General features: G+C 36.4%; 4 protein-coding genes and 1 long non-coding RNA gene across 5 annotated transcripts; 1 reads left to right on the top strand and 4 right to left on the bottom strand.

Annotated features, from left to right (window-relative positions):
* Positions 1–373: 373 nt before the first annotated feature.
* Positions 374–6,546, bottom strand: LOC133878149 (protochlorophyllide-dependent translocon component 52, chloroplastic-like). Its single transcript, XM_062316658.1, has 7 exons — positions 5,899–6,546; positions 4,366–4,553; positions 3,776–3,865; positions 3,508–3,694; positions 3,175–3,363; positions 1,503–1,690; positions 374–863 (listed from the first exon to the last, which is right to left on the bottom strand). Exons 1-7 carry the CDS (start codon positions 6,424–6,426, stop codon positions 608–610), a joined length of 1,626 nt encoding a protein of 541 aa, XP_062172642.1. The 5' UTR covers positions 6,427–6,546; the 3' UTR covers positions 374–607.
* A 3,037-nt stretch (positions 6,547–9,583) lies between these two features.
* Positions 9,584–12,765, top strand: LOC133877445 (uncharacterized). The gene is made up of 2 exons (XR_009901741.1): positions 9,584–9,738; positions 12,470–12,765. It is a non-coding gene; the product is annotated as an uncharacterized LOC133877445 (long non-coding RNA).
* Positions 12,219–23,529, bottom strand: LOC133877444 (protochlorophyllide-dependent translocon component 52, chloroplastic-like). The gene is made up of 7 exons (XM_062315751.1): positions 22,897–23,529; positions 19,728–19,915; positions 19,123–19,212; positions 18,854–19,040; positions 18,521–18,709; positions 13,275–13,462; positions 12,219–12,609 (listed from the first exon to the last, which is right to left on the bottom strand). The coding sequence occupies exons 1-7, from the start codon at positions 23,449–23,451 to the stop codon at positions 12,354–12,356; spliced, it is 1,653 nt and encodes a 550-aa protein (XP_062171735.1). The 5' UTR covers positions 23,452–23,529; the 3' UTR covers positions 12,219–12,353.
* Positions 23,530–38,744: 15,215 nt separating this feature from the next.
* LOC133877627 (uncharacterized) lies at positions 38,745–39,365 on the bottom strand. The gene is made up of 2 exons (XM_062316016.1): positions 39,141–39,365; positions 38,745–38,978 (listed from the first exon to the last, which is right to left on the bottom strand). The coding sequence occupies exons 1-2, from the start codon at positions 39,363–39,365 to the stop codon at positions 38,745–38,747; spliced, it is 459 nt and encodes a 152-aa protein (XP_062172000.1).
* Positions 39,366–49,724: 10,359 nt separating this feature from the next.
* On the bottom strand, positions 49,725–53,967 carry LOC133877626 (protochlorophyllide-dependent translocon component 52, chloroplastic-like). Its single transcript, XM_062316015.1, has 6 exons — positions 53,759–53,967; positions 53,161–53,246; positions 52,890–52,902; positions 52,563–52,698; positions 50,863–51,050; positions 49,725–50,216 (listed from the first exon to the last, which is right to left on the bottom strand). The coding sequence occupies exons 1-6, from the start codon at positions 53,950–53,952 to the stop codon at positions 49,961–49,963; spliced, it is 873 nt and encodes a 290-aa protein (XP_062171999.1). The 5' UTR covers positions 53,953–53,967; the 3' UTR covers positions 49,725–49,960.
* Between the last annotated feature and the right edge of the window lie 727 nt (positions 53,968–54,694).

The raw sequence follows: 54,694 nt of genomic DNA, 5'->3' as shown, positions 1-54,694 counted from the left end.
GCTGTTTGTTAAAGTTTTTTTCTTCTCCTTTTTGTTTTTTATTTTCAAAACAAAAACGTTGACAAACGATCTAAAATATAGAACACTTTGAAACTTTTCTCACATTTATGCCATGTCAGATCAACTTTTCAAACAAAAACTCAAAAAAACACCCTCCAAAAAACATTAAACCATAAAAAGCTTTCTTATGCAATTCTAAATCTCTCCATCCCAAAGCTCCGAAAGAGACTTGTAAGGTTTTCCTTTCACCCTCTCCTTGTTAAAGCTCTTCACAAGCACACTCACTCCTTACAACAGAATTACCATACTGCTTAAAATAATAAAGTTAAATTTGATCCATTTTCCTAATTAAACAATAAACACACTAACTGAATTTATCATCTAAAAGTAAAAATAAGACTGATATATTTTTATGCGCTCTGCCTTTTACATTTGGATAAGTGTGCTTGAAGAGGAATGCAAGCCCTTGATTTCACCCTATTTAGGCGATGCATTATATTTATGGTGCAAATATATTTTTATCTTTTACATACAATTAAGCTGAGTGCCTCATTTACACTACTGAATATGGGATTTTTAAGGCCAAACGGTATGTGGGAGACTATTCTCAGCGAAAAGCATGATTGTAGTCATGGAAATGGAAATTTTTGTAAATGAAGTGGGCCAACCATCTTGAAGATGCATAGCATATCACCGCCATTGATACCATTGTGGTTCTCGCAGCTGCTGACATTGCACCCTGCTTGGCTACAGCAACAATCCCAATTAAAGCAATAGGGACAATTTGGAGGACAACTTCAAGCACATTGAGGCCTTTATATGCAACACTGCAACTGCGGCAGTTCAGCACATGGGACCTGTACCTGAAAAACGTTGTGAAAAAGATTTTCGATGAGATATTTCTCATAATTGAGACAGCTAGTTCTAAGGACCACCACACAAAAAAGAGGAATATGATTGTATTGATATGAGTGGGAACTTTCTAAATCTTCTAAGAGCATCTCCAACAATGTTCTTTATTTTAAACAACATTCTCTGCTTTCAGTGTCCTCCAATTTTCAAAAAAAAGAACGGGACAGTTTTTCTCTAAACTAGGTTAGAGGAAATTTCTCTGACTCAATCTATTAATCTGAAATCTGTCCTTAGAGCATGCGAGAATCATGTACTCTAATGATAAATGTCAATTTAATAGATTGTCTTATTAGAGGAATTGGAGGAAAATTTTCTCAAGAGCAAAGTAGTCTGAAGCCATTATAACAAGTATAATTTTGTAAGCTGATTTGATGTAAAGCATAGTTTGTGAATGATATTTGGCCAAGTAAAGGATCATGGTTTCGTGGTTGCAATGAGAAACAGGTTTAGCTTCTATGCTTCTGCAGAGATCTTTGGTCCTCTAGTAACATTCTCAATATCTAAGAGGAAAAGAAAAGATACCACTTTCCAGAGTCAAAAACTGGAATCAAATTGGAGCTCAAATCCACATTTGTAGTTGTCTGAAGTACCTGTCCATCAGCTGTTCTTTAGGAGGAGTTTGAGGAAGAGCTCCACTATACCGGCCTCTCCAATCAACTTGACCACCAGCATACTTGTTTAACCATTTTCTAAATCCAACCACAAGAGCATCTGACTTTGTTGGTACAAAACAAGCTTTCTGCCAGTTGATAGGACCGGCATCCATTATCTTACGCTCCTATAGAAAGAACTCAAGAGTCAGACGTTACTAATCAAATGTACTATAACGTTATTCAGTGTCTCTATTTTTGTGACTGGTAGTAATCATACATATAAATAACAGCAGTAACAACCTATTTTCTTCTCTTCTTGCTGGAAACTAAGCTAAAGAGTAATGCTTTGCTGGGAAAGAAACAAAGTTACCTATCACAGCAGGGTTGTATATCACAATTTTGTAGTGGAAAATGTGTAGCGGTCACAATTTCTATCCAATCTACTAAAAGTTTTCATTAGATTGATTAGACATTTACAAGGATTGAGAAATTTCAAAATTGAACCGTCTCTGTGCGGTGTTTATGAAATAATCATAATAGTAAAGAACTGTAGTAATGCAGCAAGAGATAAATCCGTGAAAGTCGATTGAATTGGGAAGTGATTTTCACGGCTACAAGTGCTACCTAGTATATATTTCCAATTTCCAATTCAGGAAACTCAGTTGATTTAAATAGCAACGACAAGGACATTAACAGCTAAATAAAAAAAGAATGAAGATCCTATATAGCTTAATAAATGAAGAATCAAATGTTGACATCAGAAAGGAACACATGATAACTGGTTGATTTGTTTGGAAATAAATGGAACACCATTTTATCAGGAAGGAAGCTATCAAGTTCACTTGTACACAAGGCTCCTGAGCATGGGGACCTATAACTTTAGAGCATTTTATCATCTCTGCGCAAAAGAGGAAGCAGAATTCTAGGTCTCATTTCAAATACATAAGGAATCCCCCTATTTGCTCAAGATGAGGATACGAGTCATACAGTCAATCTACTGCAGCACAAGAGGAAGAAAGGAGCAGCTTCAAGCATTTAAGTGTTTCTCCAGGATAGTTCTTATGGGTTATTTGGCTTAAGCAATTAAGATGTTGCTCGAGCCCATAAGGAGTCCAGAACTCAATTTGTGGCAATGCTACCAAGGAAATGAAGCATACATCTTGAAAACAAAGAAATTAAATAAAATAACTTAAAGCATGAATACTGAAAAAAGTTTTTATACTAATAAGTTGAGCATAGAGTAAATGACCATCGAACTAAAGTTTTGTGAGAAAAGGCCAGCATTTTATTTTCATAAGGAAAAGAGCTGATTGACTTTGGCCAGAACTTTGACATTACCTCAAGTTGTAAAGGGCAGGGTGGGTTTGGGTTAAGTCTTATGTTCAAATCTTGCCAACAAAAAATTAAACAAGAAAATCCTATATGTTGCTCGAATTAAGGCTTTTTCACTCTCAAATTATATCAGGAAAGCAAGTTGGGTTTATACTATATTGAAAGTTATATCCTATATGTGATCTTACATAATAGCAGAACCCTGGAATTTCAGTATGGTTGATCTGGTGATCTTACCAATGACTTGGATTTGTAACTTGTAAAAAGTCATGTGTAATGGAATAAACGGATTATAAAGATGAAACAACTATGCAATGACATAAGAGATGGGAATCACCTCAACGTGAAGAAGATACAAATCAGAATCTAAAATCAGGTTTTGTCCCACATGAAACATCCATCGTGGCACAACTTTATCAATCCAAATACCAAAGTTTCTTGGGAAGGTCCATATCAGTCTGCTACTACCTGGACTAACCGGAATACAAATAAAAATCAAAGCAAATTTCCGCTGCACTGACATTTTCTGCATTAACCAAAATTTACGTAAATAGAAGTACTAAGAACACAAAAAACAACAAATAAATAGGGGGGGGGGGGGGGGGGAGGAGGAATTCCCAATTTTGGTTGATCAGCTTAGTATGCACGATGGATCAACCTAAAGTAATACCTTCTCAGTTCCACTTGATGATGCAGATCCATTAGTTTGATTCGGCGAAGGGTTAGTATAAGCATAAAACACACACGGGGCAATAAATTTGCTTAAGCTCCACTCCTGATTTGCATTGAAGCCATTGATGTCTAACCTTTTAACCATCAATTCAAGCGGTCTGCCCCCCTCTCTATCAGCCTTCACTGTGAAGGCAACTTTATTTCAGTTATAAATTAAGAGAACATGACACATTGAATGGAAATAAGGATTATGAGAAAGTTCTTATCTGTTTTTGGGTTGTGGAGTTTTCATAATTCCAGTATGCGCATATGGAACATGAGCAGGGTCCATAAGATTTTCAATCAATACCTCGTACCTGAAAATTCAACATCAATATACTCTCGATCAGATCTGCTCAAGAGAAAATAGGTGAAAGAATAAAGAGAAAAACTAAAACCCTGAATTAGAGATGCCCAGCTTCTAGTAATACATTCATTTGAAGAACTTCCATATGATATTTTTGCAAATGAAAAGGAATAAGAAAATTTTATCAGGCAAGAGGATCCAATCTCTACTGAAATTAGCCAAAATATGAATACATTATATTCAACATTATGTGCCTAAAGTTATTTAATATATAACAGAAAATAAGGCCACATATAGTTACATGAGTAGAAACAATGGAGTCTCTGGGTTGGTTTGGTAAAGTTTTGAAAAGTATTTGGGGTTTTGGGTTTTAAAAAGAGTTTTGAAAATGGTGAAAATTGAGAAGTGTTTTTATGGGGGCCACATTTGAAAAACTGTTGTATCTGGGGTCCACAAAAGAAATTTTGTTTGGTAAAGTGAGTTTAAATCAGAAGTAGTGACAGAACACACCCGTAAGGAATATCTCTATTTCCCATTAATTTAGTATAGGAAGGATCATCAAGTTGTGGGATGTAAGGCGGTTTTCTCTCCACAAGAATATCTTTGTATTGAGGATCAGTGTTTGGCCAAAACCAAACAATGTCGTGCTGCACGGTACTTGGATAAGCAGCTACACATGCTTTCTTGAATGTGTGCACCTGCATAATTATTTGGAAAGGTTAATTACAACTATAAATATTTGGAAACGTGGGGCATGCACTGCTTTGAGAACAACATAAGAAAGCTTCACTTCAGTTTCAAACATTGTAATATTAGATTACACATAAATGATACAAGAACAATGCAATTATATCTCATCTTCTGGTTACTTGTATGCAAGGTTATCATAAATAGCAACCTGCAGTGTGCTGGAACAATCCAAAGAATTGGAGAGTCCAATGGAATGGAGAATATTGAAAGATGGATAAGAGACAAAAGGAATGACCATAGGACATGAAGAGCATAATATCATTAGGGACACTTATTGATAGTTCTTCACATGGCTGATTCTCAATTGTCCAGTGCTTTTTAAGTAAATACGTAGAATCTGTGGTGTAATAATGCCTTATAAACCGCTTTTAATTGGTAAACAGTCTTGTTAGAGCTGGAAAACTGAGATTTGCGAGTCTCCTTCCTTATACCCCATTCTTGTAATTGATCTACTACAAGGTCCTTATCATTTTGCAGCAATGATTAGAAGTTTCAAGTAAGACTAATACTCTTTGGACGCCTTGTTATGCAAAAAAGTAACATGGATCCTAACCATTCTGTCATAAATTTTTAAAAAAACAATTAATTGTATTTTGAACTTTTGAACAAAGGTGGAGCTAAATGTAAGATCCTCTATCTTCAATTGATGCAAAATTACACAATGTAAACATAACCAAATTTCATATTCCATTGTAAGGAATTCCTGAATACAACATTGACATACATTGTTCCTTCTATTTATATGAGAAAATAAAATAAGATCAAACAAAACTGTGAAGTAAGAGAGCGTTTTAGAAAGTGAAAGGGGCCATTCCTAGCAAGAATGGAGTAGGGTAAATGTTGCTGTAATTTATTAAGAATTGAATGCTACATCGAATCCTTATCCCTCACAGACATTCAACAAATGGATGAAATCATACAAGATGAAGAAGAAAAATGTAACTACCGACGAGTTATGGTTAGATCTCTTTCATCTGGTCAAGACTCAAGAACAATTTTTCACTTTCCTTTTCTCTTCGTTTTTTTTTTCTTCAGAAAAGATGACAAGAAAGAAAACAGTTAGCCATCATAAAGAGCAAATGAATGTTCACATTTTATCCTTGTTAAAGATAATTGAACTTATATTCACATTAGGCCTCTAGCTGTTGGATAAAATTAACAGATTCCATGTTTTGCACTCATGTGACAAGAATCCTAACAAATATACTCAAAAGCATCAGAAAACATGCAAAAGCACTGGCAAAATACTGTCCCAAGTTCCCAACAGTGGAGATTTCAATCAAGAGTTACTACCGGAGGGCCATCAGGAGGTGCTTGAGGGATGAACTTGCAATCACCAGAACCATTAAAACACCAACCATGGTACACGCACTGCAACCTGCCCCACTGATCGATCCTTCCTTCAGACAGAGGAGCCAACCTATGAGGACAGGTATCATCAAACACTTTCCAAGCACTCTCATTTCTATCCCACCACACAACCACATCAAGACCCATCACTTTTTTCGCATGCGGCGCCCTCTTGTCCAGATCACAGACCGGCATTAGTGGATACCACTGTGCGTACCAATCAAATTTCTCACCTTGACTGCGAGTTTCAAGCTCTGGCTCAGGTGGGTTTGTGGGTTCTGTTGAAACCGGGGATGAGATGGAGGTAAAAACCTTGAACTTCGATTGGTTTTTGTCAACTAACGAGAAAGAAGAACTGGGACTTGGATTAAAATGAAAATTCAAGAACATGGGTTTTCTAAATTGGGTTTTGCTAACCGTAGTTCGGATGTAAACTGAAGGAACATTAGACGACGCTTTCAAAGATTCCATGGTTGCTTCTTTCACAGCTCAAACTAGAGAAGATGCAAAATTCGTAAGTATAACGAGGGACAGTGAAGTGTAAGTCTGTGACTGAACGTGAACCTCTGAATTATCCATACAAGAAAGACTGAATATTTGAAACGGCTAGCCATTTGTGCGTTTGAATGGATAACGTGGATAAGTGGTGTGAGTTGCATTGGTTGGAAATGGCTTTTTGCGGTATAAATTTGACTGAAGAGTTACTTTTAAGGTAAGCAAAAATATAAATATATAAATAACTCCCTCTACGTTAATTTCGTTAAAATTTTTTGATGAAATTAGTCAACGTGTCACGTTAGCAATATAATATGCGCATAATTTTTTAACAAACCGATTTAGAGTGTGTTTAGAATTGAGACTTCATAGACAATAAGTATAATTTTAAACCAAATCGTAAAATATAAATTGTTTGAAAACTGTATTTTTTAAAATTGTAATTTGAAAACGAAGAATTTTAAAGGTTAATTTGTAATTTTAAATATTAAACTGCGATTTTGCTAAACGCTTAGCTTAGCTGCATTTATAAAAATAACTTTTTTCAAATTGCACATTCTAAAATCGTTATTTTAAATTGTACTTTTTGAAATCGCAAACCCAAAGGGATTTCTTACAAATTGGTTTAATTTCCTACGACCCACGTATAAAAATAACATGTGTCATTTAAACATGTAAGAATCACATATTTTTTTATTGATGCTATTAAAAAAGCATGTGAAAAGCACATTTTGTTTTAATAGCATGTGAGAAATAGCTTCAATAAAAAAAACATGTGATTCTCATATGCTTAAATGACACATGTCAATTTTACATGCCAAGAGAGACATGTCAATCTTATACGTGGGTTGTAGAAAATTTTTTACAAACCGATTTATAGGAAATTTTTGTCCATATAATATAGTAATATATGTACCCTATAATACAATATAAAAATAAAAATAATAACAAAAATAACAAATGTCTCTACCTATATGAGAAGAAGATTAACTAAGATGAACCTAGCCTTGCAAGAATTATGCAAGAAATCACAGTCCACCCAATAAAATTAGCCTTAGTTACCCTCATTCATTAGAAATGAGGATCATTTTTATTTCAAGTAAATGAAAAGATTTATTCTTACTTTCAATATTTTATTTTGTTGTATTTAATAATGTATATGGTGTTGCAACATTTATAATTTGAGTTGTGATTGATGCACAATACAAGATAAATGGGTCCCACCCACCTCAGACCCATGTGTCTTGTATTATGCATAAGAAATGCTTAACATTTCAGTACTTTTTTTTTATAATTTAGTTCACATTTTTCAAAATAATAGATCTCATGGAATTGTGATACATTATGTTGAAACTACATTCTGAAAAGAAAAAGAAAAAAAGAAAAAGTATTTGAATGTCTAGCATTTCTCCTTGTGCAAGTGTTGTGAAAAAAAATATTTTTTCTTATAATTTTAATTGGTGTGGCAACAAATTTACTATGTGACAACATATAATCTATAAAATTTAAACTTAACCTTAAAATAACTCATATTTATTTTACTTCAAATCGAAAGAATTCTATGTCATTCATTAAGAAAAGTAAGAGCTAAGACGGTATTCCCGAATAAATTAATTGCTTTGATTGTTCTACTTCTTCTGTGATTAACGTTAAATCACAATGACAAAAATGTCAATAAGAAAATATCTTTATTTGATTTGCCAAGAGCCTAGGTGTGTCTCTCGTGAGTTTTTTTTGCTATACTTTTTTTTATGTCTTTTTTAGAGTCAGGTCTGTGTTATTTGGTTGGGTTTTTTATGACACGCGCTTCTCTATAGTGGAGATCGATTGTTGGAAATCGGTGGTTTTGGCGGCCGTTTGCTACAGAGGGAGATTCCCGGCGAATGTGCGTGTTTACATGCGCCGGTTCCGGTGACAGTATTTTCTCGACGCCGATTTCATTTGAGTTCTGTTTGGATTTTTTGTTTGTTTTTCTGTTTATAGTCTGCCTTTGTAATGCTCAATTGTTATTGGACTATTTGTTGGCATAGTAGCTAGATTAGCCATTTTTTTATTTGTTTAGATTGTGCTTAAACGTAAAGAGTGGCTCAAACGTTGTTCATGTAATGTTTGTGTGTTGTTTAGATGGGTGTTTTAAGTCAGATTTTTCTGGCTTAGGGTGTATGAGGTCTTGTACCTTTATTATCTGTAATTCCCTTCAGGCGTTCTTCAGTAATATATGGTGACTCATGTTATCTACTCAAAAAACAAAAAAAGAGCCTAAGAGGCTTTGATATCAAAGAGAACAGTACTATTCTTTTTACGCATTTATCACACACAGTTTACATTAATTGATGTTTTTTTAAAAAAAAAAAAAATTAATTAATTAACATGTGAAATAACCTCTTCTTTTTTTACATGTCTACACAAGAGGGGGAGGGGGGATTCGACCTAGTGACCTCCGCTTCATGAGACGTGGTCTCCAACCGATTGAGCTACCCCTTGGAGACAAAATGTAAAAGTGAAATAACTTAAAATAAAGAGAAATGATACGCATTCAAACACTTTTTTTTTTTTAGAATTTGGTTCTAACCTAATATGTTATAATCTCATAAGATCTATCATTTTAAAAAATATGTCACAATCTCGTAGGACTATGACACATCAAGTTGAAACTAAATTTTGAGAAAAAAAAAAGTGTTGAGATGTAAGTATTTCTCTAAAAGAAATCATGTTAGTTGGTATATAATGAGTACAAAAAATAGCATTACTCTATCAAATTATTTATATGAGTAATGCTATATGTTACACTTCTTTCTCGCTAGACCAGTGTGGAAGTGCTTATTAACTTTTAAATTTTTATTTTATTTTTAATAATAACTAATTCAAGAATTGGCGAACACTCTCACATCAATATAGTAATATGAGGTGTAATATGTAACATTACTTTAGTTATAAAATATGTGAATTTTCTCTTTGTTCTTTTAGCAATTTCATTACGATATTTAATAGGTAGTTTGGGTTAAAAAAAAAAAAAAAAGAAATGAGAAAAGCAATTGTATATCACGCTGACATGGCAACTTGCTCATGATAAGAGTAACGGGGTACCCAACTCACTGATGTAGACAATCCAACAATCCAACGCCCCCCCCCCCCTTTCATTTGGCTTTTAAACAAAGGAAGAAAAGCTTGAAACATGCTCTGAACAAACGGCTCTATGTAATTAGCACGAAGGAAGAAAGATCAGTAAACACAAAGTCATCACAGCTCTACTGAGACCCACCAGAGATAGATCTCCCATTTTCAACTGTAAGTAAAAGCGCTTACCCCCATTCTCTCTTTCCACTTCAATTTCCTCACTTCTTTAGTTTCTTTCACAAACCCACTTGTGTTTCTTGCACTGATTTCAAGATCTGATCGGTCACTGTAACAAAAACTAAGGGGGTTTGGGGGATCTGGGTATTTGGGGTTTTCTTGAAAGATCAAGACTTTCAAGACAAACCCATGAAAGAGGCGGATCCAAGCGCTGAGCCCATTGGGCAGAACCTGATAAAGCTGATAAGCAATCTGTGTTTCTCAGTGTTTGTGTTCTCAGTTCTCATATTTGCAGTAATTGCCATAACCTACCAACCCCCAAATCCATGACTCCAGCCCTGACCAAGCTATTCACCCGGTCAACCCCCATAGGAGCAATTTAGATATAATAATAATAATAATTAAAAAAAAAAAAAAAACCACCATAGGAGCCTTAATTTTCACCAACTCAAGTGCTGGACTACCATAGATAAACTTTAGTTCCTTTCCTACTTAATATATTTCTTTTTTGTAAGAACAAAGTTTTCTTCGAAATTGAGATGGTGAAATTTTCTTCGATTCGGTCTATTAAATCGATATATAGTTAAAATATGTGTAATTCTCACGTTCATTTCCCTCAAAGTTGAGGTAGTCTAGACCCAAAGGCTTGGGGATAGAGGGCCGGGCTGGGGACTATAAGGCTTGAGGAATAGGATTGGGCTTGACGGGGATAAGTTGAGGAGGGAAAATGCTAAATTTCTGACTATTGTATAACTTTTGATATATGTCGGTATGCGATTAGAAGATGTTAAAATTATCTTTTTAGTAGCTAATGTGTCTCAAATCACATGTTAATACGTGTCAAAAATCATATAAAAGTGGTAAAATAGTTGAACGTGTAGCATTGCTCTTATGAATTTTGTGAGGACAAGGGCTTAGATTCCACTGCCAATCCTTGTTGCATTTAACTCGGTCACAAATTCTAGAGGTCCATGAGATTAACTTGAAATCTAAACGCAATGACTACATTTAAATGCAATGCTATGCACTTCAAATTTATTCTTAATAAGAGAGTCTCAATACGTGAAATATTTAATTGAAACGAAAAATAAATAGTATTATTCTGAGGTGGACTAGGGCAAAGAGTCCTAGTTTGATTGGCTTGGAGTGCAACAAATTCTTCACTCATGCCTTGATGCCACCGAAGAGATTTTACTACTCGAGAGAAGCTACTCGAGAGAAGTGAGTTGATGTGGCTGGTATGGTAGAGGAATGATGCGCCATTAATGGGTGTTTGGTGGAATAATAGAGCTAATAATCTTAGAAGTTTCTGAATTCAAACTTTATCTTTGTCATTTATTCCTATTTCGATTAAAATAGTTCACGATGTCTAATCCTACACGTGAAGAGGAGTAATAGAATATTAATTAAATTATTAAATTTATTATTTTTTATCCACTTAAACTTTTAAAACAATTAGTAACTTAACAAACTCCTCCATGAGATAAATAGCTTCGAAAATTTCTAAATAACAGGTAAACATACGATACGAGAAATTTGCATACACATCGAAGAAACAATGGCCTTAGCTGCAGCCGTTTGTTAAAGTTTTTTTCTTCTCCTTTTTGTTTTTTATTTTCAAAACACAAACGTTGATAAACAATCTAAAATATAAATCACATGAAACTTTTTTTCACGTTTATGTCAGATGAGATCAACTTTTCAGACAAAAACTAAAAAGCACCCTCCAAAAAACCTTAAACCATAAAAGTTTTATTATGCAATTCTAAATCTCTCCATCCCAAAGCTCCGAAAGAGACTTGTAAGGTTTTCCTGTCACCTTCTCCTTGTTAAAGCCCTACACAAGAACCCTCACTCCTTACAACAGAATTACCATATTGCTTAAAATAATAAAGTTAAATTTGATCCATTTTCCTAATTAAACAATAAACACACTAACTGAATTTATCATTTACAAGTAAAAATAAGTCTTTGATCTATTTTTATGCACTCTGCCTTGTACATTTGGATAAGTGTGCTTGAAGAGGAATGCAAGCCCTTGATTTCACCCTATTTAGGCGATGCATTATATTTATGGTGCAAATATATTTTTATTGATGCAGCAGAAATTAAAACAAACAGAAAATTAAAGAGATAAACCTTTTACTAACTCAGAGTCTCACCTAATTAGCAAAAAGAAAGAACAAATCAGCATCTCACCACCATAGAATAGAGGAATCACAATTAAGAAAAAAACAAACATTTTTTTCATAACATCATAAACTGTCTATTACAATAGAATATCATGCTTAAATAGGCTCATAGACTAAACTCTAACCCTAACCCTAGTATCACTAACTTTGGGCAAAGGGTCAAGTCCATTATTAAATAACAAATAACCCGAGCCAAAGTGACTCACTTTTGGGCTAAGCCCATTATTGAACAACAAATAATTTAAAACTTTGGGTTAAGCCCATAATTAAATTCAAATAAAATTAATAAACTAAAACGACAAATTTATTCTTGTTTCACCGTGCATCATTTATCTTTTACATAAAATTAAGCTGATCCCATGTTTACACTCCTGAATATGGGTTTCTTAAGGCCAAACAGTATGTGGGAGACTATTCTCAGCGAAAAGCATGATTGTAGTCATGGAAATGGAAATTTTTGTAAATGAAGTGGGCCAACCATCTTGAAGATGCATAGCATATCACCGCCATTGATACCATTGTGGTTCTTGCAGCTGCTGACATTGCACCCTGCTTGGCTACAGCAACAATCCCAATTAAAGCAATAGGGACAATTTGGAGGACAACTTCAAGCACATTGAGGCCTTTATATGCAACACTGCAACTGCGGCAGTTCAGCACATGGGACCTGTACCTGAAAAACGTCGTGAAAAATAGTTTCGATGAGCTATTTCTCATAATTGAGACAGCTAGTTCTAAGGACCACCACACAAAAAAGGGGAATATGATTGTATTGATAAGAGTAGGAACTTTCTAAATCTTCTAAGAGCATCTCCAATAATGTTCTTTATTTTAACTCTTCAAAAACAATATTCTTTGCTTTTAGTGTCCTCCAATTTTCGAAAAAAAAAAAGAACGTGACAGTTTTTCTCTAAACTAGGTTAGAGGAAATTTTTCCGACTCAATCTATTAATCTGAAATCTGTCCTTAGAGCATGTGAGAATAATGTGAGATTGTGTTAGAGGAATTGGAGGAAAATTTTGTCAAGATAAAAGTAGTCTAAAGCCGTTTTTTGATAAGTAATAAATGAAGTAATGGTCCGAAGCCTTTATAACAAGTATAATTTTGTAAGGTGATTTGATGTAAAGCATAGTTTGTGAATGATATTTGGCAAAGTAAAGGATCATGGTTTCGTAGTTGCAATGAGAAACAGGTTTAGCTTCTATGCTTCTGCAGAGATCTTTGGTACTCTTGTAACATTCTCAATATCTAAGAGGAAAAGAAAAGATACCACTTTCCAGAGTAAAAAACTGGAATCAAATTGGAGCTCAAATCCACATTTGTAGTTGTTTGAATTACCTGTCCATCAGCTGTTCTTTAGGAGGAGTTTGAGGAAGAGCTCCACTATACTTGCCTCTCCAATCAACTTGACCACCAGCATACTTGTCTAACCATTTTCTAAATCCAACCACAAGAGTATCTGCCTTTGTTGGTACAAAACAAGCTTTTTGCCAGTTGGTAGGACCGGCATCCATTATCTTACGCTCCTATAAAAATAACTCAAGAGTCAAATATTACTAATCAAATGTACTATAACGTTATTCAGTGTCTCTATTTTTGTGACCCGTAGTAATCATACATATAAAGAACAGCAGTCACAACCTATTTTCTTCTCTTTCTTGCTGGAAACTTATAATGTCTAAGAAATTAGTTTATTAAGAAGTAAATTAACGTAAGCTCATTTAGTATGGTAAAATCATTCTTAAGAATTTAATTTAAAGAAGTGAAGAGAAAATAATAGAATATTATTAATAGGTTTTTAAGATTAAGTAAAAATAAGCTTAATTAGTGTGGTATAAACATAAAGTGTTTATTTTATCCTACGAGCTTGTAAATGAGTCTAAGAAAAGAGAAAAATAAAAAATAAAAAATAAGATCTTGTCTTTTAAATTCAAACCATAAGTTACTATTATAGTCCATTTTACAATATTATACCTACATAAGATAGAGGACATTTTTGTAATGTTGCACATCGTCTTATCTACTTATCCTCTTTCCCCTTTTGACTGATGTAGTCCACCTAAATTCCCCCTCTCATACACGTCCGCCAGCCCCCCCCCCCCCCCCCCCCCCCCCCACCCCCCTCTTTTCCTTTTCTTCTCTTCTCCTCTTCCACCTGATCGATCCCTCCACTTCCCCTTTCCTCTTCTTTCTCTTCGTCTCTCTCTCTCCCCGTTACACACACACACATCTCAGCCCCTTCCCCTCTTCCTTCTTCCTCTCTTCGTCTCTCTCTCACACCCACGCACACACATGGACCCGAGAGAGAGTGTTGAGCCGAAAATGGAGGGTGAGCACCGGACAACACAAGGCTGAGAGAGAGAGTCCGAAATGCAGAAATTGTGGGTAAGATTTCTCTTCCTTGTCTTCAATTTCACTTTTATTCTCTTGATTTTCTGTAAACCGGATGGGTCTCTTGAGTTGAGAAAATGGTGGGTTTTGCTTGGGACGAAATTTAGGGTTCTCCTTAGGTGGAAATTTATGGGTTCTCTTTTGTTTTGGTTTTCACCCGAAATGGGTATGAATTTCGTGGGTTTGTAAGACTGATCTAGGTCCTTTGTTTTCATGTTTCGACTGAGGGGAAAGTGTGATTTTTAGTTGTTGTTTTGGAAGTCCTGATTGGGGCTTTGTTATGGATTTTTGTCTAAATGGTAATTGGGTTATTGTTAGACGTTTGCTATTCTTTTTAGTTGTTTGGATTTGTTGTTTTAGGGTTAGATTGAATGGGTCTTTGGATTAATTTCCTATTATGGTTTCTGAATTAGGTTGTGGTAGGTTGATTTGCATTTTGATGTTGATTTTTGGTAACTCTTGATGGATATGGCCGATCGGTTGTTAATGGGTTAGTAGGCTTTTCCTTGTGGTTTGACGAGGAGACTTTGTTTGGAATTTCCATTTGGTTTGATGGATGTTTGGTGAAATCCAAATCTGGTTTTGGGTTGATGATTTTGATGAATGAGTTGTTGATGTTGTATTTTAGGACTTAACTTGATGATTTATAGTTTGAGTTTTGAAGAATGTATGTGCTGATTTTTTATGAGTGTTTTAATGGGATTCAAATCTGATTTGGATTGTTAGTTTAATGATGAATGATTAATGATTATTTGTTAGGGATTGAGGGTAATGTTTGTGGTTGATTGATTGGTATTTTTGTATTGATTGGGAGTGAACTATGATGTTGAAGCTAATGTGTTAGATCTTTTTGGCGTAAATGGAAAATGAGGTGGAAATAGAGAATGGGTTATCGGTACTATGCAAAAGAGTGCAAAGGATTTATTGGAAGTTTGTAGGTTCTCTTCTATGAGTTATTTTAGTGTTGTAACTATGCTTTGAAGCTTAGATTGATTAAGAGACCATCTATGAGGATTTTGTGTATAGGTTGGATAAAGTGGAATTGATTAAAGTTAGATTCTTTATTATAATCTATTTGGATGTTTAGAGGAGGATGAATTGCTAATTATTGATTATGTCCCCATCTTGGTACCAAGTGAGAATGAGAAATAAGATAAGTGATTACTAGTGTGTTTAAGCCTTATAATCTAAATTATTTGGAAGGTTAGAAACTAGTAAAGTATTAATGTAGTGGTTAAGGTTAAAAGAACATAGAATTGTGATGTCTAATATAATCTTAAGTCAATAAGTATATATATAGGGATCGAATATACTTAATTAGCTTAAATGGATAAACTAACTATAAGACTTAATAGTTAATAATGATAACAAGACAACTTAGCACCTAATTCACCTATCCATGTACACTAAGTATTTAATGTATCATCGGATTAGGTTTATATATATATATATGAGTTAAATATATATTGTTAACTTAGTAAATAAACAAGAAGCTATACAAAGATTAACAAAAAATAACAATATAATGTAACGATAATAAGGAGACAAATAAAATAGCAAACGTGTTTTAAAGATTAAAGTGAGATAAAATATGAACCTAAACCCAAGTGTTAACATAATAGTAGCTAAAGGTGCCGAATTAGCTTTACACGCGGGTTATGCGACGTGTGAGCACGCGAGTACTTAGGATGTCATAGAGTATGAGATTCAATAGTGTAGTCTAACGATACCAGTGTTTGCAGGATCGCGTTTGGATTGGAGACTTTAATTGGTTCTCTAATGTCGAATTCGAGTCAAGAGTCTAATGCTACTCACAGAGAAATTATATTTTTATGTATTATGGATTTATAAAATGTATATTGTTTTATGAATCTGAACCAACTATATGATGAAATATATGTTTTGGATAATTTGATTAGTTTGATTATGTTCAATTATATCAATGGTGTTTAAGATTGATGGAAGAGTGAAATGTGTTGAATTGAGTTAAAGTGTTTGAGTGTTCTGCGGTTGAGATTTAAATTATGCAAAATTGTTTGAGAACATGTCATGTTGAAACTGTTTATATTTTATGAAGAAACTATGATTTGAATATTTTCAAAGTATTTGATGAAATGTCGAATTTGTTTAGTTTTAAGAGAACATGATTTAGCAAGTACATGATTTCGTAGCATGATACAGTAGTGAAATATATATTGGTCAAGCACAGAGCATAGAATATGTAGTATAGAGCATACATCAACAGCAGTAAAGCAACAGTATACACAGTTAAACAGCAGTATCAGCATACCCAGTTTCATGCATATCATATATAGCATTGTTTTATGAGTTATGTTTTTATGTTAGGAGTAGTTTTTTCTAGACGTGTTGGTATGCATAAGTGTCTTAAATGAAAAGCGCTTATGTATATTTCTATCAGATAGTCGCATGTGTTAAGATGTCATACATTGAACTTGAATGTACATGGATACATGACTGTCTAGGTGCGAGTAATTGCATGTCTATGAGTAAGAAGGTTGACTGTTCTTGTTCTTCAGGAAAGACGTGTTAGCATAATTAAGTTGAACTCTAGTGCTCTCATGATCTACTGACGTTCAAGGCATGAAGCTGAAATACAATTAGAGATGATGTTGCGAGTATTTTGTTGAAGGATGATATCCTAGTATGGAAGAGTAAGATGCCATGTTTTATTGCTTAACACTTGTGTGTAGGCGTGATATCTATGATGGAGTGGTCGTGTGCATTTATGTCTGAGCCACCGTTGAAAAGTATTATTATAGAGAGGTTTATATGTAGAAACTTCTAAGCGGTAGATTGAAACTTCTACATATGTTCACAGTTATATAGTATGTTTTAAATATTTTCTGGATAGTCGTTATTTATTGTATTAGCTATTGGTAAATTGTGGCTGATATAGTGCTCGCACGACTAAAAACAAAATAAAGGTTGGTTTTTTGTGATAACTCAGTTTAATATCACTGAGGTCTTAGTATGTTTTATATTGAGGCGGTGGACTCATTCTTTCACCTATGCGGATGTGGATACCACCATGACCGTGTAGATGATATTCTTTTGGCTGTAGGTACTTCGGTATAGTTGATAGTTTGGTAGCAGTGTACTTGTGATATTATGACTGAAGCTCGCCACGACGGTTGTAATTGTTATAGTATGGCTTGTGACGTTTGTGTCACTTATTCTTTGTAAATCCATTATTGTTATGTAATTATTGTGTTAATAAGACTCAAATAGATAGATGTTAAATGACTCTTTGTTGTAATTAATTTGTGATAGATGTATAAGTTGTAATTTTCACTATTCAGATTTATGTTTTACACTGCATATATAGATATATATTATACTCTGATTATCAGGTACATGTTATCATCTCCGCGCAAAAGAGGAAGCAGAATTCTAGGTTTCATCTCAAATACCTAAGGAATTCCCGTATTTGCTCAAGATGAGGATACGATTCATACAGTCAATCTACTGCAGCACAAGAGGAAGAAAGGAGCAGCTTCAAGCATTTAAGTGTTTCTCCAGGATAGTTCTTATATATGGGTTATTAGGCTTAAGCAATTAAGATGTTGCTCAAGCCCATAAGGAGTCCAGAACTCAATTTGTGGCAATGCTACCAAGGAAATGAAGCATACATCTTGAAAACAAAGAAATTAAATAAAATAACTTAAAGCATGAATACTGAAAAAAGTTTTTATACTAATAAGCTGAGCATAGAGTAAATGACCATCGAACTAAAGTTTTGTGAGAAAAGTCCAGCATGTTATTTTCACAAGTAAAAGAGCTGATTGACTTTGGCCAGAACTTTGACATTACCTCAAGTGTTGTAAAGGGTAGGGTGGGTTTGGGTTACGTCTTATGTTCAAACAAAAAATTAAACAAGAAAATCCTATATGTTGCTCGAATTAAGGCTTTACCTCAAAGTTTCCCATCATGTGTTGTTTCTTTTTCACTCTCAAATTATATCAGGAAAGCAAGTTGGGTTTATACTACATTGAAAGTTATATTCTATATGTGATCTTACATAATAGCAGAACCTGGAATTTCAGTATGGTTGATCTGGTGATCTTACCAATGACTTTGATTTGTAACTTCTAAAAATGAAAAGTCATTTGTAATGGAATAAACGGATTATAAAGATGAAACAACTATGCAATGACATAAGAGATGGGAATCACCTCAACGTGAAGAAGATACAAAGCAGAATCTAAAATCAGGTTTTGTCCCGCATGAAACATCCATCGTGGCACAACTTTATCAGTCCAAATACCAAAGTTTCTTGGGAAGGTCCATATCAGTCTGCTATTACCTGGACTAACCGGAATACAAAAAAAAATCGAAGCAAATTTCCGTTGCACTGACATTTTCTGCATTAACCAAAATTTACGAAAATAGAAGTACTAAGAACACAAAAAACAACAAATAAATAAGGGGGGGGGGGGGGGGGGGGGGGAATTCCCAATTTTGGTTGATTAGCTTAGTATGCACAATGGATCAACATAGAGTAATACCTTCTCAGTTCCACTTGATGATACAGATCCATTAGTTTGATCGGCCAAAGGGTTAGTATAATCATAAAACACACACGGGGCAATAAATTTGCCTAAGTTCCACTCCTGATTTGCATTGAAGCCATTGATGTCAAACCTTTCAATCATCAATTCAAGCGGTCTGCCCCCCTCTCTATCAGCCTTCACTGTGTAGGCAACTTTTTTTTCAGTTATAAATTAAGAAAACAGGACACATTGACCGGAAATAAGGATTATGAGAAAGTTCTTATCTGTTTTTGGGTTGTGGAGTTTTCATAATTCCAGTATGAACATATGGAGAATGAGCAGGGTCCATAAGATTTTCAATCAACACCTCGTACCTGAAAATTCAATATAAATATACTCTCGATCAGTTCTGCTCAAGAGAAAATAGGTGAAAGGATAAAGAGAAAAATTAAACCCTGAATTAGAGATGCCCAGTTCTAGTAATACATTCATTTGAAGAACTTCCATATGATATTTTTGTCAATGAAAAGGAATAAGAAAATTTTATCAGGCAAGAGGATCCAATCTCTAATGAAATTAGCCAAAATATAGAAAGAAAATATGAATACATTATATTCAACATTATGTGCCTAAAGTTATTTAATATAAAACAGAAAATAAGGCCACATATGGTTACATGAGTAGAAACAATGGAGTCTCTCGGTTGGTTTGGTAAAGTTTTGAAAAGTATTTGGGGTTTTGGGTTTTAAAAAGAGTTTTGAAAATGGTGAAAATTGAGAAGTGTTTTTGTGGGTCCCCATTTGAAAGAGTGTTGCATATGGGTCCACAGAAAAAATTTTGTTTGGTAAAGTGAGTTTAAATCAGAAGAAGAAGTAGCGACAGAACACACCCCCAAGGAATATCTCTATTTCCCATCAATTTAGTATAGGAAGGATCATCTAGTTGTGGGATGTAAGGCGGTCTTCTCTCCAAAAGAATATCTTTGTACTGAGGATCAGTGTTTGGCCAAAACCAAACAATGTCGTGCTGCACTGTACTTGGATAAGCAGCTACACATGCTTTCTTGAATGTGTGCACCTGCATAATTATTTGGAAAGGTTAATTGCCATCACATTGCCCAAGAACTATAAATAATTTGGAAACTTCAATCGGGCAATGGAAAAAACCATGAGAATGTTGTCCTTGAATGAAAGATTGACACCTCAACATTAAGCAAGAAAAGTAAATATTAGCAAAATCTATCAAAACACTGAATCTAAACTCTCCCTTTCACTCTCTTAGTCTTTAAAAAAACAAAAAACAAAAAACAAAATACTACTCCTCGGTCGCTAGGGACCAGCCATGCGGCTTCCCCCGGCGGCCGAGGGTGGTGATTCTGGCGACGTCGGCATGTTTCTGACGAAATCTGAAAATTTCTCGATGGTTGGTGGCGGCGTCCGGCGTGGAGTAGTGGCGGCAGAGGCAGTGAAGGCGGCGTCTGGGTGGGCGGGAGTTTTTTTGTTTGTTTTTTTTTTTTTTTTTTGGTTTTTCAAACTAAAAAAGTATAAAAAGATATCAGATTCAGTGTTTTGCAAACAATTATTTTTCTTGTTATAGGCTGATGTGTCAGTCTCCTATTGATAGCCATAAAACCCCTGTTTTCTTCTTTGATCGGACAGAAAGGGCTCTCAAGAGACAAAAGGAATGACCATCGCACACGAAGAGCCTAATATCATTAGGGACACTTATTGATACTCCTTCACATGGCTGATTCTCAATTGTCCTATACTTTTTAAGTAAATACGTATAATCTGTGGCGTAATAATGCCTTATAAACCGCTTTTAATTGGTAAACAAGAGCTGGTAGACTGAGATTTGCGAGTCTCCTTCCTTATACCCCATTCTAGTAATTGATCTACTACAAGGTCCTCATCATTTTGCAGCAATGATTAGAAGTTTCAAGTATGAGTAATACTCTTTTTTGACATATTCACACAAGAGGGAGAGAAAAAATTCGAATTATTGATTACCGCTTCATGAGGCGTGATCTGTAGCCGATTGAGTTACCTCTTAGGGACTGTAAGAGTAATACTCTTTGGGCACCTTGTTATGCAAAAAAGTAAATTGGATCCTAACCACTCTGTCATAAATTTTTAAAACAAAACAATTAATTGTGTTTTGAACTTTTGAACAAAGGTGGAGCTAAATGGAAGACCCTCTTATCTTCAATTTGTGCAAAATTACACAATATAAACATAACCAAATTCCATATTCCATTGTAAGGAATTCCTGAGAATACAACATTGACATACCATGTTCCTTCTGTTTATATGAGAAAATAAAATAAGATCAAACAAAACTGTGAAGTAAGAGAGCGCTTTAGAAAGTAAAAGGGGCCATTCCTAGCAAGAATGGAGTGGGATAAATGTTGCTGTAATTTATTAAGAATTGAACGCTACGTCGAATCCTTATCCCTCACAGACATTCAACAAATGGATGAAATCATACAAGATGAAGCAGAAAAATGTAACTACCGACGAGATATGGTTAGATCTCTTTCATCTGGTCAAGAACAATTTTTCATTTTCCTTTTCTCTTCGTTTTTTTTTTCTTCAGAAAAGATGACAAGAAGGAAAAGAGTTAGCCATCATAAAGAGCAAATGAATGTTCACATTTTATCCTTGTTAAACATAATTGAACTTATATTCACATTAGGCCTCTAGCTATTGGAAAAAATTAACAGATTCCATGTTTTGCACTCATGTGACAACTAGTAGGGGTAGAACCAAAATTTTTGGTAAGGGGGGACAAACTTATAAAAGTACATAACTGCGTAAGCAGTGGTGAAGCCAGAATTTTGGTTTAGAATTCAATAGAATCATCGTTGTTCTCCATAATCTCAGGTAACTACAATTATATATTTCATACAATTAAAATATGCAATACAATATATATTCATAAATAATTAATTTAAAAGATCAATATTTTAACACCCTGATTCCATATTGAAAAAAAAAATGAATAGCTCACGTAGAGTTAGTGGTTTATAAAGAGAAAAATGATTGTTGTACAACTTTTCTACAATTTTTGTACAACTTTGACAACATTTGATCAACCGTTGAATCTATTTTCCTATATATGAGCCTTAAATATCTAATGGTCGATCTTAAAAAAAAGTTATTAAAGTTGTACAAAAAATGTGCAAGAAACATTACTATTATAAAGATACTAATGAGTGTTGAGTCTCACATTGCTTAGTTACTACTTACAAGGTAAAACTGAACTTTATAAGGGATTGTAGAGAAACTTCAAATTGACTAGCTAGCTCTTAGGTTTTTTTTTTTTTTTTTTTTTTTTTTTTTTTTTTTTTTTTTTTTTTAAAAAAAAGAAAGTAAAATACTGGTGAGTAGAAAAAAAGAAAATAAAGAAAAGAAAAAAATAAAGAGAGTAAAACCCTTAGAAGTCTAAGCCTCGATTTAGCCATTATAAGTCTTCAATCGGTGGTCTACGCTTTTTTTTTTAAAAAAAAAATTTTAAAAAAATTAAAAGTTTGTGTCGACGAGACATACATTTAAGTGTTGTATTGTTCCAAATTCTAAAAACGATGTGTTTTGATATTTAGTTAAATGGTGTGTTTTTTACAAAATAAAAAAGTTATCTTCTATCATTTTCCTTCTTCTACCTTTCTTTTAACTTAATTCTTAACCTTCACACAGTCAAATTGAAACAGAAACACGCTGATGAAAGAGGGGTTAAAATATAAAGAAATTCTTTTGTCTTTCAAAATGAAAGAGGAGTCAAAATATAAAAAAATTATTTTTGTCTTTCAAAATGAAAGAAGGGTCAAATTGTAAAGAAAATTTTTTAGGGGAGACAAAAAATTTATTTTGAAAGGACAAATTTATAAATTTACATATTTTATGAAGAATTTCAAAACTTTCACCCCACCCATGCACCTGGTTCCGCCACCGACAAGAATCCCACCAAATATACTCAAATGCATCAGAAAACATGCAAAAGCACTGGCAAAATACTGTCCCAAGTTCCCAACAGTGGAGATTTCAATCAAGAGTTACTACCGGAGGACCATCAGGAGGTGCTTGAGGGATGAACTTGCAATCACCAGAACCATTAAAACACCAACCATGGTACACGCACTGCAACCTGCCCCACTGATCGATCCTTCCTTCAGACAGAGGAGCCAACCTATGAGGACAGGTATCATCAAACACTTTCCAAGCACTCTCATTTCTATCCCACCACACAACCACATCAAGACCGATCACTTTTTTCGCATGCGGCACCCTCTTGTCCAGATCACAGACCGGCATTAGTGGATACCACTGTGCGTACCAATCAAATTTCTCGCCTTGACTGCGAGTTTCAGGCTCTGGCTCAGGTGGGTTTGTGGGTTCTGTTGAAACCGTGGATGATATGGAGGTAAAAGCCTTGAACTTCGATTGGTTTTTGTCAACTAAAGAGAAAGAAGAACTGGGAGTTGGATTAAAATGAAAATTCAAGAACATGGGTTTTCTGAATTGGGTTTTTTTTTTTTTTTGGATGAATTGGGTGTTGCTAAGCGTAGTTCGGATGTATACTGAAGGAACAGTAGACAACGCTTTCAAAGATTCCATGGTTGCTTCTTTCACAGCTCAAACTAGAGAATATGCAAAATTCGTAAGTATAACGAGGGACAGTGAAGCGTTAAGTAAATTTGAAACGGTGCCATTTGTGCGGTTGAATGGATAACGTGGATAAGTGGATAACGTGGATAAGTGGTCGATAACGTGGGTAAGTCGATAACGTGGATAAGTGGTGTGAGTTGCACTGATAAGTGCAAAACGTTGATAACGTGCTGTGAATTGCACTGATAAGTGCAAAACGTGGAAAACGTGGATAACGTGCTGTGAGTTGCACTGATAAGTGGAAAACGTGGTGCGAGTTGCACTTTGCAAATGGCCTTTTTGCGGTATAAATTTGACTGAAAAGTTACTTTTAAGGTAAGCTAAAAAAACATAAATGAAAAGCTCATTCGATTGTTTATCTGGTGTCTTGAATTTATGTCATTTAGACGTAATTTTTTTTATTATATGTATATCCTTTTAGATAGATATTAAAAAAAAATTAAAATAAACTTTAGTATTCCTCGATATTGTAATATATGTACCCTATAATACAATATAAAAATAAAAACAAATATATATAACAAATTTCTACCTAAATGAGAAGAAGATTAACTAAGATGAACCTAGCCTTGCAAGTAATTATGCAAGGAATCGCTGTCCACCCATTAAATTAGTCTTAGTTACCCTTATTCATTAGAAATGAGGATCATTTTCATTTTAAGATTTATTCTACGGTCAATATTTTATTTTGTTGTATTTAATAATATATATGATGTTGCAACATTTATAATTTTAAGTAGTGTGCCAACAAATTTACTATGTGCCAACATATACTTAAATCTGTAAAATTTAATTTTAACCATTAAATAAATCATCACTATTTTACTTGAAATCGAGAAAATTCTATGTCATTCATTAAGAAAAGTAAGAGCTACGATGGTAAAATGTCAATCAGAAAAAGAAAATATCTTTCCATGTTTTGCCAAGAACCTAGGAGGCTTTGATATCAAATAAAGTAATACTATTTTTTTACACATTTATCACATATTTTATACTAATAACATGATGTAATTTTTTTTTTTTTTAAAAGTGATTGGAATGTGAAACAACTTAAAACAAATGATATTAGCCGGTATAAAATGAGTACAAAGAATAACATTACTTTATCAAATTATTTATACGAGTAATGATATATGTTACACTTCTTTTTCATTGGATTGGTGTGGTAGTGCCCATCAACTTTTAGATTTTGTTTTTTTTTTTTTAAAAAAAAAAAATTATAACGGATCAAAGATGAGTTGTAATATTTAACATTACTTTATTTATAAAATATGTGAATTTTCTCTTTGTTTTTTTAGCAATTTCATTACGATATTTAATCGGTAGGAGAAAATCAATTATTACGCTGACATGGCAACTTGCTCGTGATAAGAGTAACGGGGTACCCAACTCACTGATGTAGACAATCCAACACCCTCCATTCATTTGGCTTCTTAACAAAGGAACAAAAGCTTGAAACATGCTCTTAACAAACGACTCTATGTAAGGGACAACTTTACAAAAGGGTATCAAATTATACCACGTTTTGAAAGAATGGTATTAAATTATCATTTCTCTTGAACTCGGGGTTTTAACTATCAAAATAAGTCCCAAAAGGGCATTCTGTCTGTTCTCGGCGTTAAAACGTAACGGAAGTCAATTCACATGACTTCCACGTGAATTTTTAACGTGTTTGGTCCCCTTTGCCCTTGACTTCAACGGATACAATTTCGAACTTAAATTCGGCTATTGTATCATATTTTCCTATTTTCCCCCAAATTGCTTTGTAAGTCTCCGGAAACCCTAGAGCTCTCCATCCGTACTCGTGCGCTAAGAACCCTAACCGTGCTGTCACACTGTGGCTTGTTTCGGCAGTATACACAACAATCAAGCATCAAAGGCTAATTTTGACTAAAGGTAATGAACTATTTTGTTTTTTTCCAATGTAAATGAATAGTTATTTAACTATATTTACGGATTATTATTATTATTTTTTTCGAAATGCTGGGCGTTACTTGGGGTTTAGGGACACTTTTCCCGTTGTTTAGGGTTTAGGTTGTTACTGAACCATGTGTTTGGTCATCGGCAATATCTGGATCTTATTGAAGTTGCTGACATGGTGTATTTTATATATTCTTTGGTTTGTAGTCCTATTTTGTTCGGGTTTGTGGTCCCATTTGTTTCTTGTCATTATCTTGTTTCAAGTTTGTTGTTCCCTTTTTTTTTTTTGGTTTTTGGTCCCATTTCGGGTTTGTTGCTTAGGGTTGCAGAAAAGTTCGATTTTTTTTACACTATATGTTGTGGTTAATGGGTCTTGATGTGTTTGCCATTATGGGGGGACTTTTGTTTTGGTTTGTTGGCTGATGCCTTTATTATGCATGTTGTATCTAGAATTGCTTTACTTTGCTTGTGGACTCAATGTCTTTACTCTTTTTTGTTTTTGTCTGCTCGTTAGGACGTGTCATTGTTTTGTCTATTTGTAGGACACATAATGTATCCAGAATTGCTAATGTTTGAGGTGCACTATGGTGGCCGATTATAGGGAGCATAGGGTCAGATATGTCAGTGGGGACATATCACATTACCTTGACCCATATGTAGATATGAATTGTCATTTCTTGAGATAGAGAGGCTAGTTAGAACTTATGGGTATAGTCTTGGTGACCTAATTTACTACAATCTACCTACCATGAGTCTAGATGAAGGGCTACGACTTATTTCTTTTGACCATGATGTCATTCAAATGGTGGAGTACCATATGGAGCATGGAATTGTAGAGTTATATTTGGTTGCCTTTGGTGTAGTAGATGTAGATGTAGAAGTAGAAGTACACGAAGAAGAGGGTATTGTTGATGGGGAAGAGGAAGAAGAGAGTGTCTGTATACATAAGTGACTCATTTTGGGATTAGGTTCTAAGTGATGAATCTGATGCCTATGATTTAGATGGAGATGCAAAGGTGGGATTAGAACATGATGATGTTCGAGTAGATGAAGGGTTTGGACTACAGCCAGAAGATGTTATGGATCAGGAGGTTGGAGTAGAATCAGCAGTTGGTGAAGCATAAGAGGGTGAGGGTGGGGGTGAGGGTCAGGGTGAGGGTTATTCAGGTATTTTCGGTAGTGATGAACTGATCTCACCTAGTGCTAGTGATGAAGAGGGTGCGGCTGAGGTCGAGTCTTCAAGACGGCCCTGTATCACCAAGAGGGTTCCATTTAGTAAGGATGATTTGAAAGATCCGATTTTGCAGCAAGGTAACACTTTTCAGGATGTGTAAGGGACTATCCCTCGGAGCTCTAGTGCCGAGCTTTGGAGCAAGTGAAATTGTCCCCAAGAAGTGTTGCCCGTACTAGATCATGCTTTTCTCCTCGATTCATTAGTGGTTTGACCCCAAGGGTATCCCCATCAAGTTCTGGTAGAAAAATGGCAACAATGGGTATATCACCTCCACTCGAGAGAGAATACTTCTTAAGAAGAATTTATCACAATCTAAGAACAAAGTCCTCCCCATTGATTAGAGGCACATCAGTAACTTCAACTTCTGACGTTTTATGAGTAGGATCAAATTTTCTTATTCATAAATTCTTTTGTGTCAATAGAAAAAAAGATGACATAGGAATTCTTTCTCATTCTTTTCATTCAAAATCATGTATACATTTTCTGTCGGTTCATCTTGTACAATACAAGACGAAAAATTGTACAATTTTGTGGGTTTGATGCCTTTTCTTACAATACAAGATATTCTTCATTTTTCTCTATCAATGATTATTACTGAGCAGTTTGAGCTCATAAAAATAGTATGCTATTTCTGAGCACTGAATACAGAGAATTGCCAAGACTAAGTGGTCTCAATTCCTTTGAGATTTTCAAGTCCAATATTGATCTAATCAAATAATTTTCACCATTTAATCCATCTTATTCATGTGCCTTGCACGTAAGGAGAATTTTAAAATACTTATGAGAATCATGTATTCTAAAAATAAATGTCAGTTTAACTAACTAGGTTGGAATAATTTCTTCTTACTCAATTAGAAGAAAAACTCGGTCCATGGAGAATGAGACATATTGTAATATCAGCAATTTCTTGTATTGTGAGTTCTCAAGGGTTTGTTTTGAGTTAGTCTTGTGCACTTGCAACTCCATCTACCAAACAATATCATCAAAAATTCATCTCTTCTCTCCATTCTCTCTCCTCTTGAAAACCCCCTGAACCGAATGCTATAGGACCCCCTATTCTTTTCCTTTTTTTCTCCTTTCCCCCTTCCTTTTCCCACTGCTATCACCTCCTTTGAGGCCCCTGTCCAGCTAGAGTTTTTCTCTAGCCTTATCTTCATTTTTGGAGGCTTATCTATTCCTTCAAAGGTTCTGTTTACACCTTTGGGAGTTTTGTTTATCTCTTCCTTGTAGCCATCACCAGTTATCTGCTCTCTTCACCTTGTCTCTCGCCGGATTTGTCAAGGTTTTTGGATCGAATTTTTCGAAGTTAGATCTATTCTCTTCAGCAGCTCTGGCTAGACACGTGTGCCCCTACTGTATTCCTCGTTGTCCTCCGCCAACGCCAACCGTGTCTCCATCGACCCTCCACTCACCGAAGCGTGGTCAGCATGTGACGACCAGTTTTTTTTTTTTTGGGTTAAATACCCCAGAGGTACCTGAGTTTTATGTGTTTTTAAATTTAGTACCTCAGTTTCATTTCGTATCACAGGTAGTACCTGAATTTGGAAGAAAAAAACCCTAGGTAGTACCTGTCAGATTTCTCGTGGGAATTTCAACTTCTCGCCACGTGTCAACCGCTGAAGTTGACACGTGGCACCACATAAAAAAAAATTAAAAAAATGTTTAAAATTAAAAAAATGAAAAAAAAAATGAAAAAAATGAAAAAAAAAGAGGGGTGAGCCACCCCCTTGGCCGGTCTGGCCGGTCTGGGGTGGCCGAACCACCCCCTAGGACCAAAACCCTTCAAATTTTTATTTTTTTATTTTTTTATTTTTTCAACTGTGGGGTGGCCGAACCACCCCCCAGACCGGCTAAGGGGGTGGCTGGGCCACCTCCTTGGCCAAAATGGGGGTGGCCGGCCACCCCCATGGTGGCCAAGTGGGGTGGCTCAGCCACCCCTCTTTTTTTTTTTTTTTTTTTTTTAATTTTTTTATTTTTTTAATTTTAATCATTTTTTTTAATTTTTTAATTTTTAATTTTTAATTTTTTTGGTGCCACGTGTCAACCTCAGCGGTTGACACGTGGCGAGAAGTTGAAATTTGGACGAGAAATCTGACAGGTACTACCTAGAGCTTTTTTCTTCCAAATTCAGGTACTACCTGTGATACGAAATGAAACTGAGGTACTAAATTTAAAAACACGTAAAACTCAGGTACCTCTGGGGTATTTAACCCTTTTTTTTTTAAACGTAAAATGAGTCATCGCAATGGCACGACTACGTGTCACTCAGCCAACATAGGCACATGCCCATAACATGCACTTGATATACAGAGTTACATCTACAACGGAAGAAATCATAATACCATCAATCAAGCGGAAAAGCATAACTATAAACAAACCTGTTATCTAACAAATGTGAGCCATAACACAAGTCTATCTGTTTAAAGTTTAACTGCATATAACTATTACAAAAGAATGGCTTATACAAAATAATGTGTGATACATACGTCACAAGCCAAATACAAAAGCACCCAAAAATAAGGACACCATAGTCGTACCCCACTACGATTGTCGCTACGGGCATCAATCATAGTAACCCAAATAGTGTGCTACCGGATCATCGTCCGCCTCACGGGTACCTGCAATCACAGGAATATCATCTACACAGTTGTGGTGGTATCCACATCTGCATTGGTAAAATGATGAGTTCACCGCCTTAGCATGAACACACTAAGACCTCAGTGATATAAGACTAACTGAGTTTTCGCAAAGAACCAACCTTTATTTTATTTTTAGTCGTGCGAGCACTATATTAGCCACAATTTACCAATAGCTAATGCAGCAAACACCAACTATTCAGAAATCATTTAAAACATACTAAATAGCTGAGAAAATATGTAGAAGTTCCAGTCATCTCTCCTTGGAACTTTTCACATACAGACCCCTCTATGATAATACTTTTCATTGGTCGCTCAGACATATGTGCACACGATCACTCCATCATAGATATCACGCATACACATAAATCTTAAGCAAGGAACATGGCATCTTACTCTTCCATACTAGGATAACATCCTTCAACAAAACACTTGCAACACCATCTCTAATCGTATTTCAGTTTCGTGCCTTGAACGTCAGTAGATCATGAGAGCACTAGAGTTAAACTCAATCATGCTAACATGTCTTTCTTGAAGAGCAATAACAGTCAACTTTCTTACTCATAGACACGCCATTATTCGCGCCTGGGCATTCATGTATGCATGTACTTTCAAGTTCAATGTATGACATCTTAACACATGACTATTCGATATAAATATACATAAGCTCTTTTCCATTAAAACTCTTATGCATACTAATACGTCTAACAAAATTACTCATAGCATAAAAACATCACTCATAAAACTATGCTATACATGATATGCATGAACTGGGGCTAATAATGCTGCTGATACTGTTATGTTGCTGATACTATTATGCTGCTGATACTGATATGCTGCTGATACTGTTATGCTGCTGATACTGTTATGCTGTTGATACTGATACTGCTGGGGTATGTATGCTCTATATTACATGCTCTATGTTCTGTGCCTGACCAATATATATTTCACTATTGTATCATGCTGAAATCATGCAGTTGCTAAATCACGTTTTTTTAAAACTAAACAAATCCCACATTTTATCCAACACTTTGAAATCGTTCAAAACTTAGTTTCTTCATAAAACTTGAACAGTTTCAATATGGCATGTTCTCAAACTCAAAACATAGTTTCATAAAACTTAAACAGTTTTAACATGACATGTTCTCAATAATTTGCATAATTTAAATCTCAACCGCAGAACATAACACTTTAAATCAATGCAATACTTTTCACTATTACACTATTTCTTAAATATCATTGATATAGTTTAAACATAATCGAAACTAAACAAATCATTTCAAAACATACATTTCATCATATGGTTGGTTCGGTTTCATAAACATTATATATATTTTTTTAATCCAATACATATTGAAAATTGAAATTGACCTCTAAAAATAAATAGCAAGTGTGTGCAATAGTGTGCAACAAAATATCACAATGCAGAATTTAAATAAGACAGATATTTTGTTGACTAAGTGAAAACTCAGTTAAGAGAAAAACCACTCCGGGGTAGCCAAACCCAAGATATCCACTATTCAAAAGACAAAGCTAGATACAAGACAGTAACACTCACCTACACCCGATGCAGTAGTCGTACCTTGATCTTTAACGTGTAACCCAACACGAACGCTTCCCAACTAGATCTCCTACCTGAAGGGGTATTCAATGGAATCCTTTACCTTAGGGCTGACCCCTAAGATAGACTTCAGATGTAGCGCAGCAACAGCACATTTGCAAAGGCTTCAGAGGTAACTTAATCAGCTCGATGATCTCTCAAAATGACTTCTCTGAACACTTCTGGAATTCAATACCGAATTCTTGCAGTTCTCAATGCCCAGGGGCCTCTATTTATAGGCTGAGGTGCAGAATGAGCGACTGCTGTAATATGTACAGATGTCGTCCGGACGGTGAGCCTGGGCCGTCCGTATGGACAACTGTGTGACAAAAGTTTTTGAGATTTTCGCTGAAAATCTTTCCTATTTGAGAGCCGCATTTGGATAGTAAGACACAGTCGTCTAAACGGTCGCACATCCACTGCAAGTAACTTCCATATAAGGCTTTGCACGTCCGAACCATGGGGGATGAGCGTCTGGACGGCTGAACTTTAACACGCAATTTTCATATCTGCTATGCGCGCGTCCGGACCATGGTAGGCAGTCGTCCGGATGGTTTAAGTTGAATCGGCAATTTCCTTAACTATTGAACGCACGTCCGGACGGTTGAAGAAATCTTCCCTTAAATTGAACTTGGAAAGAATCTGATGCTGATCGATCATTGATAGGCATCCGGACGGGCTGCTGAGACGTCCGGACAGATGCAATGCTGGAACAGTAACTTCTCGATACAGTAGAGGTCCGGACGGAAAATGCACGTCTTCTGGACGGATGATTCTTGGTTTGCCTGGCGTCCGAACAGTAAGGTACGTCGTTCGAACGGATGGAACAGTGGACAGATGGGCGTCTAAACGGGATGACACGTCGTCCAGATGGCTAACAAGGACTCTGAAATCTTCTGACTTGAGAGCAAAAATGAGACTTCTGAAACACTTCTGAATAGTGAAATTCCTGTTTAAAAAGCATCTTTACAAACAAGTGATTTTGTCCAAACATAGAATGAGGCCAATCACAAACTAACAAACTCTCCCTTTGGCCATTTTGGGACAAAAATCACTTGACCGGTTTGGAAATACATTCCTGGTCCAAAAATAAAAATTACTCATCCTTTTTGTCACAGAGGGACAAAGGGTAAAACAGAGTAATAAAAACCAACTGCAATAAAAATTACTCTCCCTAACGGTTTCAGAAGGACCAGGGAAACAGAGTAATATAAGTCAAAAGTTTTAACAAAATAAGATAAAAAATGTCTCAATCAAAAAGACAACAAAACAAAATAAATGAAAACTCAATCATCCTCTGCTATAGGTGCAGTTCTGGGCGCAGCATCCTCATCATCACTGCTGTCAGGGTGATTATACTTGAGTCACTCCCATAGGTCCAGCTAGTTCTACTCCACGCGCTTGTTGATGGAGTAAACTTCTAGTTGCATAGAAGTGATGGACTACTGCACAGTGTGCATCTCGCCCTGGATGGCAGTAAATGCCTCCATAATCTGATAAAAGTTGATCTCCGGCTCTAAAGGCGTGATTGTCTGAAAGGATGAAGCCATGTCCAGAAAACCAACAGGCATGGCAGAAGGGATGGGCACCTCATCATTAGAGTCATCTCTCCGCAACTGCGCATTAGACTTCATCAAAGTTTGTTTGTTGATGGGCTGTTGAATCTTCATCTTTGGTTCTCCAATAGGGTTGATGTCTGACTGAAGAATGATCTGAGTGAGCAGGCAGCCAAAAGGGAGACCAGTATGACCCTCATCACAAGCCTCCAACATAACACTCATGATATGCTTACACAGGTAGAAAGGGAAGCGGAAGTGGATGGCATAAATAAATTGGGCCTTCTTCAAAATCAGGTCACTGAGCTTAACAACTGGCCAAAGGTTGTGTTGTGAACTATTTTGGCCAACAAGCGATGAGAGGGAGCCAATGCGCCGATCCTGATGGTGGTGTGGTGCTCCTCTCTTCCTCTGTCCTTTGGCGAACCTGGCGTTGGGAACTAATTGTAGACATGATTCTGCACAAAAAGACCAACAAGATTTTGCCAAAATAATCCAAAAAAAAATTATGCTTGTTAGGTCATGAGAAAAATTGGGCAAAATAACGGCAGTACAAAGGACTTCTGCAAAAATAGAGAAAACAAATATCACAATTTAGTCCTAAAAAGTAGCACCACAAATAATCCCAATATGGTAGACATAAGCTCCTCATATACACAAACATTCCTAAAGAAACCAACATTCTAACAATTTTTTTTAATTTTTTTTTTTTAAGAGAATAAGGTTAAAAGGAATACCTGGAATGTGAAATAATGCGCAAAAAGACAAGGAGCAACAAAAAGCGAAAAGCTCACAAACTTTACTCATAAGCTGCCAAAAAGAAGGATTTTGTGGGGTATGGTGGAGAGAGCGGCACTCTGGGGTATAAATAGCCTCTGTGGGGTCCCCGTCCAGATGGTGAACTAATGCCGTCCGGACGCGCGCTGCCTCGAAAATGAGCAGACTGGTCACGCGCATCCGGACGATTAATCTTAACCGTTCGTCCGATGCTGGCCGCGTGCGTCCGGACGTTAAACAACTCTTGTCCGAACGGCTAAGCTCCATCCTCGTCCGGACGCCAAGAAACTACCGTCCAGACTCTCCACATTGAAACAACAGAAAATTGAGGAAAATTTACAGAAATCAAATTTTTCTCAAGTCAATTTGAGAACACGCATGTATAATCCATTGATAACACAATCAGAGAGCATCTTAAAACTAAATAGAGATACAAAAGAGAGTTGAGATTTTAATTAGCACAAATAAGTTCTTGAACATGTAAAATTCAAACAGCTAACTCAACTCATGCAATGCGTGTGTGTGTGAAGACAAAAACCCACAAGGTATGACTTTCAATGTCATGACAAAGAGCAACCAGATTTCCAAGACAAGAGAGAGAATCATTGACAGATTAGTCAAAAGTTAAACCTTATAACTTACTAGGGCCTAACCACCCTCATTTGATACACTCCCCCTGAGATACATCACCTACTTATTTTACTTGTACCATGAAGGACAATGTAAAATTTTTTACTTGCATGTAAATGGCAAGGCATAAAGCAATTTCAGCACATAAGCAGTAATTAAAGAATTTAAAGCACAGAATTCATAGGAATGACTGCTTAATTCTTATGGTGCTACAACTATAGGGCATGCTAGAGTTTTTAGGTGCTATGTTCAACTAGCATATGATCAATTTGGCCATTTTATCACAAACTTCTTCTCTTATTCAAAATTTCTAGAAACAAAAAGTCAAAGAAGGAAAGATGTACCTTCAGGGGAGTCCTGGATAATGCACATTTTCATCGCATGAAAAAAGAAGCTATCCTACTTTTGCATAAACAGGAAAAACACTTGGCAGATATAAGCATAAACTTTCAATTATATCTAAGCAAAGTAGATTAATGCACACCGAATTGAGATATCAGGAGAAAGCACATATGATATCTAATCATGCCAAGAGAAAAAAATTATCCTTCAAATTCTCCCCAATTTTTTTTTATTTATTAAAAAAAAAACAATGCAATATGAAAATGACATCATATGCAAGGCAAGATCAAACCTGTGAATACTCAATGATACCACTACAGCAAAACAGTCGTTCGACCTGCTTTTTCTGTCTTCCCCAACAAATACCTGCAAAATTCTCTCAAGAGAAATAGAGGGCAAAGGAAAACACTGGTTCCTAGATTACATACAAAATATAACAAGTGAGATACGCAATTAAACCTGATGCCATAGGATTAGGAACCAAATCCTAGGCATAAACACCCGATCCTGCTAGGTGCGTTTGTTTTCCTTCATGGGGTGACTGTCCTTCTTAACCCAAGCCTGCCTTCCTGTGGGTGATTGTTGATAGGACTGCATCATCCACTCCATCATGCTCTACATCCAGATAGGTGGTCCATTGTGGTATTGACCTTCTTCCACCTTCTGAGGCCTTCTAACTTGCTTGGATTTGTTCTTGAGGTTGCTACTGTGATTGGCTGGTACAAATCGCTGCTGAGGCTGCTGATACTGAGATAACTAAACTTTAGGAGCATGAGACCAATGGGCTTGATATTGATGCCTCGGTGCTTGTCCCCATGGTGCTTGGTAGGGTGCCTGATGCTGGGCTGCAAATCTAGTGCCATTATTAGCCTACTGGGGCACTTCTTTCTTGGTCTTAACTTTCTGAGCCTTCAGGAGGGAGCACTGAGGACGAACATGCCCACTTAGGCCGCAGTGATGGCATATGGGAGCTCTTCTGATGGAATGAGGCTTCTGAGTGCCTGGAACATCATCATTGAGCTTGTCCTTCCCTTTATCTTCAGCAGTGGGAGGAGGCTCTGGGTCTGTAGGTTTCACAAATACAGTCTTTGAAGTAGAGGGAGCATCAGAAGAGGGAGCTACATAACCAAGACCAGTCTTGTCAGTTGGGCTCTTTTGTATTGACAGCATACGAGCCAGCTTCTCATCAGTGACTCTTTCAAGCTGGAGTTGCGTCTTTAGTAGTTTCTCCTCAAGTTCTTGTATTCTTAGCAGCAACGAACTCTTCTCAGTCTATAAGTTGTTCAGATCATAGAGGTGCTGCTTTCGACCTTCCCTCAGCTTCTCATACTCTATGTAGAGTGTTTTGTAAGCTTCATTGAGCTCTTCTCCATTGTCACTATGCTCTGAGTAATATGAGTGATCTTCTTCAATGAGCGAAGCCACAAAGGCTAGAAATTTCTCAGACTCTAGAGCTTCTTCTTCTGACTCATCACTGAGAGTCACATTGTACGCCTTCCTCTTGCCCTTCTTAAGATTCCTGCAATCGGCCCGGACATGCCCAAAGCCTGAGCATTCAAAACATCGAGGTCCTCTAGGATCTTTCTTCTCTTCTTCCTCATGTTCAGCTTCTCTGGGAGGTTTCTTTACTCTTTCAGAAAACTTCTTCTTGAACCGATCATCTTTCATCAGTCTTTTGAAATTCTTGGCTAACATAGTCACAACTTTTTCTTCATCCTCAGAGTCATCTTCAGATAAGGCTTCTACCTTCTTCTTGGAAGCTTTTACGGCAATGGTCTTTAATTTCTTGACCAAGGGCAGAAACAGCTCATATGTTTGAAGAGATCCTACCAACTCTTCAATCTTCATCTCCTCAAGATCCTTGCTTTCCTCAATCGTCGTTACCTTGATCCTGAAACGCTTGGGCAAAGATCTAAGAATTTTTCGGATGAGTTTTACATCTGAGATAGGCTTCCCTAGACTCACCATGGAGTTTCTCAGGTCACTCATCTTGGAGTAAAACTCTCCAAATGTCTCAACTTTCAACATCTTAATTTCTTTAAATTTTGAAATCAACATTTGAAGTTTGGCAGATTTTACAAGTTTTGTGCCTTCATATGTTGTTTCCAAAATTCGCCATGCTTCTTGGGCTGATTCGTAGTTTGAAATTTTTGCGAATTCAGATGGAGAAAGTGTTTGGCATAGAGCATGGGGGTCTTTATCATTTGAAAGACGAGTGGCTTTCTAAGGGACAAAATAGTGTGCAATAGTGTGCAACAAAATATCACAATGCAGAATTTAAATGAGATAGATATTTTGTTGACGAAGTGGAAACTCAGTTAAGAGAAAAACTACTCATGGGCAGCCAAACCCAGGATATCCACTATTCAGAAGACAAAGCTAGATACAAGACAGTAACACTCACATACACCAGATGCAATGGTCGTACCTTGATCTCTAACGTGTAACCCAACACGAACGCTTTCCAACTAGGTCTCCTACATTAAGGGGTCTTCAATGGAATCCTTTACCTTAGGGCCGACCCCTAAGATAGACTTCAGATGTAGCGCATCAACAACACACTTGCAAAGGCTTCAAAGGTAACTTAATCAGCTCAATGATCTCTCAAAATAACTTCTCTGAGCACTTGTGGAATTCAAATACCGAATTCTTGCAGTTCTCAATGCCCAAATGGCCTCTATTTATAGGCTAAGGTGCAGAATGAGCGATTGATGTAATATGTACGGATGCCGTCCGGACGGTGAACCTGGGCCGTCCGAACGGACAACTGTGCGACAGAATTTTTTGAGACTTTCGCTGAAAATCTTTCCTGTTTGAGAGTTGCGTCCGAACGGTAAGACACAATCGTTTGGACGATCGCACATCCATTGCAAGTAACTTCCATATAAGGCTTCATGCGTTCGGACCATGGGGATGAGTGTCCGAACGGCTGAACTTCAACACGCAATTTCCATATTTGTTATGCATGCGTCCAGATCATGGTAGGCAGTCGTCCGAACGGTTTAAGTCGAATTGACAATTTTCTTAACTGTTGAACACACGTCCAGACCAAGGTTAACTGACGTCCGGACGGTGGTATTTAAATTGCGATTCTTACCTTATGTATGTGCGCGTCCGGACAGGAATCCACGTCTTTCGGAAGGTTGAAGAAATCTTCCCTTAAATTGAACTTGGAAATAATCTGAAGCTGATCGATCACTGATAGGCGTCCGTACGGGCTGTTGAGATGTCCGGATGGATGCAATGCTAGAACAGTAGCTTCTCGATATAGTAGAGGTCCAGACGGAAAACACAGAATGTGGCCAATCCAAACTAACACATATAAAAATATATATTTTCTCAGTAAGTGGAATACCCACCTCAGATTGCTTGTACTTCCAAATATCCAAATGACTCTAAGCTCTACCGCAATGTGCCGTTAAAACACAATACATTGCATTAATTAGCATTCCAACTAATAATCGTACCTAGTGGCATTTTGAATCGCTCAAAAGTCATTTTACTAATTTACCCATAAAGCTCTAACATTCCTAAGTATCTTATTAAACCTAACATTGCTAACCCATAAGCATAACTTCGGGTTAACCACAATGATATAGTATTTTAATAAAATACCCAAAACTAATGTCTAGGGAAAACTTACCAAAAGTTCACCAAGCAGTGACCAAATGCTCGGGATGCTCCTGGCAACTCCAAACCCCACCAAACCTATAGAAAATGTCAAGTTAAACTCATTTCTATAAGATTTAACAAAAACCTCTAAATGATGCAAGTTTAGCTATTTACCTCAAAACGTTCAGTCAAAACATAGATCGGGCTTCGAGGATTACGTTATCGAAGTCGGATCTAAGATTGGACGGCTAGATTTCAAGATATCACGGTTTTTGAGTGAAAAACCGTAGAGAAATAGTAAGGAAAACCGGAGAGAAAGAAAGAAATGGGCGTACTGCCCATTTTAATTCAAACCCCATCTGGACGAGCATCTCAAACCGTCCTGACGCGTGCCATTTAGGAAAACATGCGCCGCATGGCAGACCGTCCAGACAGACACCGACTACCGTCCGGACGCACGTCGTTTAAGAAGATCGTGCACCGCTCGTTGCGAACCGTTCGGACACTTTAAAGCAAGCGTCCGGACACGCGTGGAATGAGGCGTCCTCCACGTGGTGATAAGGTATCGTTCGGACGAGCCTGTTGAGCCGTCCAGACGCGCCATATTAATTTTATTTATTTAATCCATTTTTTTTGCATTTATTTCATTTCTCCTTCATTCTCTCACATTTTCTCATTGTATAATTTATTTCTATGGTCCATATAATACTCTCTGCGCGTCCCATTGTATTTTCTAGTCGTCTAGTTAATTTTTAATTGTCTATCCCAATAAATTCTATTCCCAAAATAGTCCATAATATTTGGGACATCACATCACTCCCTCCTTATAAAATTTCGTCCTTGAAATTTGAACATAAATCACTATATCATACACGTACATGCATTTCTTATCAAATTAATAAACATAGGTATGAGTAAACGAAGCATACCTAGGTTTACTCGAATAGGTGTGGATACTTATCCTGCATCTGCTGCTCCAGCTCCCATGATGCTTCCTCAATCCCGTAATTCCTCCATAAAATCTTCACGAGAGGAATGGTCCTAGTCCTCAACTGTTGCTCCTTGCGATCCAAAATTTGCACTGGCAACTCTTCATACGTCAAATTAGGCTGAATGTTAAGAGGCTCATGACGTATTACTTGTGATGGATCGTGAACACACTTTCGTAGCTGTGAGACGTGAAATACGTCGTGAACTCCCGCAAAATTAGGAGGCATCTCAATCTTGTACGCTAAAGGGCTTACTTGTTTTATCACTTAAAACGGTCCAACATACCTTGGACTAAGCTTCCCCTTGTTGCCAAAACGATAAACATTCCGCATGGGAGATACCTTTAGATATACAAGGTCACCAACTGTGAACTCGAGCTTACTGCGATGCTTATCCGCATAACTTTTCTGTCGGCTCTGAGCGGTGAGCATCCGCTTACGAATAAGTCCAATCTTCTCTTTCATCTCTTGTACCAACTCTGGCCCCAAAAACCGATTCTCGCCAACTTCATCCCAATACAGAGGTGATCTACATTTGCGTCCATACAACGCCTCGTATGATGCCATGCCAATAATTGCCTAAAAGCTGCTATTGTAGGCAAACTCAACCAATGATAAATGGCGTATCCAACTCCCTTTGAAGTCCAACACGCACAACCTAAGAATATCCTCAAGGGACTGAATGGTTCTCTCGGATTGGCCGTCGGTTTGCGGATGGTAAGTTGTGCTAAAGTTCAGCTTTGTACCCATAGCACTCTGCAGCTTCTCCCAAAACCTTGAAGTAAACCATGGATTACGGTCCGACACAATTGAGATAGGCACTCCATCAGCTTCTCCACGTCTGGCCCTATCCATGAGATCCTGCAACTCCAGATCATCTTCCTGTGTCATTATGATTCTATCATCACTCATAGATTCAACCACAAATGTTGCCATGATAGGAGGTCCACCTGTCATGAACTCATCAATCTGTACAACGACAAACTGCTGAGATAGCTGGCTCAAAATTTCTTTTGAATCTATCTCATCTTCCCTATACTTCCTACTCAACGCATCTGCTACTACGTTAGCCTTAGCAGGATGATAAAACATTTGGCTATTGTAATCCTTCAAGACCTTGAGCCATCTCCTTTGTCTCATATTTAAATCCTTGTGTAAAAATGTATTTGAGACTCCGGTGATCTGTATGAATCTCGCACTTCTTACCATAAAGGTAGTGCCTCCATATTTTCAACGCATGCACCACTGCTGCCAACTCCAAATCATGAGTAGGGTAGTTTTTCTCAAGTTCCTTCAGCTGTCTCGAAGCATAAGCCACAACTCAGTCTTGCTACATAAGGACACCTCCCAGTCCTTTCTTCAATGCGTCGGTATATACAACATACCCAACTGACTCCATAGGTAATGCCAATACCGGTGCAGTGACCAACCTGTGCTTCAATTCCTGGAAACTTGCTTCACATTTATCACACCACACAAAATGAGCATTCTTCCTTGTAAGGGCGGTGAGCGGCCCTGACAAAGAGGAGAATCCCTCAATGAATCTCCTGTAATAATCTGCTAAGCCCAAAAAGCTACGAATTTCCTGTACGCTTGTTGGCCTTTCCCAATCAACCACAGCCTGCACTTTTGTTGGATCCACAGCCAGTCCATCCCTGTTCACAACATGGCCTAAGAATGACACTTCTTCCAGCTAGAATTCACACTTCTTAAACTTGGCAAACAGTCTCTCTTCACGCAGTTTCTCCATCACAATTTTTAAGTGTCTTTCGTGCTTGGCATAATCGGCCGAGTAGACCAATATGTCGTCAATAAACACTACTACAAAGGAATCCAAGTATTCATGGAACACCCGATTCATTAGGTCCATGAACACTGACGGATCATTAGTTAACCCAAAAGACATCATTAGGAACTCATAGTGGCCATGCCTTGTTTGGATCGCAGTCTTTGGAATGTCCTCTTCTCGAACCCTCAACTAGTGGTACCCTGAAAGGAGATCTATCTTTGAGAATACTGTAGCTCCCTTGAGTTGATCGAACAAGTCGTTGATCCTAGGTAAGGGGTACTTGTTCTTGATGGTGACCATGTTCAGTTCACGATAATCTATACACATCTGCATAGACCCATCCTTCTTCTTCACAAACAGCACCGGTGCTCCCCACGGTGATACACTTGGGCGATTGAAGCCTCGGTCTAGTAGCTCCTGAAGTTGTTCCTTCAATTCCCTTAATTCAGTCGGTGCCATACGATAGGGTGCCTTGTGGATAAGCTGAGTCCCTGGTACCAAGTCGATGGAGAACTCCACATCACGATCAGGTGGCAAACCTGTGATTTTAGAGAAAACATCCGAGTAGTGACATACAATCGGAATGTCTTCCAGCTTAGCTCGAGTCTCTAGCTTAGCCTAAACATATACTAGGTAGGCTTGCGCTCCATCTCTAACATTCTTGATAGCTTGTACGGTGAAAAGGAGTGGCGGAGTAGACTGCACATTGGATCCGCAGAATGTAAACTCCTTCATGCCATGTGGTCGGAAGGTAACTTCCTTCCTGCGACAATTGATACTAGCATCGTACTTCACTAATCAATCCATGCCCAGAATAACATCAAAGCCCAGCATGCCAAATACCGCAAGCTTTGTTGGCAAAGTTCTCCATTCAATTACTATGGGACAATTATTCACACCCTTCCTACAAGTGATAGTGTCACCCACCGGAGTAGTCACGCACATATTAAGCTCTAGTGGTTCAGTGGCCAGTCTACACAACTTTACATATGACGATGAGATAAACGAATGTGTAGCACCCGAATCAAACAACACGCAAGCTATGCTAACAAACAATGGAATTGTACCTGTGACTACATCAGTTGCATTCTCCCCAGCATGAACGCTATCTGGAGTAAGAGAGTAAACTCGTGCTGATGTCGCAGGCCTTGGCTGATTAATGCTAGTCTGTGATCCCTGCCCCCTATTCGTACCCATCTGAGTGCACTCTTTAGCGAAGTAGCCAGACTCGCCACATCGGTAGCACGCATTCGTCCCAGTCTTGCACTCACCAGAATGCAGCTTCCCACACGTTCTATATCGTGGTTGGCCACCACTGCCCTGACTAGAATAAGAACTCGCCCTTCCCTAAGACCCCATACTGCTACTCCCAGATTGTCTCTTAGATGGCGGTGGGAGAGGTGCTCCAATAGATGCCAATTGTTTCTTGCTGACAAAATCCACAACTGCAACTCTAATCCCCTTTTCTGCCATGGTGGCTGTATGCACCATATCAGTAAAGTCTGTCACCTTGAGAAAGATGATCCTCTCCAATATATGCCACATCAGGCCATCACGAAACCTTTCCGCTTTTGTTTCCTCATTAGGAACGAGAGATGGAGCATACCTTGACAACTTTTGAAATTCAACTACGTAGCATTCAACTGACATAGTCCCCTACTTCAGATCCTAAAAATTCCTTGCACACTGTTGTCTCTGCGCACGAGGAAAGAAGCGATCGTTGAACTCCTGCTTGAAACGCTCCCAGGGGATAGGGACACCCTGCCCATACTTTCTAGTCAGGTCAAGCTTTTTCGACTTCCACCAATAATTAGCTTCACCCTTGAGCTTCAGACCTGCATAAGCTACTTTCTGGCTTTCTGTGTAGTTCAACATTTCAGTCAAATCCTCATGTGAAGTACTCCAATCATCAGCCATCATAGGCCCCTCTTCACCGAAGAACTCAGGTGAGTTCTGTAGACTGAAAAATGCCGAGGAACACCCGACATCAAGGCTGCAACAAACTGACCCATATCAGGCATAGGCGGAGGAGGTGGTGGTGGTGCATTACCGCCACTTTGATGATCAGACTCCTCATCTCGATAGCGGTGTGGAGCTCGGCGTCTTCTAGGCGGCATATTCTTGTCTGCACAATAAAATGCCACTTAAACAACACAGAACAAGAGAGGTTAAATGCATCACAATATCCATGTAATGCATACAAGAATCCTAAAATTTCCTTTTATTCGTTTTTAAGTTTTCAGAATCCTAAGGCTCTTACTTTACGCTTAGACTTTAACTCAACCCTAGGTTTTCGCCTTCTACTTTTCCTAACATATCCTAGAACTAACTGCTCTGATATCATTTGCTGTGACGACCTTTTTTTTTTTTCTTTTTTTTCTTTTTTTTAAAAAAAAAACGTAAAACGAGTCATCACAGTGGCATGACTACATGTCGCTCAGCCAACATAGGCACATGCCCATAACATGCACTTGATATACAGAGTTACATCTACAGCGAAAGAAATCATAATATCATTAATCAAGCAGAAAAGCATAACTATAAACAAACCTGTTATCGAACAAATGTGAGCCATAACACAAACCTATCTGTTTAAAGTTTAACTACATATAACTATTACAAAAGAATGGCTTATATAAAATAATTTGTGATACATACGTCACAAGCCATATACAAAATCACCCAAAAATAAGGACACCATAGTCGTACCCCACTACGACTGTCGCTACGAACATCAATCGTAGTAACCAAAATAATGTGCTGCCAGATCATCGTCGGCCTCACGGGTACCTGCAATCACAGGAATATCATCTACACATTTGTGGTGGTATCCACATCCGCATTGGTGAAATGATGAGTTCACCGCCTTAGCATGAAACACACTAAGACCTCAGTGGTATAAGACTAACTGAGTTTTTGCAAAGAACCAACCTTTATTTTATTTTTAGTCGTGCGAGCACTATATTAGCCACAATTTATCAATAGCTAATGCTGCAAACACTGACTATTCAGAAATCATTTAAAACATACTAAATAGTTGGAAAAATATGTAGAAGTTCCAGTCATCCCTCCTTGGAAGTTTCCACATACAGACCCCTCTATGATAATACTTTTCATTGGTCGCTCAGACATATGTGCACACGATTACTCCATCATAGATATCACGCATACACATAAGTCTTAAGCAAGGAACATGGCATCTTACTCTTCCATACTAGGATAATATCCTTCAACAAAACACTTGCAACACCATCTCTAATCGTATTTCAGTTTCGTGCCTTGAACGTCAGTAGATCATGAGAGCACTAGAGTTAAACTCAATCATACTAACATGTCTTTCCTAAAGAACAATAACAGTCAACCTTCTTACTCATAGACATACCATTACTCGCGCCTCGGCAGTCATGTATCCATGTACTTTCAAGTTCAATGTATGACATCTTAACACATGACTATCCGATAGAAATATACATAAGTTCTTTTCCATTAAAACTCTTATGCATACTAATACGTCTAGCAAAACTACTCATAGCATAAAAACATCACTCATAAAACTATGTTATACATGATATGCATGAACTAGGGCTAATAATGCTGCTGATACTGATATGCTGCTGATACTGTTATGCTGCTGATATTGATACTGCTGGGGTATGTATGCTCTATACTACATGCTCTATGTTCTGTGCCTGACCAATATATATTTCACTACTGTATCATGCTGAAATCATGCAGTTGCTAAATCACGTTTCCTTAAAACTAAACAAATCCCACATTTTATCAATCACTTTGAAAACATTCAAAACCTAGTTTCTTCATAAAACTTGAACAATTTCAACATGACATATTCTCAAACTCAAAACATAGTTTCATAAAACGTAAACAGTTTCAACATGACATGTTCTCAATAATTTGCATAATTTAAATCTCAACCGCAGAACATAACACTTTAAACCAATTCAATACTTTTCACTATTACACTATTTCTTAAACATTATTGATATAGTTTAAACATAATCGAAACTAAACAAATCATTTCAAAACATACATTTCATCATATGGTTGGTTCGGTTTCATAAACATTATATATATTTTTATCAATCCAATACATATAAAAATATATATTTTCTTAGAGAGTGGAATACCCACCTCTGATTGCTTGTAATCCTAAATATCCAAATGACTCTAAGCTCAACCGCAATTTGCCGCTAAAACACAATACATTGCATTAATTAGCATTCCAACTAATAATCGCACCTAGTGGCATTTTGAATCGCTCAAAAGCCATTTTACTAATTTACCGATAAAGCTCTAGGATTCCTAAGTATCTTATTAAACCCAACATTGCTAACCCATAAGCATAACTTAGGGTTAACCACAATGATATAGCATTTCAATAAAATACCCAAAACTAATGTCTAGGAAAACTAACCAAAAGTTCACCAAGCAGTGACCAAATGCTCGGGATGCTCCTGGCAACTCCAAACCCCACCAAACCTATAGAAAATGTCAAGTTAAACTCATTTCTACAAGATTTAACAAAAACCTCTAAATGATGCGAGTTTAGCTATTTACCTCAAAACGTTGGTCAAAACGTAGATCGGGCTTCGAGGATTACATTATCAAAGTCGAATCTAAGATTGGACGGCTAGATTTCAAGATATCATGGTTTTTGAGTGAAAAACAGTAGAGAAATAGTGAGGAAAACTGGAGAGAAAGAAAGAAATGGGCATACTGCCCATTTTAATTCGGACCCCGTTCGGACGAGCATCTCAAACCGTCCGGACGTGTGCCATTTAGGCAGACCGTCCGAATAGACACCGACTACTGTCCAGACGCCCGTCGTTTAAGAAGATAGTGCACTGCTCGTTGCGAATCGTCCAGACACTTTAAAGCAGGTGTCCGACGCACGTGGAATGAGGCATCCTCCATGTGGTGATAAGGTATCGTCCGGACGAGCCTATTGATCCGTTCGGATGCGCCATATTAATTTTATTTATTTAATCCATTTTTTGCATTTATTCCATTTCTCCTTCATTCTCACACATTTTCTCAATGTATAATTTATTTTTATGGTCCATATAATACTCTCTGCGCATCTCATTTTATTTTCTAGTCGTCTAGTTATTAATTGTCTATCACAATAAATTCTATTCCCAAAATAGCCTATAATATTCGAGACATCACACAGCACGCGCCTACAAGTGGATCTCATTCCCTGTTGTGTGTTTCACACGCTTCGTCATTTGCCATCGCTCTTGCTTCCTCCTGTCACCGCCTCCGCTCTCCTCCCTCCTCTGTCATGACAGATGCCGCTAACTTGCTCTATGTTTTTATTTGTTTTTTGTAATTTTGTTGGTGTTTTATTTTCTGTGATTGTAACTGGGTTTCATTCTTCATAAACGGACCCTCTTCGATTTATGACAGTGTTTCTTTAGCAACAATCATCTCACGGTGGTTGTTCCTTTCACCGGTTGGGACTCATCTTTGAGCCATTTTGCCATTTAAAATCGCCTTGTGCGGCCTCAGGAAATGCCTGGCTTGTTTATGGTTCTTCTAGAATTATAGATTACTACCATTGCTTATTGTTCTCTGTTTGTGTTTGTATTTTGCTGTCATTTCTGTTATATTTCGCTTGGTTTGTAGTTTGATCCCTTTCCCTTTTTTTCATATTTGAATAAAAAAAGAAAAACTCCATCTACCAAACCGTTTCACAAGTTGCAGGATTTATATAATTACCCTCTTTTTCTTTTTTTAAAATAATAATAATAATAATAATCAAATGCTCTGTTTCTAATGGTTGAGCCTCAGCTTGTGCGAGAAGGTACCTTTTGTAAACCGAGTAAAGATATTCATCATCACGTCATACCGCGTGGTGAAGGTAGGTGGAAAACTAAAAGGAAATTCTGTTGTAGATGGTCTGCATTAAAAAAGCTTTGACAGGTCTAACATAAAATTCTCTGATTTCTTGGATCGAAGACATGTAAGAACGAGTCTACATGGATAGATAATGATTACTGACTAGATAATAAATGATACCATTTTTTCATCCACAATGTGACCACCGTGAGCATATCTATTCAATTTCGGTCTAGATATTGAATTTTTAGAATTAGAGTTAAATTTTAATTCTAATTATAAATATCGAGGTAAAAAATTATGTTTGGGTGTTGAATTTTGAGATTGAAAAAAGTTATATTTTATTGGTAAGAAATGATTGGAAGTTTAAAAAGTTGTATATAATAATTGGTATTTTGAAAAGTTGTGTGAAATAATAATTTAAATAATAATAATTTATTATATATTGATTATTTAATTAAAAATAAATAAATAATTTTTTTTATAAAAAAAATAATTGAAATCAAAATTAAAAATTAAAAAAAATAATAAAAAATGAAGCAAGGGGTGGCTGCCAACCAGAGGAGGTAGGGGGTGGCCGCGCGGCCACCCCCAGTAGTCGGGGGAGGCCGCGCGGCCTCCCCCAAGAGGGTCAGGCTGGCAGCCACCCCTTTGTTTTTTTTTTTTTAATTTCATTTATTTTTTTTTATTTAAATTATTAATATTTTATTATTTAAATGTGGGACCCACGCGTTTTTTTAGTCAACTTTTCCTGCGCGTGGGTCCCACCATTAATCTGAAAGACAGCCTTGAGAATAATAGAATTCGAGTTTTTATTCGGGTTTTTTGCGGGTGTGATGCGGATTTTCGGATTTTGAACAAATACCTGAGAAGAAAACTTATTCTTCTCTGTATCTAAACCAACCATAATAGTTTTGCAGTTTCAAAACATACACATTTAAACGTTTGATAAAATTACAATTTGTTAGCAATTTAAAAACGTATATGATTTTCTACATTTTTAAACAGTAATTTTTTAAAAACACTCTTAATTAAATGAGTTGCTTTTCAAAATTTTATTTAAAAACACATTTTTAACGTGCCAAATTGCAAGGTCAAATGGATTCTTCCCGGCAAATATTGTGACTTGCAAAGGAAGATAAGGAGATACATAAGTTCGTAGTAGATATTGTATCTTGCGAAGGAAGTTACAGAGAAATATTAAAAGATCTTTCACGGATCTGTCATATTTGATTGACAAGCTTTTGAAATGGTAAGCGGACAGAATTTGGTAAACTCTTAGAATGAAGGGATAGCTCCATAATACCCGGTCAACCACCATCGGAGCAATTTTTATTTTTATTTTTTTAAAAAAAATTCTTTCCTACTTAATATGTTTAATTTTCGTGTATAATCAAAATTTTCTTGAAAATTGAGTTGAATTTTTTTTTTTTCTACAATTCAATCTATTAATTGGATATATAGATAAAACATATGTAATTCTCATGTCCATTTCCCTCGAAGATGAGGTTGTCTTGACCACCCAAAGGCTTGGGGATAGAGGGCCGGGCTGGGGACCGTAAGGCTTGAGGAATACGATTGGGCTTGATGGGGTTAAGTTGAGGAGGGAAAATGTTAAATTTCTTTATGGTTCGTTTGGGTGTTGAATCTGAATATTATTCGAATTCATGGTACAAAATTATGAAGTTTGACTTTGTAAAATAAAATTAAAAAAAAAATTAAAAAATTAAATAAAATATGATTTATTTTTTTTAAAAAAAGTAGAATATTATTCAAAACAATCACACCATAACTATTTTACAACTTTTGATACATATCGGTATGCGATTCGAAGATGTTAAAATTATCTTTTTAATAGTTGAGGAGTGGGTTGGTGCTTCATTCCTCTACCATACCAGCCACACCAACCCACTTCTCCAAGCCAGTCAATCTTGGACTCTTTGCCCTCGTCCACTTCAAAAGAATACTATTTATCTTTCATTTCAATTAATTATTTCACATGTTAAGACTCACTTATTAAGAATGAATTTGAAGTACATAACATTGCATTTAGATTTCAAGTTAATCTCATGGACCTCTATAATACATGACCGAGTAAATGCAACAAGGATTGGCAGAGGAATCTAAGCCCTTGTCCTCACAAAATTCGTAAGGGTAATGTTACAAGTTCAACTATTTTACCACTTTTGTGTGATTTTTGAAACGTTGTAGCATGTAATTTGAGACAAATCAACTATTAAAAAGATAATTTTAACATCTTCGAATCGCATACCGATATGTATCAAAAGTTGTAAAATAGTTATGGTGTGTTTGTTTTGAATAATATTCTACTTTTTTTAAAAAAATAAATCATATTTTATTTAATTTTTTAATTTTTTTTTTAATTTTATCTTACAAAGTCAAACTTCGTAATTTTGTACCGTGAATTCGAATAATATTCAGATTCAACACCCAAACGAACCATAAAGAAATTTAACATTTTCCCTCCTCAACTTAACCCCATCAAGCCCAATCGTATTCCAAAAGTTACTACTCTGAGAGAAGTGGGTTGGTGTGGCTGGTATGGTAGAGGAATGAAGCGCCATTAATGGGCGTTTGGTGGAATAATAGAGCTAATAATCTGATAAGCTTTTAAGTTTAAACTTTATCTTCGTCATTTATCTATATTTCAATTAAAAAAGTCCATGTTATCTAATCTTACACGTGAAGGGGAGTAATAAAGTATTAATTAAATTATTAAATTTATCATTTTCTATAAGCTTAAACTTTTGGAACAATTAGTAACTTAACAAACTCCTCCATGAGATAAATATCTTCGAAAATTTCTAAATAACAAATAGACACGCGCAATTTGCATACGCATCAAGAAAACAACGGCCTTAGTTGCGGCTGTTTGTTAAAGTTTTTTTCTTCTCCTTTTTGTTTTTTATTTTCATAACACAAACAATCTAAAATATAAAACACGTGAAACTTTTTTCACGTAAAATTTATTTTATGTTTATGTCGCATTAGACCAACTTTCCAAACAAAAACTAAAAAGCATCCTCCAAAAAACCTTAAACAATAAAAGCTTTCTTATGCAATTCTTAATTCTCTCCATCCCAAAGCTCCGAAAGAAACTTGTCACTTCTAAGGTTTTCCTTTCACCCTCTCCTTGTTAAAGCTCTTCGCAAGAACACTCACTCCTTACAAGTTAGAACAGAATTACCATACTACTCAAAATAATAAAGTTAAATTTGATCCATTTTACTAATTAAACAATAAACACACCAACTGAATTTATCTTTTAAAGTAAAAATAAGACTTTGATATATTTTTATGCACTCCGCCTTGTACATTTGGATACGTGTGCTTGGAGAGGAATGCAAGCCCTTGATTTCACCCTATTTAGGCGATGCATTATATTTATGGTGCAAATATATTTTTATCTTTTACATACAATTAAGCTGATGCCATATTCACACTACTTAATATGGAGGTTTCTTAAGGCCAAACAGTAAGTGAGAGACTATTCTTAGCGAAAAGCATGATTGTAGTCATGGAAATGGAAATTTTTGTAAATGAAGTGGGCCAACCATCTGGAAGATGCAAAGCATATCACTGCCATTGATACCATTGTGGTTCTCGCAGCTGCTGACATTGCACCCTGCTTGGCTGCAGCAACAATCCCAATTAAAGCAATAGGGACAACTTGGAGGACAACTTCAAGCACATTGAGGCCTTTATATGCAACATTGCAACTACGGCAGTTCAGCACATGGGACCTGTACCTGAAAAATGTCATGAAAAATAGTTTCGATGAGCTATTTCTCATAATTGAGACAGCTAATTCTAAGGACCACCACACAAAAAAGAGGAATATGATTGTATTGATAAGAGTAGGAACTTTCTAAATCTTCTAAGAGCATCTTCAACAATGTTCTTTATTTTAACTCTTCAAAAACAACATTCTCAGCTTTCAGTGTCCAATTTTCAAAAAAAAAAAAAAGAGGACAGTTTTTCTCTAAACTAAGTTAGAGGAAATTTTTCCGACTCAATCTATTAATCTGAAATCTGTCCTTAGAGCATGCGAGAATCATGTACTCTAAGGATAAATGTCAATTTAATAGATTGTCTTAGAGAAATTGGAGGAAAATTTTCTCAAGAGAAAAGTAGTCTGAAGCCATTATAACGAGTATAATTTTGTAAGCTGATTTGATGTAAAGCATAGTTTGTGAATGATATTTGGTAAAGTAAAGGATCATGGTTTCATGGTTGCAATGAGAAACAGGTTTAGCTTCTATGCTTCTGCAGAGATCTTTGGTACTCTTGTAACATTCTCAATATCTAAGAGGAAAAGAAAAGATACCACTTTCTGGAGTAAAAAAATGGAATCAAATTGGAGCTCAAATCCACATTTGTAGTTGTCGGAATTACCTGTCCATCAGCTGTTCTTTAGGAGGAGTTTGAGAAAGAGCTCCACTATACTTGCCTCTCCAATCAACTTGACCACCAGCATACTTGTTTAACCATTTTCTAAATCCAACCACAAGAGCATCTGACTTTGTTGGTACAAAACAAGCTTTCTGCCAGTTGGTAGGACCAGCATCCATTATCTTACGCTCCTATAGAAAGAACTCAAGAGTCAGATGTTACTAATCAAATGCACTATAACGTTATTCAGTGTCTCTATTTTTGTGACTGGTAGTAATCATACATATAAAGAACAGCAGTCACAACCTATTTTCTTCTCTTCTTGCTGGAAACTAAGCTAAAGAGTAATAATTTGCTGGGAAAGAAACAAAGTTACCTATCACAGCAGGGTTGTATATCACAATTTTGTAGTGGAAAATGTGTAGCGGTCACAATTTCTATCCTATCTACTAAAAGGTTTCATTAGATTGATTAGACATTTACAAGGATTGAGAAATTTCAAAATTGAACCATCTCTGTGCAGTGTTTATGAAATAATCATAATAGTAAAGAACTGTAGTAATGCAGCAAGAGACAAATCCGAGAAAGTTGATTGAACCTGGGAAGTGATTTTCACGGCTACAAGTGCTACCTAGTATATATTTCCAACTTCCAATTCAGGAAACTCAGTTGATTTAAATAGCAACGACAAGGACATTAACAGCTAAATAAAAAAAGAATGAAGATCCTATATAGCTTAATAAATGAAGAATCAAATGTTGATATCAGAAAGGAACACATGATAACTGGTTGTTTTGTTTGGAAATAAACGGAACACCATTTTATCAGGAAGTTCACTTGTACACAAAGCTCCTAAGCATGAGGACCTATAATTTTAGAGCATTTTATCATCTCCGTGCAAAAGAGGAAGCACAATTCTAGGTCTCATCTCAAATACCTAAGGAATCCCCCTATTTGCTCAAGAAGAGGATACGATTCATACAGTCAATCTACGGCGGCACAAGAGGAAGAAAGGAGCAGCTTCAAGCATTTAAGTGTTTCTCCAGGATAGTTCTTATGGGTTATTTGGCTTAAGCAATTAAGATGTTGCTTGAGCCCATAAGGAGTCCAGAACTCAATTTGTGGCAATGCTACCAAGGAAATGAAGCATACATCTTGAAAACAAAGAAATTAAATAAAATATCTTAAAGCATGAATACTGAAAAAAGTTTTTATACTAATAAGTTGAGCATAGAGTAAATGACCATCGAGCTAAAGTTTTGTGAGAAAAGGCCAGCATGTTATTTTCATAAGGAAAATAGCTGATTGACTTTGGCCAGAACTTTGACATTACCTCAAGTTGTAAAGGGCAGGGTGAGTTTGGGTTAAGTCTTATGTTCAAATCTTGCCAACAAAAAATTAAACAAGAAAATCCTATATGTTGCTCGAATTAAGGCTTTACCTCAAATTTTCCCATCATGTGTAGTTTCTTTTTCACTCTCAAATTATATCAGGAAAGCAAGTTGGGTTTATAATATATTGAAAGTTATATCCTATATGTGATCTTACATAATAGCAGAACCCTGGAATTTCAGTATGGTTGATCTGGTGATCTTACCGATGACTTTGATTTGTAACTCGTAAAAAGAAAAGGTCATGTGTAATGGAATAAACGGATTATAAAGATGAAACAACTATGCAATTATATAAGAGATGGGAATCACCTCAATGTGAAGAAGATACAAATCAGAATCTAAAATCAGGTTTTGTCCCACATGAAACATCCATCGTGGCACAACTTTATCAATCCAAATACCAAAGTTTCTTGGGAAGGTCCATATTAGTCTGCTACTACCTGGACTAACCGGAATACAAATAAAAATCAAAGCAAATTTCTGCTGCACTGACATTTTTTGCATTAACCAAAATTTACATTAATAGAAGTACTAAGAACACAAAAAACAACAAATAAATAAGGAGGGGGGGGGGGGGGGATTCCCAATTTTGGTTGATCAGCTTAGTATGCACGATGGATCAACCTAAAGTAATACCTTCTCAGTTCCACTTGATGATGCAGATCCATTAGTTTGATCCGCCAAAGGGTTAGTATAAGCATAAAACACACACGGGGCAATAAATTTGCTTAAGCTCCACTCCTGATTTGCATTGAAGCCATTGACGTCTAACCTTTCAATCATCAATTCAAGCGGTCTGCCTCCCTCTCTATCACCTTCACTGTGAAGGCAACTTTATTTCAGTTATAAATTAAGAGAACAGGGCACATTGACTGGAAATAAGGATTATGAGAAAGTTCTTATCTGTTTTTGGGTTGTTGAGTTTTCATAATTCCAGTATGCGCATATGGAACATGAGCAGGGTCCATAAGATTTTCAATCAATACCTCGTACCTGAAAATTCAACATCAATATACTCTCGATCAGATCTGCTCTAGAGAAAATAGGTGAAAGAATAAAGAGAAAAACTAAACCCTGAATTAGAGATGCCCAGCTTCTAGTAATACATTCATTTGAAGAACTTCCATATGATATTTTTGCCAATGAAAAGGAATAAGAAAATTTTATCAGGCAAGAGGATCCAATCTCTAATGAAATTAGCCAAAATATAGAAAGAAAATATGAATACATTATATTAAACATTATGTGCCTAAAGTTATTTAATATATAACAGAAAATAAGGCCACATATAGTTACATGAGTAGAAACAATGGAGGCTCTGGGTTGGTTTGGTGAAGTTTTGAAAAGTATTTGGGGTTTTGGGTTTTAAAAAGAGTTTTGAAAATGGTGAAAATTGAGAAGTGTTTTTATGGGGGCCACATTTGAAAAAGTGTTGTATCTGGGGTCCACAAAAGAAATTTTGTTTGGTAAAGTGAGTTTAAATCAGAAGTAGTGACAGAACACACCCATAAGGAATATATCTATTTCCCATTAATTTAGTATAGGAAGGATCATCTAGTTGTGGGATGTAAGGCGGTTTTCTCTCCACAAGAATATCTTTGTATCGAGGATCAGTGTTTGGCCAAAACCAAACAATGTCGTGCTGCACGGTACTTGGATAAGCAGCTACACATGCTTTCTTGAATGTGTGCGCCTGCATAATTATTTGGAAAGGTTAATTGCCGTCACATTGCCCAAGAACTATAAATATTTGGAAACGTGGGGCATGCACTACTTTGAGAACAACATAAGAAAGCTTCACTTCAGTTTCAAACAGTGTAATATTTGATTACACATAAATGATACAAGAACAATGCAATTATATCGCATCTTCCGGTTACTTGTATGCAAGGTTATCACAAATAGCAACCTGCAGTGTGCTGGAACAATCCAAAGAATTGGAGAGTCCAATGCCTAAAGAATAAATTGGGTGACCTAGACAATTCATCATATTTTTTCTTTCTAATTTCCCCTGTAAATCTACACATAAAGATGTCAAAATTAAAAAACCATTGGAATGGAGAATATTGAAAGATGGATAAGAGACAAAAGGAATGACCATAGCACATGAAGAGCATAACATCATTAGGGACACTTATTGATACTCCTTCACATTCAAACACTTTTTTTTTTTAGAATTTAGTTATAACCTAATGAGTTATAGTCTCATAAGATCTATCATTTTAAAAAATATGTCACAATTTCATAGGATTATGACACATCAAGTTAAAACTAAGTTCTGAAAAAATAAAATAAAAAAATGTTGGGATGTCAAGCATTTCTCTAAAAGAAATCATGTTAGTTGGTATATAATGAGTACAAAGAGTAGCATTACTCTATCAAATTATTTATATGAGTAATGTTATATGTTACTTTTTTCTCGCTGGACCGGTGTGGTAGTT

This window comes from Alnus glutinosa, chromosome 9 (genome assembly GCF_958979055.1).
Source record: "Alnus glutinosa chromosome 9, dhAlnGlut1.1, whole genome shotgun sequence".
NCBI lineage: Eukaryota > Viridiplantae > Streptophyta > Magnoliopsida > Fagales > Betulaceae > Alnus > Alnus glutinosa.
The sequence above is the reverse complement of the archived record's forward strand: the minus strand, read 5'-3'. Positions and strand labels throughout refer to the sequence as shown.

Excerpts from the sequence above, each read along its gene's own strand:
- LOC133878149 (XM_062316658.1), bottom strand. The coding sequence starts at position 6,426 with ATGGAATCTTTGAAAGCGTCGTCTAATGTTCCTTCAGTTTACATCCGA. Across the intron at positions 3,695-3,775 it reads ACTCCACAACCCAAAAACAG|AGTGAAGGCTGATAGAGAGG; the intron begins ATAAGAACTTTC and ends AGTTGCCTTCAC. Across the intron at positions 864-1,502 it reads AAAGAACAGCTGATGGACAG|GTACAGGTCCCATGTGCTGA; the intron begins GTACTTCAGACA and ends AACGTTTTTCAG.
- LOC133877627 (XM_062316016.1), bottom strand. The coding sequence starts at position 39,365 with ATGGCATCATACGAGGCGTTGTATGGACGCAAATGTAGATCACCTCTG. Across the intron at positions 38,979-39,140 it reads GTGACCTTGTATATCTAAAG|CTACGAAAGTGTGTTCACGA; the intron begins GTATCTCCCATG and ends CACGTCTCACAG.
- LOC133877444 (XM_062315751.1), bottom strand. The coding sequence starts at position 23,451 with ATGGAATCTTTGAAAGCGTTGTCTACTGTTCCTTCAGTATACATCCGA. Across the intron at positions 19,213-19,727 it reads AATAGAGATATTCCTTGGGG|GTACGAGGTGTTGATTGAAA; the intron begins GTGTGTTCTGTC and ends TTGAATTTTCAG. Across the intron at positions 18,710-18,853 it reads CATCAAGTGGAACTGAGAAG|AAAATGTCAGTGCAACGGAA; the intron begins GTATTACTCTAT and ends TGGTTAATGCAG.
- LOC133877626 (XM_062316015.1), bottom strand. The coding sequence starts at position 53,952 with ATGCAGGCGCACACATTCAAGAAAGCATGTGTAGCTGCTTATCCAAGT. Across the intron at positions 53,247-53,758 it reads AATAGATATATTCCTTATGG|GTACGAGGTATTGATTGAAA; the intron begins GTGTGTTCTGTC and ends TTGAATTTTCAG. Across the intron at positions 51,051-52,562 it reads TGTATCTTCTTCACATTGAG|GAGCGTAAGATAATGGATGC; the intron begins GTGATTCCCATC and ends TTCTTTCTATAG.